The 67,730-nt window shown below is 44.9% G+C and overlaps 1 protein-coding gene, 1 long non-coding RNA gene and 1 pseudogene across 7 annotated transcripts; 1 reads left to right on the top strand and 2 right to left on the bottom strand.

Moving 5' to 3' along the window:
- The first annotated feature begins 18,124 nt into the window (after positions 1 to 18,124).
- Positions 18,125 to 20,895, top strand: LOC127911000 (uncharacterized). Of its 3 annotated transcripts, none has more exons than XR_008077273.1 (3): positions 18,125 to 18,215; positions 19,422 to 19,563; positions 20,844 to 20,895. It is a non-coding gene; the product is annotated as an uncharacterized LOC127911000 (long non-coding RNA). The 3 variants fall into 3 exon arrangements; XR_008077272.1 differs by lacking the exon at positions 20,844 to 20,895 and adding an exon at positions 20,773 to 20,835; XR_008077271.1 differs by lacking the exon at positions 20,844 to 20,895 and adding an exon at positions 19,635 to 19,748.
- Positions 20,896 to 21,256: 361 nt separating this feature from the next.
- On the bottom strand, positions 21,257 to 33,700 carry LOC127911145 (protein SGT1 homolog; annotated as a pseudogene).
- A 212-nt stretch (positions 33,701 to 33,912) lies between these two features.
- LOC118401853 (ETS-related transcription factor Elf-1-like) lies at positions 33,913 to 51,080 on the bottom strand. 4 transcript variants are annotated; one of them, XM_035799476.2, is made up of 9 exons: positions 50,941 to 51,080; positions 50,730 to 50,826; positions 43,444 to 44,074; positions 42,765 to 42,885; positions 38,481 to 38,591; positions 37,736 to 37,888; positions 37,475 to 37,543; positions 36,488 to 36,680; positions 33,913 to 36,384 (listed from the first exon to the last, which is right to left on the bottom strand). In XM_035799476.2, exons 3-9 carry the CDS (start codon positions 43,513 to 43,515, stop codon positions 35,724 to 35,726), a joined length of 1,380 nt encoding a protein of 459 aa, XP_035655369.1. In that variant the 5' UTR covers positions 43,516 to 44,074; positions 50,730 to 50,826; positions 50,941 to 51,080; the 3' UTR covers positions 33,913 to 35,723. The 4 variants fall into 4 exon arrangements, with proteins under 4 accessions (XP_035655369.1, XP_035655370.1, XP_035655371.1 ...); XM_035799477.2 differs by lacking the exon at positions 50,941 to 51,080 and having other exon boundaries at positions 50,730 to 50,865; XM_035799478.2 differs by lacking the exons at positions 50,730 to 50,826; positions 50,941 to 51,080 and adding an exon at positions 47,980 to 48,331.
- Positions 51,081 to 67,730: the final 16,650 nt, after the last annotated feature.

Here is a 67,730-nt window from a genome sequence, read left to right as displayed (position 1 = left end):
GCAAGTCCCCGCAGTAATGTTCCAACATCTAGTGGAATGCCTTCCCAGAAGAGTGGAGGCTGTTATAGCAGCAAAAGGGGGGGGGGCACTCTATATTAATGCCCATGATTTGGAATGTCCACATACACCACATGACCAAAAGTATCTCAAATATTGGGAGACTGTGGGCAGCAGTTGAACATGGGTCAGTCAATTTTTCTACGGCTGGCCATGCTTTCCACCTGGCTACTCCTACCCCGGTCAACAGCACTGCACCCCCCACAGCAACTCGCCCAAGCCTTCCCCATTTCTCCTTCTCCCAAATCCGTTCAGCTGATGTTCTGAAAGAGCTGCAAAATCTGGATCCCTACAAATCAGCCGGGCTAGACAATCTGGACCCTTTCTTTCTAAAATTATCTGCCGAAATTGTTGCCACCCCTATTACTAGCCTGTTCAACCTCTCTTTCGTGTCGTCTGAGATTCCCAAAGATTGGAAAGCAGCTGCGGTCATCCCCCTCTTCAAAGGGGGGGACACTCTTGACCCAAACTGCTACAGACCTATATCTATCCTACCATGCCTTTCTAAGGTATTCGAAAGCCAAGTCAACAAACAGATTACCGACCATTTCGAATCTCACCATACCTTCTCTGCTATGCAATCTGGTTTCAGAGCTGGTCATGGGTGCACCTCAGCCACGCTCAAGGTCCTAAACGATATCTTAACCGCCATCGATAAGAAACATTACTGTGCAGCCGTATTCATTGATCTGGCCAAGGCTTTCGACTCTGTCAATCACCACATCCTCATCAGCAGACTCGACAGCCTTGGTTTCTCAAATGATTGCCTCGCCTGGTTCACCAACTACTTCTCTGATAGAGTTCAGTGTGTCAAATCGGAGGGTCTGCTGTCCGGACCTCTGGCAGTCTCTATGGGGGTGCCACAGGGTTCAATTCTTGGACCGACTCTCTTCTTTGTATACATCAATGAGGTCATTCTTGCTGCTGGTGAGTCTCTGATCCACCTCTACGCAGACGACACCATTCTGTATACTTCTGGCCCTTCTTTGGACACTGTGTTAACAACCCTCCAGGCAAGCTTCAATGCCATCCTTCCGTGGCCTCCAATTGCTCTTAAATACAAGTAAAACTAAATGCATGCTCTTCAACCGATCGCTACCTGCACCTACCCGCCTGTCCAACATCACTACTCTGGACGGCTCTGACTTAGAATACGTGGACAACTACAAATACTTAGGTGTCTGGTTGACTGTAAACTCTCCTTCCAGACCCATATCAAACATCTCCAATCCAAAGTTAAATCTAGAATTGGCTTCCTATTTCGCAACAAAGCATCCTTCACACATGCTGCCAAACATACCCTTGTAAAACTGACCATCCTACCAATCCCCGACTTTGGCGATGTCATTTACAAAATAGCCTCCAATACCCTACTCAACAAATTGGATGCAGTCTATCACAGTGCAATCTCTTTTGTCACCAAAGCCCCATATACTACCCACCATTGCGACCTGTACACTCTGTTTCGCTCTCTCTCCTCGCTTCATACTCGTCGCCAAACCCACTGGCTCCATGTCATCTAAAAGACCCTGCTAGGTAAAGTCCCCCCTTATCTCAGCTCGCTGGTCACCATAGCATCTCCCACCTGTAGCACACGCTCCAGCAGGTATATCTCTAGTCACCCCCAAAACCAATTCTTTCTTTGGCCGCCTCTCCTTCCAGTTCTCTGCTGCCAATGACTGGAACGAACTACAAAAATCTCTGAAACTGGAAACACTTATCTCCCTCACTAGCTTTAAGCACCAACTGTCAGAACAGCTCACAGATTACTGCACCTGTATATAGCCCACCTATAATTTAGCCCAAACAACTACCTCTTTCCCAACTGTATTTAATTTATTTATTTATTTTGCTCCTTTGCACATTTCTTCCATTGCAAATCTACCATTCCAGTGTTTTACTTGCTATATTGTATTTACTTTGCCACCATGGCCTTTTTTTGCCTTTACCTCCCTTATCTCACCTCATTTGCTCACATCGTATATAGACTTGTTTATACTGTATTTTTGACTGTATGTTTGTTTTACTCCATGTGTAACTCTGTGTCGATGTATGTGTCGAACTGCTTTGCTTTATCTTGGCCAGGTCGCAATTGTAAATGAGAACTTGTTCTCAACTTGCCTACCTGGTTAAATAAAGGTTTAAAAAAAAAAATGTTTAAAAAAAAAAATGCAACCTCCATGGCCACCATGGATATTATTTGACCCTGCTGGTCATCTATGAACATTTGAAAACATCTTGAAAAACGATCTGTCTTTATGGCCACACATGTACTCTAAAAATGTCCACCCTGGTACAGCCAGAAGAGGACTGGCCACCCCTAGGAACCTCGTTCCTCTCCAAGTTTCTTCCTAGGTTCCTGCCTTAATGGGGAGTTTTTCCTGGCCACTGTGCTTCTGCATTGCTGGCTCTTTGGGGTTTTAGGCTGGGTCTCTCTTAAGCACTTTGAGACAACTTTGTGAGAAAGGGCTATATGAAATATATTGATTAATTGATTGATTGATGGAACCCTCCATTACATTTACATTTAAGTCATTTAGCAGACGCTCTTATCCAGAGCGACTTACAAATTGGTGCATACACCTTATGACAACCAGTGGAACAGCCACTTGCATCTAAATCTTGTTGATTACTTACCCTTACTTACCCTATCCTAGGTATTCCTTGAAGAGGTGGGGTTTCAGGTGTCTCCGGAAGGTGGTGATTGACTCCGCTGTCCTGGCGTCGTGACTTTCAATGTTCTTCATAGTACAGTACATTTGGAAATTATTCAGATCCCTTGACTTTTTCCACATTGTTATGGGCCTTATTCTAAAATGTATTAAATAGTTTTTGCTTTTCTCAATCTACACACAATACCCCATAATAACAAAGCAAAAACAAGATATTTTTATGCTAAAAAAATAAAAACCTGAAATATGACATTTACATAAGTACTCAGACCCTTTATTCAGTACTTTATTGAAGAACCTTTGGCAGCAATTACAGCCTGAATTCTTCTTTGGTATGACTCTACAAGTTTGGCACACCTGTATTTGGGGAGGCTCTCCCATTCAGCTCTGCAGATCCTTGCAAGCTCTGTCAGGTTGGATTGTGAGCATTGCTGCACAGCTATTTTCAGGTCTCGCCAGAGATGTTTGATTGGGTTCTGGCTGGGCCACTCAAGGACATTCAGAGACTTGTCCCAAAGCGACTCCTGCATCGTCTTGGCTGTGTGCTTAGGGTTGTTGTCCTGTTGGAAGGTGAACCTTTTCCCCAGTCTGAGGTACTGAGAGCTCTGAAGCAGGTTTTCATCAAGGATCTCTCTGTACTTTGCTCTGGTTATCTTTCCCTCAATCCTGACTAGTCTCCCAGTCCTTCCTGCTGCAAAACATCCACACAGCATGCTGCCACCACCATGCTTCACCGTAGGTATGGTGCCAGGTTTCCTCTAGATGTGACGCTTGGCATTCAGGCCAAAGAGTTCAAGCTTAGTTTCATCAGACCAGAAAATCCTGTTTTTCATGGTCTGAGAGTCTTTACGTGCCTTTTGGCAAACTCCAAGCAGGCTTTCATGTGCCTTTTACTGAAGAGTGGCTTCCATCTGGCCACTCTACCATAAGGGCCTGATTGGTGGAGTGCTGCAGAGTTGGTTGTCCTTCTGGAAGGTTCTCCCATCTCCACAGAGGAACTCTATCAGACTGACCATCGGGTTCTTGGTCACCTCCCTGACCGAGTCCCTTCTCCCCAGCTCTAGGAAAAATCCAAACTTATCCCATTTAAGAATGATGGAGGCCACTGTGTTCTTGGGGACCTTCAATGCTGTTTTTGCTGACATGCACCATATACTGTGGGACCTTAAGAAAACAGATGTGTACCTTTCCAAATCATGTCTAATCAGTTCAATTTACCACAGGTGGACTCCAATCAAGTTGTAGAAACATCAAGGATGATCAATGCAAACAGGATGCACCTGGGCTCAATTTCGAGTTTCATAACAAAGGGTCTGAATAATTATGTAATTATAGTTTTTTCTTTTTAAAACATTTGCAAAAATGCTTAAAAAACTATTTTCACTTTGTCATTATGGCGTATTGTGTGACAATTTGGGAGCAATTTCCAAACACCTGAAGGTACCACGTTCATCTATAAAAACAATAGTACGCAAGTATATGCACCATGGTACTACGCAGCCATCATACCGCTCAGGAAGGAAACACGTTCTGTCTCCTAGAGATGAACGTACTTTTGTGCGAAAAGTGCAGATCAATCCCAGAACAGCAGCAAAGGACCCAGAAGATGCTGGAGGAAAAAATTACAAAAGTACCTATATCCATAGTAAAATGAGTCCTATATCGACATAACCTGAAAGGCTGCTCAGCAAGGAAGAAGCCACTGTCCAAAACCGCCATAAAAAACCCAGACAACGGTTTGCAACTGCACATGGGGACAAAGATCATACTTTTTGGAGAAATGTCCTCTGGTCTGATGAAACAAAAATAGAACAACTGTTTCGCCATAGTGACCATCATTATATTTGGAGGAAACAGGGCTTGCAAGTCGAAGAACACCATCCCAACCGTGAAGCACGGGGGTGGCAGCATCATCTTGTGGGGGTGCTTTGCTGCAGGAGGGAATGGTGCACTTCACAAAATAGATGGCATCATGAGGGAGGAAAATTATGTGTATATATATTGAAGCGACATCTCAAGACATCAGTCAGGAAGTTAAAGCTTGTTCGCAAATGGGTCTTCCAAATGGACAATGACTCCAAGCGTACTTCCAAAGTTGTGGCCCAAATGGCTTAAGGACAACAAAGTCAAGGTATTAGAGTGGCCATCACAAAGCCCTGACCTCAAGCCAATAGAACATTTGTGGGCAGAACTGAAAATGATTGAGCGAGGAAGGAGACCAACAAACCTGACTCAGTTACACCAGCTCTGTCAGGAGGAATGGGCCAAAATTCACCCAACTTATTGTGGGAAGCTTGTGGAAGGCTACGCAAAATGTTTGACCCAAGTTAAACTATTTAAAGGCGATGCTACCAAATTCTAATTGAGTGTATGTAAACTTCTGACCCACTGGGAATGTGATGAAAGAAATAAAAGCTGCACTTGCACAATTGGTGGCTGACTAAATACTTTTTTGCCCCACTGTATATTAGCATTTTCATGCTTCATGTCTGAATCACAAGGTATAAACATTTTTATTGTATAACTCAATGATGGTTTGCATATGAAGCGTAGAAATGCTAATATAGGTACCGTTGACTTGTGCCACAAATGCTAAAAAGATAGCATTTGAAACAGTGGCAAGGTAAACAATATCAAAATCATGGGTTGCTGTCATATCTTGTCCAATTTTGTAATTTGGGTGAACTATCCCTTTAACATTGATGGGGTGGGGGGGGGGGTAAAAAAAATAAAAAATTAAAATTAAAATCGGAATAGCATCTGGTGGTCAGAACCTAATAATATCAGGATGTAGGATGGGACAAATATAATTTCAATGACCAATTTCTCTGAAAAAAATAATAAATAAACATAATAACAGATTACATGACATAGGATGAAGAAACAATACTACATTCTACTTATTAACCATAATTTATTCATGACTAATTAAATATTTAAGTTGTGTATATTACACTTGTTTAATTTGATGACTATTATTTATAGCCAGGTCGTCATCTCTATAGAGCTGCTGCCTATGCTGTCTGACAAAGTCACTATTTAATCGTTTTTCAAAGTAAATAAGGCATACATTTATGTAGTGATGGGTGAAAAACCAAATCGATAGTTACATACCGTATGGCTTTAAGAACAAATTCTCAATATTATTTTTGCGCTAGTTGGCTGTACCTACACCAAAGCGGCAGTATTTTAATAATAAAACAAAAGGAATAAAATGTGTTTTCAGCACTTTTACTGCTATGACTGATCAAAACATGTTTTCTCATGGCTCTCTCATCCCTCTGCAGCAGATATATGGTAAGCAATATGTTTGGAACGTTGAATCGCAATAAAAATCAGTATCGAATCGCAATATTTTTTAGAATTGTGAGAATCACAATACATATCATATCTGCAATATGAATCGTGATAATATCGTATCGTGAGGTCCCTGCCAATTCCCAGCCCTACTTTTATGACTGCTGAATATCAACTATCAATCACTTAGAGGATGCCTCTTCGGGTAGAGATGCCTCGAAGCAACTGCTCTCTATCCCTCTCGATTGTGTATTTCTCTCTTCTCTCCCTCCGCATCTGCCCCACACTAACCTAATGTAGCAGGTGTAATGGATTATGGTCATTGTCGTTAGTTTAGGGAAGAAAAAGTGGTAACTATGTATAATATTGGCTTGTTGGAAACTACAACTCCTACTACATAGCACAGTTTGGGCTTGATTTGTCATGTTTGACATTTCAAATGGTACAGCAAAGATGGTCAGAGGTTCACACATTTTTCAAAATTATTTTCTCATTAAAGTCTTTAAAAATTGACATTCGACAGTGGGTGGACTAGCAGCTATCTTTGTGGAAGTAATTAGAAGTTAAAATGTAAATTACATTTAAATATCTATGGTGTACCAGCTAAAGTGCAGTGGCCCGAAAGAGATGGTCTGAAGAGAAATAGTTTTCATTGAATGGACCTATGATTGAAATGACACCCACCCTGTATTCATGAGCATGTTGTGTCTTAACCAATGGCAGCACAACACAAAAACCTCAGATCATATAAAGTAGGGACTTAGCTACAACGCATGCTAATATGAAGATGTTTTTAAAAAATGTTCTTCAATAAATGACTTCGACATCCCTGTTTGTAAGCTTTTAAATGACACCTAACTCAAACCGTTAATATTTTCCATTGAAGACCTGGATGTCTCATGGTATGGTGGGGTATGCAAAATGGGTCAACTTTGAGCACCTCCATCTCCTAAAGTTTTTTTGCCTGATGACTCCAACAATTCTTCTGCTACTCTGTTTGCTACATACTTCAGTCTGAGACTGCCATTATTGAAGTAGTTTGTGATGACATCAAAATGAGGGGTGTTGTACAAAACAAAGTATTCAGTGATTGGATCATTTCTAACCAATCAAAGTATCAAAGTATCAAATGACACATTGTCAAAATGGCGCTTTACCCACATGTGTTTGTTCGGGCTCTGGCCCAACCCATTGGTTTCTGGGACGAATCAAAATGGTTAGAATGTGTTTGCGTTCTAGAAATAGTCGGGGAGGTGCTCAGATCCAGACTCATTGCAGAGAATAAAGTAACATCCGTGGCATAGTGTTTGGCCGGAGCAAGGAGTTTGACCGGAGCAAGGAGTTTGGCCGGAGCAAGGAGTTTGGCCGGAGCAAGGAGTTTGGCCGGAGCAAGGAGTTTGGCCGGAGCAAGGAGTTTGACCGGAGCAAGGAGTTTGGCCGGAGCAAGGAGTTTGACCGGAGCAAGGAGTTTGACCGGAGCAAGGAGTTTGGCCGGAGCAAGGAGTTTGGCCGGAGCAAGGAGTTTGGGTAGCCAGCAAAAAGGTTTTAGCATTCAGGTTAAAAAAAGTCCCTTTCTGACCACTTCTTCCATGGCCAGATATGTATGGAACCAAGGTATGGTCATTATTTGGTTCTCGCAAAATAAGAGGGGCGCACCGCCACCTTGTCGACTTGGCTGCGACACGATTTAAAGATTTCAGGCAAAAATTAAACAGATATTTAGATATGATAAAGTTACTATCTTTGATTGATAATGGCATTGTTGAATCATAGAAACTTTGTAATGGCAGTCAAACAAACGTCAACTGACCAAAGTTGCTAAGCTTGCTTGATAACCTTCAAATGAATGACAGAATATCTCCTATATTTATACAGATATCAGATCAGCTCGTGAATACCGGGGAGATGACGAGTGGAAATAGTTCAAGGTATCTTAACGGGGACCAACTGTTTTAAAAATAGCCATACCTACTCTCGTACCGTTTGTTGCTCACACCTACTGAAGCAGAGAAGGGGGAAACGTAAGAGCGGTAATTTAGGGGTTGGGTTAAATGCGGAAGACACATTTCAGTTGAAACTATTCAGTTGTACAACGGACTAGGTATCCCCCTTTCCCTCTTACATAAACGAGCAACATGCTTTGATTACACAACCTATAGATTACAGAATAAAGTTAGGAATTTTTAGGTGAGATGTGAGTCAGAATTTGGGGTTTCAGTGGGATAGGGAACATTTCCCTCATGCCTATCTGAATTGTTAACAGCATTCATGTCTGACAGAGATGCCCATGTATTGAATTGTGCATAGGCCTATGACATTTATGACTGTCTGAAGAGTCACAATAACAGCTCAAAGAGGCACACGTTATTTTATAAGCTATACCAGTGATTCCCAACCAGGGCTACTACTTGGCCTATCCACAGGGGTTCTTGAGAAGATTCATGAGACCATATACCTATAGGTAAAATGCACGAGGGGGGTACTTCTGGGGTATCCAGGCAGAGCAAAATTCAGTTGGTGGAACAGTAACCAAAAAAGGTTGGTAACCACTGGCTATACTGTAGGGGCTTTCCTTTAGGGTTTGTTAACTGCATTCGGGTCGCATGGCAGCCCCTACTTTAGATTACAGCAGAGAAGAATTTAAAAAGCAACTTATCAAATAAAAACACAGTCTGGTTAGGGAGGCTGACAAGCATGGAAATTACAGGGAGGGAGGTTGTATGTTATCTATTCACAAAGACGAGATGAGTTTGGAGTGTGTGTGTTTACCCTTCCATTCTGATCAAACACTCTGGTGTGTAACTGGCTGTGCTGTCGTGACAACCCCGCGCGCTAGAATGTCTGTCATAGCCGATGAGGGAGGTGGTCAGAACTGACAGATGTGAGACACTCATAACGCACACATTTACAGGACGACTTCGGGAAGATTCTGTGAAGACAGCTCAATAGTGTTAAGTGTAATTTCTGAGCATGTGTGTGTCTATCTTCCCTTCTAAGCCCTAGTTCAAACAGCGCCCTATCGCAGCACAGAACTACATCACGTAGAGTGGTTAGAGTGCACAGAGTGTGTCTCGGGCCCCGACCTCTGACTTCCTAGGTTTTGGCCTTTCTAGGGAGTTTTTCCTAGCCCCCGTGCTTCTACACCTGTATTGCTTGCTGTTTGTGGTTTTAGGCTGGGTTTCTGTACAGCACTTTGAGATATCAGCTGATGTACGAAGGGCTGTATAAATACATTTGATTTGGATAGATTGCCGTCTAGTACCCTTCGCCTGTCATTTGACGATAGTTCGGCAGCCTCTGATGCTCTTTCGGAGTGGTGCTGTTGAAGCACGCCTTCATTTTATTCAACTTTTTTTTACCCCCTTTTCGTGGTATCCAATTGGTAGACAGTCTTGTCTCATCACTGCAACTCCCGTATGGACTCTGGAGAGGCGAAGATTGAGAGCCGTGCGTCCTCCGAAACACAATCCAACCAAGCTGCACAGCTTCTTGACACAATGCCCACTTAACCCGGAAGCCAGCTGCACCAATGTGTCGGAGGAAACACCGTACACCTGGCGACCGTGTCAGTGTGCACTGCGCCCGGCCTGCCACAGGAGTCGCTAGTGTGTGATGGGACAAGGAAAACCCTACCGACCAAACCCTCCCCTAACCCGGACGACGCTGGGCCAATTGCGCACTGCCCCATGGGTCTCCCGGTCGGGGCCAGCTGAGACAGAGCCTGGACTCGAACCCAGAATCTCTAGTGGAACAGCTAGGACTGTGATGCAGTGCCCTAGACCACTGTGCCGCTTGCCTTCTTTCATGCAGCGATCCATAGCAGTTCTTCCACTGTCGGAAGAAATGGTAATGCATGTTAATTTCATGCAAAAAAAGGGTTTCCTCTCGACCACAACCACAACGGAAGCACAATCATGGCTCCAGATCGCAGGTGGAGGACATCTCTGAAAGGTCGCTGTTACGCCAGAATTCTAACCAAAACCAACCAAGGAAGTCTGCTGCAGTGCTGAGAGCGACTGTATGAAACCAATTGGTACATCAATCATGCCAGCCTGTCTCCCTGTGTGTGTGTCTCCCTGTGTTGTGTGTGTGTGTCTCCCTGTGTGTGTGTGTCTCCCTGTGTTGTGTGTGTGTGTGTCTCCCTGTGTGTCTCCCTGTGTTGTGTGTGTGTGTGTCTCCCTGTGTGTCTCCCTGTGTTGTGTGTGTGTGTGATGGGACACACCACAGGAGTCGCTAGTGTGTGATGGGACAAGGAAATCCCTACCGACCCTGTGTCTCCCTGTGTTGTGTGTTTGTCTCCCTGTGTTGTGTGTGTGTGTCTCCCTGTGTTGTGTGTGTGTGTCTCCCTGTGTGTCTCCCTGTGTTGTGTGTGTGTCTCCCTGTGTGTCTCCCTGTGTTGTGTGTGTCACCCGGTGTTGTGTGTGTGTCTCCCTGTGTTGTGTGTGCGTGTGTCTCCCTGTGTGTGTCTCTCCCTGTGTGTGTGTCCCTGTGTGTGTGTCTCTCTCCCTGTGTGCGCGTGTCTCCCTGTGTGTGTGTGTGTGTGTCCCTGTGGCTCCCTGCGTCCATGTGTGTGTGTGTCCCCCTGTGTGTGTGTGTCCCTGTGTCCCTGTGTGTGTGTGTGTGTGTGTGTGTGTGTGTGTCCCTGTGTGTGTGTGTCTCCCTATGTATCCGTCTCCCTGTGTATGTGTCTCTCCCTGTGTGTGTCTCCGTCTACCTGTGTGTGTGTGTGTGTCTGTGTGTGTCTCCAGTCTCCCTGTGTGTGTGTGTGTGTGTGTGTGTGTGTGTGTGTGTGTGTGTGTGTGTGTGTGTGTGTGTGTGTGTGTGTGTGTGTCTCCGTGTGTGTGTGTGTGTGTTCCTGTTTGTCCCTGTGTGTCCCTGTGTGTGCGTGTGTCCCTATATGTGTGTGTCCCTGTGTGTGTGTCTCTCTCCCTGTGTGCGCGTGTCTCCCTGTGTGTGTGTGTGTGTGTCCCCGTGTGTGTGTCCCTGTGTGCGTGTCTCTCCCTGCATCCATGTCGCTCCCTGCGTCCATGTGTGTGTGTGTGTGTCCCTGTGTGTGTGTCCCTGTGTGCGTGTCTCTCCCTGCATCCATGTCGCTCCCTGCGTTCATGTGTGTGTGTGTGTGTCCCTGTGTGTGTGTCCCTGTGTGCGTGTCTCTCCCTGCATCCATGTGTGTGTGTGTGTCTCCCTATGTATCCGTCTCCCTGTGTATGTGTCTCTCCCTGTGTGTGTCTCTGTCTACCTGTGTGTTTGTGTCTGTGTGTGTTCCTGTGTGTGTGTGTGTGTGTGTGTGTGTGTGTGTGTGTGTGTGTGTGTGTGTGTGTGTGTGTGTGTGTGTGTGTCCCTGTGTGTGTGTGTGTCTCCCTATGTATCCGTCTCCCTGTGTATGTGTCTCTCCCTGTGTGTGTCTCTGTCTACCTGTGTGTGTGTCTGTGTGTGTTCCTGTGTGTGTGTGTGTGTGTGTGTGTGTGTGTGTGTGTGTGTGTGTGTGTGTGTGTGTGTGTGTGTGTGTGTGTCCCTGTGTGTGTCCCTGTGTGCGTGTCTCTCCCTGCATCCATGTCGCTCCCTGCATCCATGTGTGTGTGTGTGTCTCCCTATGTATCCGTCTCCCTGTGTATGTGTCTCTCCCTGTGTGTGTCTCTGTCTACCTGTGTGTGTGTGTCTGTGTGTGTTCCTGTGTGTGTGTGTGTGTGTGTGTGTGTGTGTGTGTGTGTGTGCGTGTGTGTGTCCCTGTGTGTGTCCCTGTGTGTGTCCCTGTGTGTGTCCCTGTGTGTGTCCCTGTGTGCGTGTCTCTCCCTGCATCCATGTCGCTCCCTGCATCCATGTGTGTGTGTGTGTCTCCCTATGTATCCGTCTCCCTGTGTATGTGTCTCTCCCTGTGTGTGTCTCTGTCTACCTGTGTGTGTGTGTGTCTGTGTGTGTTCCTGTGTGTGTGTGTGTGTGTGTGTGTGTGTGTGTGTGTGTGTGTGTGTGTGTGTGTCCCTGTGTGTGTGTGTCTCCCTATGTATCCGTCTCCCTGTGTATGTGTCTCTCCCTGTGTGTGTCTCTGTCTACCTGTGTGTGTGTGTCTGTGTGTGTTCCTGTGTGTGTGTGTGTGTGTGTGTGTGTGTGTGTGTGTGTGTGTGTGTGTGTGTGTGTGTGTGTGTGTGTTCTTAATTTCTATTCAGTTCGACTCGTTATTAATTCAGTGTCTGAACTGTGCGTCAGGGAAAGTAAACAAACATTTGGAGTGAAAGGAACCCAATGCACCCTGATAAACAGTGAGCCCTGCAGCTAGTCGGACTTCTGCACAGCCATGGGACTGAAGAGAAGTTAGTTGGAGACAGGTTAGGGATAAAAGGGAGGTCTGTTTTTCTGTACTTCTTCCTTCTCATACCAGAATACGGATCTACTCAAATTAAGTCAGACAAGCATCAAATAATCTCAGCACACACTCTCTCGCTCTCTTTTTCACACAACGCACACAATTCACCTGTTCAGAAATCAGCCAGTCTCTAAGTGTGCCTAGCGGAAAGGAATGCACCCATCAACTGATGTGTTTCTCCCTGTGTTGTGTGTGTGTCTCCCTGTGTTGTGTGTGTGTCTCCCTGTGTGTCTCCCTGTGTTGTTTGTGTGTCTCCCTGTGTTGTGTGTGTGTGTGTCTCCCTGTCTCCCTGTGTTGTGTGTGTGTGTCTCCCTGTGTTGTGTGTGTGTGTGTGTCTCCCTGTGTGTCTCCCTGTGTTGTGTGTGTGTGTCTCCCTGTGTTGTGTGTGTGTGTCTCCCTGTGTTGTGTGTGTGTGTCTCCCTGTGTGTCTCCCTGTGTTGTGTGTGTGTGTGTCTCCCTGTGTGTCTCCCTGTGTTGTGTGTGTGTGTGTCTCCCTGTGTTGTGTGTGTGTGTCTCCCTGTGTTGTGTGTGTGTGTGTCTCCCTGTGTTGTGTGTGTGTGTGTCTCCTTGTGTTGTGTGTGTGTGTCTCCCTGTGTGTGTGTGTCTCCCTGTGTTGTGTGTGTGTGTCTCCCTGTGTGTGTGTGTCTCCCTGTGTTGTGTGTGTGTGTGTCTCCCTGTGTGTCTCCTGTGTTGTGTGTGTGTGTGTCTCCCTGTGTGTCTCCCTGTGTTGTGTGTGTGTGTCTCCCTGTGTGTCTCCCTGTGTTGTGTGTGTGTGTGTCTCCCTGTGTGTCTCCCTGTGTTGTGTGTGTGGTGACCGTGTCAGTGTGCACTGCGCACGGCCTACCACAGGAGTCGCTAGTGTGTGATGGGACAAGGAAATCCCTACCGACCCTGTGTCTCCCTGTGTTGTGTGTTTGTCTCCCTGTGTTGTGTGTGTGTGTCTCCCTGTGTTGTGTGTGTGTGTCTCCCTGTGTGTCTCCCTGTGTTGTGTGTGTGTCTCCCTGTGTGTCTCCCTGTGTTGTGTGTGTGTCACCCGGTGTTGTGTGTGTGTCTCCCTGTGTTGTGTGTGCGTGTGTCTCCCTGTGTGTGTCTCTCCCTGTGTGTGTGTCCCTGTGTGTGTGTCTCTCTCCCTGTGTGCGCGTGTCTCCCTGTGTGTGTGTGTGTGTCCCTGTGGCTCCCTGCGTCCATGTGTGTGTGTGTCCCCCTGTGTGTGTGTGTCCCTGTGTCCCTGTGTGTGTGTGTGTGTGTGTGTGTGTGTGTGTGTGTGTGTGTGTGTGTGTGTGTGTGTGTGTGTGTGTGTGTGTGTGTGTGTGTGTGTGTCCCTGTGTGTGTGTGTCTCCCTATGTATCCGTCTCCCTGTGTATGTGTCTCTCCCTGTGTGTGTCTCCGTCTACCTGTGTGTGTGTGTGTGTGTGTGTGTCTGTGTGTGTCTCAGTCTCCCTGTGTGTGTGTGTGTGTGTGTGTGTGTGTGTGTGTGTGTGTGTGTGTGTGTGTGTGTGTGTGTGTGTGTGTGTCCACGTGTGTCTCCGTGTGTGTGTGTGTGTGTTCCTGTTTGTCCCTGTGTGTCCCTGTGTGTGCGTGTGTCCCTATATGTGTGTGTCCCTGTGTGTGTGTCTCTCTCCCTGTGTGCGCGTGTCTCCCTGTGTGTGTGTGTGTGTGTGTCCCTGTGTGTGTGTCCCTGTGTGCGTGTCTCTCCCTGCATCCATGTCGCTCCCTGCGTCCATGTGTGTGTGTGTGTGTCCCTGTGTGTGTGTCCCTGTGTGCGTGTCTCTCCCTGCATCCATGTCGCTCCCTGCGTTCATGTGTGTGTGTGTGTCCCTGTGTGTGTGTCCCTGTGTGTGTGTCCCTGTGTGCGTGTCTCTCCCTGCATCCATGTGTGTGTGTGTGTCTCCCTATGTATCCGTCTCCTGTGTATGTGTCTCTCCCTGTGTGTGTCTCTGTCTACCTGTGTGTGTGTGTCTGTGTGTGTTCCTGTGTGTGTGTGTGTGTGTGTGTGTGTGTGTGTGTGTGTGTGTGTGTGTGTGTGTGTGTGTCCCTGTGTGTGTGTGTGTCTCCCTATGTATCCGTCTCCTGTGTATGTGTCTCTCCCTGTGTGTGTCTCTGTCTACCTGTGTGTGTGTGTCTGTGTGTGTTCCTGTGTGTGTGTGTGTGTGTGTGTGTGTGTGTGTGTATGTGTGTGTGTGTGTGTGTGTGTGTCCCTGTGTGTGTGTGTGTCCCTGTGTGTGTGTGTGTCTCCCTGTGTGTGTGGGTGTGTGTCTCTCTCCCTGTGTGTGTGTGTCTCTCCCTGTGTGTGTGTGTGTCTCTCCCTGTGTGTGTGGGTGTGTGTCTCTCTCTCCCTGTGTGTGTGTGTCTCTCCCTGTGTGTGTGTGTCTCCCTGTGTGTGGGGGTGTGTGTCTCTCTCTCCCTGTGTGTGTGTGTCTCCGTCTACCTGTATGTGTGTGTGTCTCCCGTCTCCCTCTGCGTGTGTCTCCCTGTGTGTGTGTGTGTGTGTGTGTGTGTGTGTGTGTGTGTGTGTGTGTGTGTGTGTTCTGTGTGTGTGTGTGTACCTTTTGTGTGTGTCCCTGTGTGCGCGTGTCTTCCTGTGTGTGTGTGTCCCTGTGTGTGTGTGTGTCCCTGTGTGCGTATCTCCCAGTGTGTGTGTGTCCCTGTGTGTGTGTGTGTCCCTGTGTGCGTATCTCCCAGTGTGTGTGTGCGTATCTCACTGTGTGCATGTGTGTGTTTCTCTCCCTGTGTGCGTGTCTCTCCCAGTGTCCATGTCTCTCCCTGTGTACATGTGCGCGTGTGTCCCCGTGTGTGTGTCTCCCTGTGTGTGTGTGTGTGTGTGTGTGTGTGTGTGTGTGTGTGTGTGTGTGTGTCTCCCTGTGTGCGCATGTCCCTGTGTGCGTCTCCCTGTGTGTGTGTTTCTCTCCGTGTGCGTGTCTCTCCCTGCGTCCCTGTGTGTGTTCCCGTGTGTGTGTGTCCCAGTGTGTGTGTGCGTATCTCACTGTGTGCATGTGTGTGTTTCTCTCCCTGTGTGCGTGTCTCTCCCAGTGTCAATGTCTCTCCCTGTGTACCTGTGCGCGTGTGTCCCCGTGTGTGTGTCTCCCTGTGTGTGTGTGTGTGTGTCCCTGTATGTGTGTCCCTGTGTGCGCATGTCCCCCTGTGTGCGTGTGTCCCTGTGTGCGTCTCCCTGTGTGTGTGTTTCTCTCCGTGTGTGTGTCTCTCCCTGCGTCCCTGTGTGTGTGTCCGTGTGTGTTCCCGTGTGTGTGTGTCCCTGTGTGTGTGTGTTTATGTGTGTGTATCCCTGTGTGCGCGTGTCTCCCTGTGTGTGTGTGACTGTGTGTGTGTCCCTGTGTGCGTGTCCCTGTGTGCGTGTTTCTCTCCCTGTGTGCGTGTCTCTCCCTGTGTCTATGTCTCTCCCTGTGTCTATGCCTCTCCCTGTGTCTATGTCTCTCCCTGTGTCTATGCCTCTCCCTGTGTCTATGTCTCTCCCTGTGTCTATGCCTCTCCCTGTGTCTATGCCTCTCCCTGCGTCCCTGTGTGTGTCCCCGTGTGTGTGTCCCCATGTCTGTGTGTGTCCGTGTCTGTGTGTGTCCCCGTGATTTTATGAAAGGCATTGATGTTTATGGTTAGGTACGCGTTGGAGCAACGACAGTCCTTTTTCTGAATGCGCACCGCATTGATTATATGCAACCCAGGACACGCTAGATAAACTAGTAATGTCATCAACCATGTGTAGTTATAACTAGTGATTATGATTGATTAATTTTAATGCTAGCTAGCAACTTACCGTGGCTTCTTACTGCATTCGCGTAACACGCAGGCTCCTCGGAGTGCAATGTAATCAGGTGTTTAGAGCGTTGGACTAGTAACCGTAAGGTTGCAAAATTGAATCCCTGAGCTGATAAAGTAAAAATCTGTCGTTCTGCCCCTGAACAAGGCAGTTAACCCACCGTTCCTAGGGCGTAATTGAAAATAAGAATTTGTTCTTAACCGACTTGCCCGGTTAAAGGACTTGCCCGGTTAAAGGACTTGCCCGGTTAAAGGACTTGCCCGGTTAAAGGACTTGCCTAGTTAAAGGACTAGTTAAATTGGGCAAAATCGGCATCCAAAAATACAGATTTCCGATTGTTATGAAAACGTGAAAATCGGCCCTAATTAAATCGGCCATTTTGATTAATCGGTCGACCTCTACCCTCAACCCTGTGTCTTTCTCTCCCCCACCCCTGTGTCTTTCTCTCCCCCAACCCTGTGTCTCTCTCCCCCAACCCTGTGTCTTTCTCTCCCCCACCCCTGTGTCTCTCTCCCCCACCCCTGTGTCTCTCTCCCCCACCCCTGTGTCTCTCTCCCCCAACCCTGTGTCTCTCTCCCCCAACCCTGTGTCTTTCTCTCCCCCACCCCTGTGTCTTTCTCTCCCCCAACCCTGTGTCTCTCTCCCCCAACCCTGTGTCTTTCTCTCCCCCACCCCTGTGTCTTTCTCTCCCCCACCCCCTCTCCTCTTCTTCACCCCCCCCCCACCACCACTCCTCTTGAGCCTCAACACACGTGCACCTCTGTGTCTGCTGTCGCCATGGTGAACTGTGAGTGAGTGTTTGTGGGGAGGAATAAGGTGCTACATCCTCTCTCTAGGGGGGAAACTAGTTTTGGCATTGGCTGGCAGGAACTCAGGAATAACTTGACACTTCTCTACCCCACTTTCTAATCCATTTCTTCTTTCTGTCCCTCCATCGTTTCCCCTCTCTGCTGAGCTATGAGGCTGTCCTCCAAATCATCTCCCCCTTCACGCTCTGTCATCCTCCCCCCCGTTGTGCTGTGTGTGTGGCATGTCCCACTATCTCGTTAGCAGACTGAGCACCATCTCATGCCCTGAGCGAGCCCCGACAGCCTACACCTATCCACAGATTCCCAAAGCACACTCGATGGGTTGGCTCTCTCCCTCCCTCTCAGCCAAACCCTTTTAGACATGTACACGCACAAACACAGGATGAAATTCTCACAAACTCATTGGATCCGTTTCAAGCTAGCCATGTCATGTTCATTTCAGGTCATCGCAAGCTGGGCATGGAGTTTTAAGAGCCACATATTGGGGTGAATAAAATATAAAAAATATACTTGTATTGTATTCCTTAAATGGCTCTGGGAATTTTCAACAAGTGTTGTCATTTTATATATATTTTTTTAAATCATGGAATATTGAAACCTTTTCAAGCGTGCCATTTGTCGTCGATACAATATATCTATATTCCATTTTGACATTCAGAAGGACAGTTCAACAGAATACAGCAGAAACACCAGAGAGCCATGGAGAGATGCCTACACCCTCATTAGCCTACACCAGGGCTCTCCAACCCGGTTCCTGGAGAGCTTCCCTCCTGTAGGTTTTCGTTCCAACCCCAGTTCTAACTAACCTGGTTCAGCTTATCAACCAGCTAATTATTAGAATTGGGTGCGCTAGATTATGGTTGGAGAAAAACCTACAGGGTGAGGAGAGCTGACTGAGTTCTAAGAGCTGACTAAGTGTAAAACCTACAGGGTGGTACTAGGAACAGGGGTTGGCAGCAGGTAGTCTAGCATTAAGAGCTGACTAAGTGTAAAACCTACAGGGTGGTACTAGGAACAGGGGTTGGCAGCAGGTAGTCTAGCATTAAGAGCTGACTAAGTGTAAAACCTACAGGGTGGTACTAGGAACAGGGGTTGGCAGCAGGTAGTCTAGCATTAAGAGCTGACTAAGTGTAAAAAAACCTACAGGGTGGTACTAGGAACAGGGGTTGGCAGCAGGTAGTCTAGCATTAAGAGCTGACTAAGTGTAAAACCTACAGGGTGGTACTAGGAACAGGGATTGGCAGCAGGTAGTCTAGCATTAAGAGCTGACTAAGTGTAAAACCTACAGGGTGGTACTAGGAACAGGGGTTGGCAGCAGGTAGTCTAGCATTAAGAGCTGACTAAGTGTAAAACCTACAGGGTGGTACTAGGAACAGGGTTGGCAGCAGGTAGTCTAGCATTAAGAGCTGACTAAGTGTAAAACCTACAGGGTGGTACTAGGAACAGGGGTTGGCAGCAGGTAGTCTAGCATTAAGAGCTGACTAAGTGTAAAACCTACAGGGTGGTACTAGGAACAGGGGTTGGCAGCAGGTAGTCTAGCATTAAGAGCTGACTAAGTGTAAAACCTACAGGGTGGTACTAGGAACAGGGGTTGGCAGCAGGTAGTCTAGCATTAAGAGCTGACTAAGTGTAAAACCTACAGGGTGGTACTAGGAACAGGGGTTGGCAGCAGGTAGTCTAGCATTAAGAGCTGACTAAGTGTAAAAAACCTACAGGGTGGTACTAGGAACAGGGGTTGGCAGCAGGTAGTCTAGCATTAAGAGCTGACTAAGTGTAAAACCTACAGGGTGGTACTAGGAACAGGGGTTGGCAGCAGGTAGTCTAGCATTAAGAGCTGACTAAGTGTAAAACCTACAGGGTGGTACTAGGAACAGGGGTTGGCAGCAGGTAGTCTAGCATTAAGAGCTGACTAAGTGTAAAACCTACAGGGTGGTACTAGGAACAGGGGTTGGCAGCAGGTAGTCTAGCATTAAGAGCTGACTAAGTGTAAAACCTACAGGGTGGTACTAGGAACAGGGGTTAAGAGCTGACTAAGTGTAAAACCTACAGGGTGGTACTAGGAACAGGGGTTGGCAGCAGGTAGTCTAGCATTAAGAGCTGACTAAGTGTAAAACCTACAGGGTGGTACTAGGAACAGGGGTTGCAGCAGGTAGCAGGTAGTCTAGCATTAAGAGCTGACTAAGTGTAAAACCTAGGAACAGGGTGGCAGCAGGTACTAGGAACAGGGGTTGGAACAGCAGGTAGTCTAGCATTAAGAGCTGACTAAGTGTAAAACCTACAGGGTGGTACTAGGAACAGGGGTTGGCAGCAGGTAGTCTAGCATTAAGAGCTGACTAAGTGAAAAACCTACAGGGTGGTACTAGGAACAGGGGTTGGCAGCAGGTAGTCTAGCATTAAGAGCTGACTAAGTGTAAAACCTACAGGGTGGTACTAGGAACAGGGGTTGGCAGCAGGTAGTCTAGCATTAAGAGCTGACTAAGTGAAAAACCTACAGGGTGGTACTAGGAACAGGGGTTGGCAGCAGGTAGTCTAGCATTAAGAGCTGACTAAGTGTAAAACCTACAGGGTGGTACTAGGAACAGGGATTGGCAGCAGGTAGTCTAGCATTAAGAGCTGACTAAGTGTAAAACCTACAGGGTGGTACTAGGAACAGGGGTTGGCAGCAGGTAGTCTAGCATTAAGAGCTGACTAAGTGAAAAACCTACAGGGTGGTACTAGGAACAGGGGTTGGCAGCAGGTAGTCTAGCATTAAGAGCTGACTAAGTGTAAAACCTACAGGGTGGTACTAGGAACAGGGGTTGGCAGCAGGTAGTCTAGCATTAAGAGCTGACTAAGTGTAAAACCTACAGGGTGGTACTAGGAACAGGGTTGGCAGCAGGTAGTCTAGCATTAAGAGCTGACTAAGTGTAAAACCTACAGGGTGGTACTAGGAACAGGGGTTGGCAGCAGGTAGTCTAGCATTAAGAGCTGACTAAGTGTAAAACCTACAGGGTGGTACTAGGAACAGGGGTTGGCAGCAGGTAGTCTAGCATTAAGAGCTGACTAAGTGTAAAACCTACAGGGTGGTACTAGGAACAGGGGTTGGCAGCAGGTAGTCTAGCATTAAGAGCTGACTAAGTGTAAAACCTACAGGGTGGTACTAGGAACAGGGGTTGGCAGCAGGTAGTCTAGCATTAAGAGCTGACTAAGTGTAAAAACCTACAGGGTGGTACTAGGAACAGGGGTTGGCAGCAGGTAGTCTAGCATTAAGAGCTGACTAAGTGTAAAACCTACAGGGTGGTACTAGGAACAGGGGTTGGCAGCAGGTAGTCTAGCATTAAGAGCTGACTAAGTGTAAAACCTACAGGGTGGTACTAGGAACAGGGGTTGGCAGCAGGTAGTCTAGCATTAAGAGCTGACTAAGTGTAAAACCTACAGGGTGGTACTAGGAACAGGGGTTGGCAGCAGGTAGTCTAGCATTAAGAGCTGACTAAGTGTAAAACCTACAGGGTGGTACTAGGAACAGGGGTTGGCAGCAGGTAGTCTAGCATTAAGAGCTGACTAAGTGTAAAACCTACAGGGTGGTACTAGGAACAGGGGGTTGGAACAGCAGGTAGTCTAGCATTAAGAGCTGACTAAGTGTAAAACCTACAGGGTGGTACTAGGAACAGGGTTGGCAGCAGGTAGTCTAGCATTAAGAGCTGACTAAGTGTAAAACCTACAGGGTGGTACTAGGAACAGGGGTTGGCAGCAGGTAGTCTAGCATTAAGAGCTGACTAAGTGTAAAACCTACAGGGTGGTACTAGGAACAGGGGTTGGCAGCAGGTAGTCTAGCATTAAGAGCTGACTAAGTGAAAAACCTACAGGGTGGTACTAGGAACAGGGGTTGGCAGCAGGTAGTCTAGCATTAAGAGCTGACTAAGTGAAAAACCTACAGGGTGGTACTAGGAACAGGGATTGGCAGCAGGTAGTCTAGCATTAAGAGCTGACTAAGTGTAAAACCTACAGGGCGGTACTAGGAACAGGGGTTGGCAGCATTAAGAGCTGACTAAGTGAAAAATCTGTCAATGGGCCCTTGAGCAAAAGCACTTAACACTAATTGCTCCTGTAAATTGCTGTGGATAAGAGTTTCTGCCAAATTACTCAAATGTAAAAATGTGAGACCCCTGGTCTACACTATATACACACATATTAGTGTACACTAACAAGTGTCCTTCCCAGTCATTAATGTCCATAATTACCAACAACTTCAGAGCTTGTGTAACGTCGTTCTTCGTTTGTAGAATGAGAGTCGGACCGAACTGCAGCGTGGTGGTTACTCATGACTTTAATGGAAAAGTGACACATGAAATAACTATACAAAATACAAAACAACAAACGGAACGTGAAACCTAATTACAGCCTATCTGGTGAAACTACACAGAGACAGGAACAATCACCCACGAAATACAAAGCGAAACTCAGGCTACCTAAATACGGTTCCCAATCAGAGACAACAAGAATCACCTGACTCTGATTGAGAACCGCCTCAGGCAGCCAAGCCCATACAACACCCCTACTCAGCCGCAATCCCAATAATACAAAAACCCCAATACGAAATACAACAACATAAACCCATGTCACACCCTGGGCTGACCAAATAATAAAGAAAACACAAAATACTAAGACCAAGGCGTGACAGCTTGTTAATCCTCACAGGGAAGCTCTCTGGTGTGTGTTGACACAGTCAGGTCTGTATTAAAGAGAACTCTCTGTTCTACTTATGGTTAATTACCACATTTCAGTGTGGTTATTCTCTGGTAACCTGCCGTGTGGTAAATCACAAAGACTGAGCGCTGCAATGTTATGCCCTTTTTGAGGCAAATGGTAGAGTTCTGATAGGCTGAGAGGTTGACGTGTGTGTTACCTTTGTGGAGAGGACCTTGAAGGTGCTGTATTGGGGGACAATGGAATGCAGCAGCTTCATGTTCAAGCTGAAGTCCTCCCCTGAAGGAAGCTTCACCACAGCCGACAACTAAAGAGAGAGATACACACAATTATAAAACACACACTTATAAAAACACACACCTCTTTTTATAGTGGGGTGGGGGTCGAGGACCTTTTCGTCAAATTCACCCTAAGGGGTTTAGTGCTGGTCTGAAATCAGTTGGGCTTTCTTTCTTGGATTGGGGATTTAGACTTCACCCTCCCTGAGTTTACAGGCGCCCCTGAGGGCCTAGCTTGGAGAGTGAGTGAGCGTGTATGTATGAAGGAACATGTGCCCATAGCAGTGCCTCTGGAGGAAAAGCCCGTAGCCATCTTATTACCCATAATAACACCTCCCCTACTGTTCTTACAACCACAGAAAGAGAGAGTGGGCAAGGGCAGAGAGAAGGGAGGGGTGCGAGATGTGGAATTGGAATCAGGCCCCTCTCTGTGTGTTTCAGAGGGAGCGCTGCTCTACTGTAACGGGACCTCAGGGGACACAACAACCCCCTATTTTACTGCTGTACAGCTGTGTACGCACACGAGCCCTACTCAGCCTCTGGGCGAATGACTCCCCTCCGAATGACTCCCCTGAAATCTTTCATTTCAGATCCAGAACATCCATTACTCCTCATCTCCATCTCATTTAAACCCAAATCATTCATTTACAGCACAGATACAACACTATGCCCATACTTCGAATTGATTCAATGTTATCTACACCACCGCCGCAAACAGACTCATTTTAATGTCAATAAGATGAGAAATAAAGACATGCTAGGGACAGCTTCCTCCTCAGCAACTATACAGGGCTAATAATCTGGCAGCTTGGAACTGTACTTCTCTCCTCAAGAGCCCCTTACACTGATGTGTGTGCGTGTATATAAACTCAAAAAAAGAAACGTCCTCCCACTGTCAACTGCGTTTATTTTCAGCAAACTTAACATGGGTAAATATTTGATGAACATAAAAAGATTCAACAACTGAGACATAAACTGACCAAGTTCCACAGACATGTGACTAACATAAATGAAATAATGTGTCCCTGAACAAAGGGGGGGTGGTCAAAATCAAAAGTAACAGTCAATGCAGCTGGTGGCCACACCAGATACTGAGTACTGCAGTGCATCTCCTCCTCATGGACAGCACCAGATATGCAAGATCCTGCTGTATGTTACACCACTCTTCCACCAAGGCACCTGCAAGATCCCAGACATTTCTGGGGGCCCTAGCCCTCACCCTCCAATCTAACAGGTCCAAGATGTGAGAACCAGGTTCTTCGCTGGCCATGGCAGAACACTGACATTCCTGTCTTGCAGAAAATCACACACAGAACGAGCAGTATGGCTGGTGGCATTGTCATGCTGGAGGGTCATGTCAGGATGAGCCGGCAGGAATGAGGGAGGGGGATGTCTTCCCTGTAACGCACAGCGTTGAGATTGCCTGCAATGACAACAAGCTCAGTCCGATGATGCTGTGACACACCGCCCCAGACCATGACGGACACTCCACTAGACCCACTTTCATTTGCATACTGACCCAACAGATCCACAGATGATGCAATCTCTATTGCACTCCACACTGACCTTTCACACCTAGACAAAAGGAACACCTATTCATTGTGGCTATTCAATGAATAGCTTTCAGGTCAGTGTCAACACCATAGTGCCCTCAAAGCTCATCACTAAGCCAAGGACCCTGGGAACAAACACCTCTCTCTGCAACTGGATCCATGACTTCCTGACAGGCCGCCCCCAGGTGGTGAGAGTAGGTAACAACACATCCGCCACACACCTCAACACGGGGGCCCTTCAGGGGTGCATGCTTAGTCCCCCCTCCTGTACTCCCTCCTGTACTCATGAATGCACGGCCAGGCACGTCCCCAACACCATCATTAAGTTTGCTGATGACAACAGCCTGACCACGACAATTTATTTTACCTTTATTTAACTAGGCAAGTCAGTTAAGAACAAATTCTTATTTTCAATGACGGCCTAGGAACAGTGGGTTAACTGCCTGTTCAGGGGCAGAACGACCTTATCAGCTCGGGGATTTGAACTTGCAACCTTCCGGTTACTAGTCCAACGCTACAGAGGGCAGTGCGTACAGCCCAGTACATCACCGGGGCCAAGTTTCCTGCCATCCAGGACCTCTATACCAGGCAGTGTCAGAGGAAGGCCCTAAAAATTGTCAAAGCCTCCAGCCACCATAGACCGTTTCCTCTGCTACCGCACGGAAAGCTGTACCGTAGTGCCAAGTCTAGGTCCAAGAGGCTTCTAAACAGCTTCTACCCCCAAGCCATAAGGCTCCTGAACATGTAATCAAATGGCTACCCAGACTATTTGCATTGCCTGCCTGCCCCCTCCCTTTACGCTGCTGCTACTCTGTTATTATCTATGCAAAGTCACTTTAATAACTCTACCTACACGTACATATTACCTCAACTAACCGGTACCCCCTGTATTAGGGATGCACGATATATCGGGGAAGATATCGGAATCGGACAATATTAGCTTAAAACGCAAACATCGGTATCGATGTCTAGTTTAACGCCGATGTGCAATACCGATGTCAAAGCTACCGTGCATACCTATAACGTAGGTACATGACGTAAATAACAACGGTCTTCTAAATTAGGGTTATTTTAGATGACAACATCTAAAATGACACCTAGCAAATTGTCGTGTTGCTATATTTTTGGGGAACAACATTGTTTACATCCATCCAGCTTTTTTATGACCAGCACTGTAGGTGCGAGACAACTTTACCAGCAACATAGCATTCGTATCGATGAATCGTGGTGACGTATGAAGATCTAGTGCTAGTGTAATCAATGTGTTATAACTACCTAAAAAATGTATGAATGTGTTAAATTATTATGAGACGTGCAGTCGTATTCAGGTCCTGATTGGTCAACAAGCTCATTTGACACTTCAAATAGTGTTATTTGACGCATATCTTTTTTAACATGCAAAGACCCAAACGTCGTTCCATAGAAATCCTGGATGAGAATGAAACGACTGAACAACAAAACAGCACAGCAAGTAAGTCAAAGAAATAGGTTTTGATTATGTTATACTGGTAAATGAGGACATGCATAAATGCCAACAAAATAACTTTTTGGTCAATGTGGTGCGTGTGAGTGTGTATGTGTGTAACCTTTATTTAACTATGCAAGTCATTTACGAACAAATTCTTATTTACAATAACGGCCTACCCCAGACGATGCTGGGCCAATTGTGCCCCGCCTTATAGGACCCCCAATCACGGCCGGGTGTGATACAGCCTGGATTCGAACCAGGGACTGTACTGCACTGAGATGCAGTGCCTTCAACCGCAGCATCCATGTGCCTGTGTGTTAACTATTTAACTGTACTAGAATGCTTAAAAGGCCCCTAAAATATAAAATATCAGTATTGGGTTTTTCTGGCAAGGAAAATATCGCATATCGGCCAAAAATGTCATATGGGTGCATCACTACCCTATATATAGCCTCGCTATTGCCATTTTACTGCTGCTCTTTAATTATTTGTTATATATTTTTGGGGGGGTATTTTTCTTAAAACTGTATTGTTGGTTAAGGGCTTCTAAGTAAGCATTTCACTAAGGTCTACACCTGTTGTATTCGGCGCATGTCACAAATACAATTGTATTAGAAAATTAGTGCACTATAGAGAATAGGGGGATATTTGGAATACAACCATGAAGTATACTTACTTGATGTGTGGTGTCTGCTGTGGCATCCAGGCATCCCAGGAAAAGAGAGAAAGTTTAAACAAACAAAAAAGGGGAGAAAGAGACAGGGCTTACTGGATGTGCTCGCTTTAGTAATTAGAACAGAATAAGTAAGGTTTGGAAAGCTGGGAACAACAGTGCCCCCATGAGGCGGAGAGTGGAACTGAATGTCAGAAAAAACTTGATTGGTTGATTTATTTCAGTTTGGAAATACACACAATATAACATAAATAGAAATTGCAACATTTCCAGGGATAGCACAATAAAGAAAATTACTTATTTCCATAGTGGCCCTTTAAAAGTGCATGGTGCAATACTTACATAGATACAGGCATGGTACAGAGATAGATATAATAATTGTAGGAAGACCCGTTAGCACTCACCTTATTCTCGTTTCCGTTCTGATTTGCCGCTGCAAGAGACAGGAAACAGAATGTTACAGTCAAACAGTTTTAAATTACCCATACATTAACCGAACAGAGGAACACACAAACACACGCAAGAAAGCGCCACACACACACACCTCCCTGACATCGCAGAGGCAGTTTGTTTGCCAGTCCATCTACACCTATTCAAACCTCAATGTATTTACCAGTTATGTCTGTTATAATATTCACTGCTTTCATTAGAGAGAGAGGAGGCAGAGAGAGGCGTGTGTGAGTGATATCACCATGTGCACACCACGTTTTGATGTGAGTGGGGGAGTCAAACAGACAGCGGTAAGCGCTGTCACTATACACATGAGAGACGGGAGGTAACTCACAGGTTAAGGCCAGCTCATGGCAACAGACGACTGAGGTGTGTGTGTGTGTGTGTGTGTGTGTGTGTGTGTGTGTGTGTGTGTGTGTGTGTGTGTGTGTGTATTAAATATGTGTCGTTTTTAATCTATTTGAAGACGTATTATCCGTGTGTGTGTGTGTATATGTATATTTTGTTATGATGGGAGGGGGTCACATGGCTGTTTTGAACGCGAGCCCAACACCCCATGGATGTGTGTGTGTGTATATGTATATTTTGTTATGATGGGAGGGGGTCACATGGCTGTTTTGAACGCGAGCCCAACACCCCATGGATGTGTGTGTGTGTATATGTATATTTTGTTATGATGGGAGGGGGTCACATGGCTGTTTTGAACGCGAGCCCAACACCCCATGGATGTGTGTGTGTGTATATGTATATTTTGTTATGATGGGAGGGGGTCACATGGCTGTTTTGAACGCGAGCCCAACACCCCATGGATGTGTGTGTGTGTATATGTATATTTTGTTATGATGGGAGGGGGTCACATGGCTGTTTTGAACGCGAGCCCAACACCCCATGGATGTGTGTGTGTGTGTAACTGTGTGGACGTTTACTGGGGTTGATCTGAGGCAAGGCACCTCTCCCCCACCCACCACCCCAGACAAATGCACTGTACTGCCCGCCTGTCCAACATCACTACTCTGGACGGCTCTGACTTAGAATATGCTTCATACTCGTCGCCAAACCCACTGGCTCAATGTCATCTACAAGACCCTGCTAGGTAAAGTCCCCCCTTATCTCAGCTCGCTGGTCACCATAGCATCTCCCACCTGTAGCACACGCTCCAGCAGGTATATCTCTCTGGTCACCCCAAAAACCAATTCTTCCTTTGGCCGCCTCTCCTTCCAGTTCTCTGCTGCCAATGACTGGAACGAACTACAAAAATCTCTGAAACTGGAAACACTTATCTCCCTCACTAGCTTTAAGCACCAACTGTCAGAGCAGCTCACCGAATACTGCACCTGTACGTAGCCCATCTATAATTTAGCCCAAACAACTACCTCTTTCCCTACTGTATTTATTTAGCTATTTTGCACCCCATTATTTCTATCTCTACTTTGTACATTCTTCCACCGCAAATCTACCATTCCAGTATTTTACTTGCTATATTGTATTTACTTTGCCACCATGGCCTTTTTTTTGCCTTTATCTCCCTTATCTCACCTCATTTGCTCACATTGTATATAGACTTATTTTTCTACTGTATTTTTGACTGTATGTTTGTTTTACTCCATGTGTAAGTCTGTGTTGTTGTATGTGTCGAACTGCTTTGCTTTATCTTGGCCAGGTCGCAATTGTAAATGAGAACTTGTTCTCAACTTGCCTACCTGGTTAAATAAAAGGTGGAAAAAAATGGTGATCCAAACAGGCTGTTTAAACCCTTTGAGATGACAACCACAGACACACACAGCTTCTCTAATGATGAGTTTAGTTAGTACAGTGATAGAATTCAGATAGAGGTGGGAGATGGGCCTGTGGCTAGGCTTTAGATGGTGGTTGAGCTAAGAGAACAGATCCTACTTACTCGCCATCATCTCCTCACAGCGTTTGAGCCACGTTCGGAAAGTGTCATCTGAACCTGTGGAGCAGAAAGGAGAACACAGTGTTCAGACAGCGTCCCAGTTGGAACATAAGTACTGCAGGCAGAATCTACACACAGCCACTTACACTTCTGTACATTTGACCAGAATGGAAGGCGCATCCGATACAGTTAATATTCCTATCAGAGGCCAAGAGCTGTTACTATTAGGGATGTGCAGCTCTCCTTTCATGAATGATTCGATATGCATGGTCTCCGATACAATACAGGAAAAACACTTTTTAGTTTGTGTGTCAATGGTGTGTGTAGCCACCAGAGCTGAGCAATTGGGCAGACTGAGCATCTACCACCCAACTATCAGATTAGGGATGGGGAAATTTATGCTTTTTGTCCCCCAACTTTTTAAAATCTGAAACCACCATCACCCACTGATTAACTTGTCATTTTTGCAGACTGAAAAAACTAGTACTATGTCAATAGCTTGGCATTTAGCCAATGAACATAAAGCAGCTATGGATTTGACCTGTCTTGAAAGTGAATGGTTCAGACTGTTTGTAATTTTACAGGAGCTCTCCCTAACGAGAAATGATTAGTCTTTTATAAAATGACCCTGTTCATGTAAAAATGACCAATTACACTGACTAAATACAATCTGAATGATTGAAAACCCCAATCAGCAATTGGATGCGAGTTGCTTTCCTCTCTGGTAGGCTATACAACTCCAGTAAAAAACAATTGTCTACATTTGTTAACAAGGACCCAGCAAAATACATAGGTTGTCACTCAGCTAATGAAGCCTATGACTTGACATTGTCAAAAGTCATTTTACAAGCATCTGAATGCTGAAGGTGCCAGATGTATGAATATCCTTTTAGAACAGGGATAGGCCTACCTCCCATTGAGCAGCTCTTTCCCCACACTTTTCACACAGTTGTTATCTGACAGTCATACACAGTTACATGTATAAAAGTTGGATAGGCTACTAAACTAAAGGAGGACGCATCCGTTCAGTCAACAGTTAAAAGGTATTTTCCGAATAAAAGAAACAGTGAAACGGAAATGAGTAATATTTGAATGGGATTTCTGAGCGATGCATACTTAATTTGGATTGGTTCAAACCAATGCACTTAAATCTTAAACATTAGAACCGGGGGCCGATGCGTATCGGTGAATCGTTACATACCGAGTTACTATACATTTCTAACACCAACAATATCTTACGGTTTTAGATCTACAGTACCAGTCAAAAGTTTGGACACCCCTACTCATTCAAGAGTTAGATTTTTTACATTTTACATTGTAGAATAATAGTGAAGACAAAAAAAACTATGAAATAACACATATGGAATCATGTAGTAAGCAAAAAAAGTGTTAAACAAAACAAAATATATTTTATATTTGAGATTCTTCCAAGTAGCCACCCTTTGTCTTGACATCTTTGCACTCTTGGCATTCTCTCAACCAGCTTCATTAGGAATGCTTTTGCAACAGTCTTGAAGAAGTTCCCACATATGTTGAGCACTTGTTGGCTGCTTTTCCTTCACTCTGTGGTCCAACTCATCCCAAACCATCTCAATTGGGTTGAGGTCGGGTGATTGCAGAGGCCAGGTCATCTGATGCAGCACTCCATCACTCTCCTTCTTGGTCAAATAACCCTTACACAGCTTGTAGGTGTGTTATGGTTCATTGTCCTGTTAAAAAACAAAATGACACTCCCACTAATCGCAAAACAGATGGGATGGCATATCACTGCAGAATTCTGGGTTAAAATTGCTGGTTAAGTGTGGCTTGAATTCTAAATAAATCACAGAGTCACCAGCAAAGCACCCCCACACCTCCTCCTCCATGCTTCACAGTGGGAACCACACATGCAGAGATCATCTGTTCACCTACTCTGCGTCTCACGAAGACACGGCGGTTGGGACCAGAAATGTGAAATTTGGACTCATTTCATTAGACAGATTTCCACCGGTCTAATGTCCATTGCTAGTGTTTCTTGGACCAAGCAAGTCTCTTCTTACTGGTGTCCTTTAGTAGTCGTTACTTTGCAGCAATTGGACCAAAAATGCCTGATTCACACAGTCTCCTCTGAACATTTGATGTTGAGATGTGTCTGTTACTTGAACTCTGTGAAGCATTTATTTGGGCTGCAAAAACTGGTAACTCTAATGAACTTATCCTCTGCAGCAGAGGTAACTCTGGGTCTTCCTTTCCTGTGGCGGTCCTCATGAGAGCCAATTTCATAGCGCTTGATGTTTTTAGGCAACTGCACTTGAAGAAACTTTAAAAGTTCTTGAAATTTTCTGTATTGACTGACCTTCATGTCTTAAAGTAATGATGGACTGTCATTTCTCTTTGCTTATTTGAACTGTTCTTGCCATAATATGGACTTGGACTTTTACAAAATAGGGCTATCTTCTGTGTACCACCCCTACCTTGACACAACTGATTGGCTCAAACGCATTAAGAATGAAATTCCACAAAAGGAACTTTTAACAAGACACACTTGTTAATTGGAATGCATTCCATGTGACCACCTCATGAAGCTGGTTGAGAGAATGCCAAGAGTGTGAAAAGCTGTCATCAAGACAAAGGGTGGCTACATTGAAGAATCTCAAATATAAAATAAATGTTGATTTGTTTAACACTTTTTAGTTTACTACAAAATTCCATGTGTGTTATTTCATAGTTTTGATGTATTCACTATTATTATACAATATAGAAAATAGTAAAAATAAAGAAAAACCCTTGAATGAATAAGTGTGTCCAAAGGGTGTAGGTGCTGAAATGGAACCAGGCCCCTGTGCCCCCCACTTGTCCCCTCAGCAGGCCTCACCATCCAGGCTGTGTCCCTTCGTGAAGGCAGCATGTGACACCTCAAAGTGGTTCAGGTGGTACTCTGCCATTCTGAAGGGAGGGAGACAGGGGCAGGCTTATTATCAGTAACAGATAGAAACTCAGGGAAAAACTGACACCAATTTAAGTTTGACATATATAATGATTTAAAGGGGATGTGGAGTTGCAGGGTTCATGCACATTTTAACAGATGGAATATCATAACCAAATGTCCATGACCAACAATTGGTGGCGTCTCTATGTACGTATAAAGAAAGTAAGCAGAATTGACACTGGGAGGTTACTCTCTGATCCCATGTACCATCTCCTGATGTTGTACAAGGCACCCCCCCCACACAGTCACAGAAATAAAGTCAGACAGACATTCCTGCCAGAAAATACACAAGCTGCAAAAGTAAATGCATGTCAACTCAGCTATCATGGGCTAGGGCCAAATTGCACACATACCCTATTCTCATGAAGGCAATGGAATGCCTTCATCATCACATACACACTAGGCAAGTCTTACCCCATTCTCATGAAGGCAAGAAGAAGGCTGGGGTTGAGCTGCTGGGATTTCTTGGCATTGTTGACAGCTCCTGTAGAGACAGACAGACACACACACGAGAAACATATCTTAAGTTTCTGAAGCAAAGACAAAAATATAGAACTAACATAAGACAATCACTTTAATTAAATTATTCAAATTTCAGTAAATCAGTAAAGAAAGGTTGGATTTTATCAAAAGCCTGAGCAGTAGTTTGTCGACCAAATCAAATTTTATTTGTCACATGCGCCAAATACAACAGTGAAATGCTTATATACAAGCCCGTAATCAACAATACTTTAAGAAGATGCAAGGAGGATTGGGGTTAGGGTCTGACTGATAGCAGTACTTTAGGGTTAAGTTTGGGTAAGATGTTGGGGGTTAGGATAAGAAACTTACAGCTGTAGTTTTTCAGTTGAAGGTGGGCGTAGGCTCGTTGGCAGAACCATTCTGCATTGTCAGTGTCCTTCCAAGGCTTCATTCAGTTCCTGTGGGACAATTGCAGTGTAATCAAATAGGCACGTTTGGGGTCAATTTAATTAAATTCCCAAGATACATATGTTTATGCGCACTAGCGAAGGTTGACTGTTGTTTGGATACATTTTCATGTTCCCAACAACTTAACCTGGCTTTCTGCACAAAATCTACACTTACATTAGCTAGCTAGCTATAATAAAGTGTGACGACAGGTGGTTAGCCACTTAGCTAGCTATGCTGGTTAGATTTCTTGTTTTCTTGTCCAAGATGTTAGCTAACTGCTGTAAAAAAGTTACATATCACTACTGGAGTAGAGCAACAACTATTTTCAGACAAAAATAATTTGGTAGTGTGGCTAGCTAACTGTAGTTAACTTAGTTTCTAAATGTAACGTTAGCACAACATTAGCTAGAGTCACTAATAAGTTGCCTAGCTATACACTTTTCACCTTTATTTAACCAGGTAGGCCAGTTGAGAACAAGTTCTCATTTACAACTGCGACCTGGACAAGATAAAGCAAAGCAGTGCGACAAAAACAACACAGAGTTACATATAAACAAACGTACAGTCAGTAACACACTAGAAAAATATATGTATAGTGTGTGCAAATGTAGAAGAGTAGGGGGGAGGTAAGGCAATAAATAGGCCATAGAGGCAAAATAATTACAATTTAGCATTAACACTGGAGTGATAGATGTGCAGATGATGATGTGCAAGTAGGGATACTGGGGTGCAAAAGAGCAAGATAAATAACAATATGGAGTTGAGGTTACTGAAAACATTTAAAATCCCCAGACTATTTAGTTATCAACAATAATGCATTTTACTTTCAGTTAAACTAGCTCATTCTAGTTTGACAGATAGTTGGCTAGAAAGTTAGTCAGTTAGGTAACATTGGCTTTCCAGCTAACGTAAACTCACCCCAATCCGTACAAATGTGCGCAACCGCAACATTCAAACGAGGCTACAAAGAAAACTAATGGGACTGTGGCGACTGTGTTGACTTCAAAATCGGGGGTGTGAACTACGTTTCATTTCAAGCGTTGATCGACATGGTAATGGCTCTATAGTACTGGAGAAAAGTTTTTAAACTGACCATCCGTTACATCTTGACGTGTCATGTCGTAACATACAGCACGCATAAAGCAACTAGTTCTGTCTTACAATCTCTCCACCCGGTGTAGCACTTCTATCATCATTTAAAAAACAAGAACTGGACAGTGACGGGGGATACCTAGTCATTTTTTGTGTCATCATTCTCAAAGCCGCTGTTTACTTCTAAAATCACTTGAGCACCGCCCTAAAAAACAGATTAAAATTCAACACAAACCTTCAAATAGGTATGTAATGACACATTATATAAACTCTTTATAGTGTTTTATTTACATTTTAGAGGCGATAAGGTGATAAGTTGGACAGATCGAGTGAAAAAAAAAGCCATTTTCCCACACGACATCTCTCCTTCTCACTATCACGCATTAGTTTCGCTTCCCCATCTGCCATTTTTAAAAAGACCCGACGGGGCTCATTGCCTGCTTGAATTATGCAGGAACGGGCAGCGTTTAGGTCATGTAATTGATTATGTTGGAAAGGGGAGAAATTGTGCTTTACAATGGTATTGACATTACAATTGATCTGGAAGTATTACGTTTTTGGGACGCTAAAATAAGGGCAATTGTACGGACCAAGGCGATGTACGAGTTTACACGTTTTTTTTTTACCTCGAGCGTTCTCTGGGTCCTCGTCTGACTCCATCGGGGAAACGACAAAACAGAACTAACGTTAGCCTCTTGAACAACGACAGATTTAAAATAAAATACTAAAATGTAATATACTTGCCGTTCGGTTGTCATGGCGCTAGAAGTGTTGTCAGAGGGAGATAGCCGTGGCTAGCTGGAAAGTCCTCCGTAGGAATCAGAAAACAGTAGAGGCGTGTGTACGGTGCGGGCCCTGTCAACTAGGCTAGGTAGGCACTTCTCACTACCGAACCCTAACCGCGTGGACGAGTAGGTGCGGGCAAGAAACAGTTTCACACGGTTTGGAAAAAAAAAAAAAACAGTCAGGATTCATTCAAAATTAAAACGTTTATTTCTTGAAAACAAGTTTAATAATTCCTATTTTATCAACTCCTTCTGTATATATTTTCACAATTAGTTCCTCACACAATAGCAGTAACACATATCAGAGACTTCCAGCAAAAGCAAAGAAGCATAAGGCAATATTATCAAAGGAAAAGATTGCATGGGAAAATGTGCTTTTTTATTAGGATATATATAAGCCATCCTTGTAGGACCAGCAAAACTAACCATAGATCAGAGTCCAGGCCTGAGAAGCAACATCATCATACTTCTTTGCATAGATGAGTACATTTGGGAATTGGGATGGTATATACTGTGTTTGTGCAGCAAATAAACACAGATGCACCTGAGAAACAACTGACAGAAAAAGTATTAAGTCACATGTTCACAAACACATATATATCAAGGCATATATGGTCCAGGAAAGCACATGTATAACTATTACAGCATATCAGGAATGCTAACAAGATTGCTGGCAGAAGGGCTCCAGGTAGGAGTTGCCCATAGGGGCAGATCTAGGATCAGCTTACCGTCCCCAAATGATGACCAGGGAAAACCTTAGATCATGGCATATATTATTATATTTATTATATATTAGGGTCATTGGGCAACTACCAACTCTGGCAGAAGTACGTTTACTCTCTTAAAAGCAAAAGCGTGAGAGAAGTTTTATCATTCAGTTATCATCATTGATAGTCATCAGCCACCCTGTTAACATTGAGATTAAAATGCAGTAAAGCCAACAGTACCGTTGCAAAAATGAAACAGAAAATCCCTTTTGATTTGTATTTATTTGTATTCTCTACTTAAATATGAATGTAACCAAAAGCCTGTAAAGTTAAGGGCTCAGACACACCAGTAGTGTTTGCTGGCCGAGAGTACTTAGCATCTCTGAACGTAATTTCCGATTTTACATGTAGAATCCTGTGGAAAATGTAGGCAGTCAGATGTCTACAGCGGGTGGTCCCTACAACACAGCACGTTGAATGATCTGCTGACAAACACTAGAACCCCAATCCGTGCGATGTGCCATCTCTATGGAATTTACTCCCTGAACACATCGACTAGGACACATTTACCTCAAGCACTGATGGTGGGTCTTCTACTGGTGTGGGTGACAGTATGAGAGTGTTTACGTTGAAGATCAACAAGTGACACACACATAAATAAGAATGTTAAGGAGCAATATGTGGTAGCTAGCATGCTACAGATTTAAGACTGTCTTTGGTGAAAGCTGGAAAATTATTATTTGAGGCACTTTGGTAGGAGAGAGAGTGGTGACAAAGAAATGGTACATGTTAATAGTGCAAAGCACTGGTCATGGTGGAGAAAAGAACATTGAGAGAACAAGAACAGTGCACAAGCTCCCGTGCATTCAGTGGAGCTGAATTGCGAACAGAGATAGAGCAGAGCAGGATGCCCTGCAGCGAGGCTGTAGAATCCAGTGCATGTCTTTGGTCGGCAATTAGAATGTCTGTCATGTTGGTATCAAGAGTTCTAAGACAATTACATTCTTGTTAGAATGCCGATTAGGAATGTTATCGACATGGAGTGTTTGGTGCCAACATGGAAGACAGTTTGGTTAACTCTCTGTAAGAATGGCTCTGGTGCATAAGGGAATGTAAGAGTGAGAGAAAGACCATCCAGGTCTGTCTCTTCTGTAAAATAAATCAAATTTACATCACAACTGTCCAACATCTTTCTCTAAAGGCTCCCTTTGAAAATCATTGTCTTCTGCAGTCATCTTGGCTATGGGGCAAGGACAGTGGCTGATACTGATCAGATGTCTCGGGGCATCCTACTCCACAATCAGTCCAGAGTCTGGGTCCTCCTCAGTCCTAACCTCTAGCTCCTCCTGCTTGACAGGGCAGGTCAAGGGCTGTAACTGCAGAGTCACTATCTGACTGGTGGTCTGTTCTGCACTAGCAGCCTGTCTCTCACACAGACTCCCCAGCAGCTGAGCAGTTCTGAAGACTGACCCATGCTGACCAGGCTGCAAAGACTGCACGTTCTGCAGGGTCCGCAGCATCTCAGCTGAGACTATAGGCAGATGCTGCTGCTGGATCAGACTGCTCCCTGGTGGCCGGAGGACTGTCCTGCGATGGGCTAAGGACGGGAGTTGGGTCTTGGGTTTTGGGCCGGGTCGGCGCCGCTGGGCTGCTGCTGGACCTGTGCTGGTCTGTCTGGGCCTATGGTAGCCTCTGGTAGCCTGGGGAGGGGGAAGGAAAGAATGCTCGTAGGACCCTAAATCGTCCAGGGATTGGTCGCTGTAGGGCAGACTGTCCTCTGGGTCATCTGGGACGCCATCATCGCCATCGTCCTCTTCTTCCTCATGATTGTCTTGGTCCTCCTGGTCTTCATCGTCGCTGATGAAGACCATGTCTTTGGGCAGAGAGGCAAACTGGTAGACCAGCCTCTGACCCTCCACCTTGTTCAGAATCCCACGCTGGTAGTAGTACCTGTCAGGGACAGAGAGAGGACAGCTTTGATACACACACACCTGCAGGGACACAGACTGTAACTTATTATTATTGTAATGTAATTCATTTAACTACAGCGTACCGGAGTGCTCGGCCCATGGTCTCATAGTTCATGTCTGGTTTGTTCTTGTGTTTGCCCCAGAGTCTGGCCACAGCCTTGGAGTTGACCAGCTTAAAGATCCCTGCATGCCGATTGGTCCATTTGATGTAACGTGGGCAGGCCTGTCTGTCCTGGAGAAGCTCAATCAGGAACTGCCACAAGAACATAGTGTTACCTGAAACAAGTGAGGGAGAGGTGAGATGGAGTGTGTGTCTGTTTGTGTGTATGTACCAGAGGAGAACGGCAGGTAGCCTAGTGGTTAGCGCGTTGGGCCAATGCTAGATCGAATCCCCAAGCTGACAAGGTAAAAAAAAAAAGATGAACAAATCTGTCATTCTGCCCCTGAACACTGTTCCTAGGCCGTCATTGTAATTAAGAATTTGTTCTTAACTGACTTGCCTAGATAAATTTGAAAAACGACCGCCTCTTCTCATTGAAGCCACAAAGTTCAAGGCCAACCGTGGTACTGCATGCATTGTTTGCAGAAAACAGGATCCCCATTATAGTGAATGGGAAAATAGGTATCTACATGGTCATTCTTTGTGTAAACATATATATTTTTAAGACAATCTTGGAACCAATAATTGCTTCTACAAGACCAGATTATTTTAAAATCACATAAAGTAGAAGTTATAAGGGTAATTTAGTTGCTAATGAAATCCTGCAGTACCCCAGTCAGTCTTGAGATACTCAATAAGAGCGTATGTTATGCATCAGTTAGTGCTATCCGGGGTCCTTGGGACCTCCCTATCCTAAACCCTAACCCCTACCTAACCATAAGCCTTACCATTTTAAAATGTCAACTTCAATGTGGTAGGGACGTCCCAAGGATACCAAATAGCAATAACCGTTATGTAGCCATAAGACACCATCTTAACCGACTTCCATGGCTTCAAAATGCACTATTGAATCTTCACATAGAAATGAATGGTATCACGTGATTGATCATATACAGCCATTGGTGTGTACCTTTGCTGTATTTGCCCCTCTTGAATGTGATGTCCGGTGTGGGGGATTCAGGCCTTTTGGATTTCTTAGCTAAAATGCATAACAGAGTAGTTGTTATGTCACAATGACATTGTCAAAATGACAGTAGTCCATAAATGGCCAGGTGAGAAAGAAAAAGTAGTTGTATTGTCAAAAATGATGAGCAGGCATAAGAGCTAAGGTTGTTGTGGTTATGATTACAATTTATAGTTTGAAAGCATGGCCAGATAATGACAATCTAACCTCTCTTCTTTGGTTTCTCAGCAACAGTCTCCCTCTGCAGTGTGACCCACTGGGGCTGGCCCAGAGCTCCCACAAGGCCTTCCGCTGACACCGTCAACTGGTGGGTAACGGGTGATGTGATGACATCACCCAGGGCCGGGACGTACAGCTGGGCTAGAGGGGAGGAGACAAACACACTGTTAGGGGTTACAGTGTAATAAATGAGTCTACAAGGAGACAATTTGATTATATATGAGAACAGGATGAATACATCTGCTCCAAGCAGAGCAGAAATATAGATGCTTGTTTGCACTAGGGAGTGATACAAAGAAACCTGGGGTGCGTTCAGCAGGATGCAATGTTTTGGAACATTCCCGATAGAAATAGGCTATGTAGAATAACATGCCCCTCTGACATGTATAATAAGAGATCATATCAGCTCTGATCTGCAACGTTCAACAATGTTTGGCAACTGAACGTGGCCATTGTGATGGTAGACAAGCTCCAAACCCAGTTAGATTTGTTTACGCAAAACAAATTACTCCCTGAGCTACTAACTTAAACTAGCTGTGTGTGTGTGTGTGTGTGTGTGTGTGTGTGTGTGTGTGTGTGTGTGTGTGTGTGTGTGTGTGTGTGTGTGTGTGTGTGTGTGTGTGTGTGTGTGTGTGTGTGTGTGTGTGTGTGTGTGTGTGTGTGTGTGTGTGTGTGTGTGTGTGTGTGTGTGTGTGTGTGTGTGTGTGTGTGTGTGTGTGTGTGTGTGTCTCACTGTAGTGCTGTTGGTCCAGAGAGAGGGAGTCAGGGGAGTCCATGTTGAGGAGAGTCTCAGCTGCCACCAGTGTTTCCATGGTTTCCTCATCTCCACTCTCACTGTCCTCCACTGTAGACGGAGAGATAGGAGAGAGATTGGGATACAGGGAAGATATGTAGAGAGAGAGGCGGGGTAATGTGTCAGCATGACATCATGGCTCTGTCTGTGGGCCTATCCCTAGTGATGGGACAGTGGGAGTAAACAAGAGGGCTATCTAGCTTCTACACTGTTAGCTAGCATAGCTGGAGCAGAATGGTATCGAATACACCAAACACATGGATGGTTTCTATGTGTGTGATGCCATTCCATTTGCGCAGTTTTAGCCATTATGAGCCTTCCTCCCCTTAGCAGCCTCCACTGCTTTCTATCACAACAAAAGTCTAACTGTATATTCGCTGGCTAGCAAAATCAAGCTTAAACTGAGATGGCCATAATAATGTTGTAACAAGCCATGGCTGAACGATTGAACATGCTAGAAAGTAGACAAGTGAAGCTACAAAAACCTATTGGCTACACATTTACTTGCATTAACAGCCTCACTACTAAATCATTAGTTTCACAAACTGTTTACTCCAGAGAGCTAGCAACATGATAAGCAACTTTGTCAAAGCTGCAGTAGCCACAAGACGTGTATTTTGTTTCACTTCCTGGATTTTCCAACTTCTCTGATTGGTTCAAGTGTGAAGGCCAAAGTATGCATGTGCTCAGCCAGCTTTATGATCTTTGTTTACAGCCCCCTCACCAAAATGAGTAGCGATATCTGGGTCATTCCTACCTTGACGTGCATTTTGGACCTCATAACTTTTTTTGGGGAAAGTTGAAATATAAAAGAAAAAATATATTCTATCAGAAAAAGGACATTTGACTTTCAGGCACTTTGTGTGCATTTTCCAAACTGTTAGGTGTATAATCATAACAGGGTGGACATTTGGAGCCTAAATTAGCCATATGTCTGTGAGTGAGCAAGATTGAGCTAGCATAATAGTGAACACTTGAACAGGACTTTAACTTCTCTATCAAACATATTTTAACATTTTGAAAAGTAGTTAATTTTCTCTATAGTTTAGCCTAACAGGGTGGACATGAATGGGACATAAAGACTAACAACATGAAACATGGAAAGACGGACAGTGGTGAAAAATGTACTCAATTGTTATACTTGAGTAAAAGTAAAGACAGCCAAATGGTGCAACTAAAAGTAAATGTTACCTCGTAAAATACTACTGAGTAAAGTTTAAAAGTATCTGCTTTTAAAAATGTACTTAAGTAGAGTGGTGAAAAAAGTACTTAATTGTCATACTTGAGTAAAAGTAAAATTCCTTATTTTAAGCAAACCAGAAAGGCACACGCCAACACTCAGGCATCATTTAGAAAGGCAGTTTGGTGTTTAGTGAGTCCGCCGGATCAGAGGTAGTTGGAATGACTATGTGTTATATTGATAGGTGAATGAATTGGACAATAATTCTGTCCTGCCTGAGCATTCTAACTGTAACGAGTACTTTTTGGTGTCAGGGAAAATGTATGGGTGTAAAAAGTACATATTTTCATTAGGAATGTAGTGGAGTAAATAGTAAAAGTTGTCAAAAATATAAATAGTAAAGTTAAGTACAGATGACACCACATTGAGAAAGTGTGGGGTATTGTAGCAAAGGGGTTGTTTTCTTAAATGGAGAATTACAACAAACTAACAGGGTGGAAAGTGATATCAGGGTCACAGAAGTGATATTTCCTGTGAACAGAAAAGACACTGCATTATAGGAATGACCCAGCTAGGGTATTCTTTCTGAATGACCCAGCTAGGGTATTCTTTCTGAATGACCCAGCTAGGGTATTCTTTCTGAATGACCCAGCTAGGGTATTCTTTCTGAATGACCCAGCTAGGGTATTCTTTCTGAATGACCCAGCTAGGGTATTCTTTCTAAATGACCCAGCTAGGGTATTCTTTCTGAATGACCCAGCTAGGGTATTCTTTCTAAATGACCCAGCTAGGGTATTCTTTCTAAATGACCCAGCTAGGGTATTCTTTCTGAATGACCCAGCTAGGGTATTCTTTCTGAATGACCCAGCTAGGGTATTCTTTCTGAATGACCCAGCTAGGGTATTCTTTCTAAATGACCCAGCTAGGGTATTCTTTCTGAATGACCCAGTTAGGGTATTCTTTCTGAATGACCCAGCTAGGGTATTCTTTCTAAATGACCCAGCTAGGGTATTCTTTCTAAATGACCCAGCTAGGGTATTCTTTCTGAATGACCCAGCTAGGGTATTCTTTCTAAATGACCCAGCTAGGGTATTCTTTCTAAATGACCCAGCTAGGGTATTCTTTCTAAATGACCCAGCTAGGGTATTCTTTCTGAATGACCCAGCTAGGGTATTCTTTCTAAATGACCCAGCTAGGGTATTCTTTCTGAATGACCCAGCTAGGGTATTCTTTCTGAATGACCCAGCTAGGGTATTCTTTCTGAATGACCCAGCTAGGGTATTCTTTCTAAATGACCCAGCTAGGGTATTCTTTCTGAATGACCCAGCTAGGGTATTCTTTCTGAATGACCCAGCTAGGGTATTCTTTCTGAATGACCCAGCTAGGGTATTCTTTCTAAATGACCCAGCTAGGGTATTCTTTCTGGATAACCCAGCTAGGGTATTCCTTCTGAATGACCCAGCTAGGGTATTCTTTCTGAATGACCCAGCTAGGGTATTCTTTCTGAATGACCCAGCTAGGGTATTCTTTCTAAATGACCCAGCTAGGGTATTCTTTCTGAATGACCCAGCTAGGGTATTCTTTCTGGATGACCCAGCTCGGGTATTCTTTCTGAATGACCCAGCTAGGGTATTCTTTCTAAATGACCCAGCTAGGGTATTCTTTCTGAATGACCCAGCTAGGGTATTCTTTCTGAATGACCCAGCTAGGGTATTCTTTCTAAATGACCCAGCTAGGGTATTCTTTCTGGATGACCCAGCTAGGGTATTCCTTCTGAATGACCCAGCTAGGGTATTCTTTCTGAATGACCCAGCTAGAGTATTCTTTCTGGATGACCCAGCTCGGGTATTCTTTCTGAATGACCCAGCTAGGGTATTCTTTATGAATGACCCAGCTAGGGTATTCTTTCTGGATGACCCAGCTAGGGTATTCTTTCTGGATGACCCAGCTAGGGTATTCTTTCTGAATGACCCAGCTAGAGTATTCTTTCTAAATGACCCAGCTAGGGTATTCTTTCTGGATGACCCAGCTAGGGTATTCCTTCTGAATGACCCAGCTAGGGTATTCTTTCTGAATGACCCAGCTAGGGTATTCTTTCTGAATGACCCAGCTAGAGTATTCTTTCTAAATGACCCAGCTAGGGTATTCTTTCTGAATGACCCAGCTAGGGTATTCTTTCTGAATGACCCAGCTAGGGTATTCTTTCTAAATGACCCAGCTCGGGTATTCTTTCTAAATGACCCAGCTAGGGTATTCTTTCTGAATGACCCAGCTAGGGTATTCTTTCTGAATGACCCAGCTAGAGTATTCTTTCTGGATGACCCAGCTCGGGTATTCTTTCTGAATGACCCAGCTAGGGTATTCTTTCTGAATGACCCAGCTAGGGTATTCTTTCTGAATGACCCAGCTAGGGTATTCTTTCTAAATGACCCAGCTAGGGTATTCTTTCTGAATGACCCAGCTAGGGTATTCTTTCTGAATGACCCAGCTAGGGTATTCTTTCTAAATGACCCAGCTACGGTATTCTTTCTAAATGCCTCGTTATATAGAAGCTAAGTTAGCCACAGTACTAAACTACAGTATTTTAGACTGAAACTGCTCAGTTGTTATACTCCAGTAAGGATATGTGCTATAAACACATCAGATAGCATCTTAGTCGAAGTAGTTAGTGTGCTAGATAACCTTTCTACCATAGCAAGCTAACCGTCTAACCACCTGAATGTACTGACTGACTGCACAAAGTCTGTATCATGAATTGTTTTGCCCAGCACAGTTTAGGATGTGCATATCACCCTCCTGTTATACACTGACATTTTCTCTCAGGAGCTGAATGAAGCCTCGGAGCCTACACCCCCCAGCTATACAGAAAACCCCCCCTACCTGTTAGTCAGACCCCTTACCCTAACATCTTACCCAAACGTAACCCTCCTAATCTACTACGTCAATGTGTCTGTTTCTGTCTACAGGTGCTGTTGATAATGCCAAGAAGGCCAAGCTGATCAACCACAGATTGCCTTCATTAGACCGTGCGTGTTTGTTGTTACCTGTTGTTAGCAGGTGGTCTTCTGTGTGTGTCTGCTCACAGGCCAGGCCTGTGTAGGAGAGCAGGTGGGATTGTGGGATCTGCTCCACTATCACTGCAGGATAGGCCAAGTGCTCATCCAGCTGCAACACAGGGACAAATGATCTATCACTCACTTCAATTTAGTTATTTTACATTTGAGCCAATGCTTTATTTAATCATTTCCAATATCTAATGTTTGATATTGTAAGACAACAGCCAAGGTAAGGCTTGAACTAGCAACTCTGCAGTTAAATTGGAAGGGTACTAACATCTGTGCCACGAGGTTCTGAAATCTTGGCAGAGGTTGTACACTGACATACAGTGAGGCTAGACTTTAGGGTTTTAACTTAAGAGTTGTGTGAGTGAGAGGACTACTTTCACTGTTCCTATTTGAAATAGGTCAGTATGTTCCCAATGTAAATTGGTGCTGATCTTTCAATAACTATGGCTGACGTTATCCTCATGTTATCCTTGGCTACTCTACATGTAGATTCTATCTCTGGTTCAATACAGCTTGTCTGCACTTTGATATGTCATTTCCCAAGTGGTTCTACACTGACATGTGATTTTAAAAGAGGCTTGATGTTTTATCGGTTGGTGTGCAAACACACACACACACACACACACACACACACACACACACACACAGTTGTTCCCACCTGTAGTCCATTGTTCACGTGGTCGCTGGCAAACTCAAAGATGAGTTCCGTCTGCTGCAGCATGGAAGACATCCCAGAATACTCCAATAACAGGTCTACGATGTCATCATCCCAGCATTCCACATCAGATGGCCAACAGTTTCACACAACACGTTCTAAGTTCCAGAGCACCAAGTTACAGGTGTCAAATCACAGGTTCTGTGTTCCAGAGGTTCCTGAGCAGAGAGTCGTATCAAAAGCTTCCCCCTGTCTGTTTCTCACAGGTCCTCCTGAGGATGAGTCACTCTTAACTGCATGCCTGAACAGCACAGTGACTAAACTGTCTAAATGAAAGTAACTTCAGATAAATAGCTGGCTAGTAACTCGTTCCTCACTCCAGCACAGTGGCTTGACCTCTCAGAAGAGTGAGTGTTGGCTTGGCTAGTTGGTTAAATTGTTGAGGTAAAATCCTGCAGGAGTCCTCAGTTGATGTTCCATAGATGAGATGTTGAACAGGAGCAGAGACAGAGAATTTGCAGGGAGAATCAATTACTTGTTTCCTTCTCTCTTTCTAAGTTTCTACCCTCGATGAAGAAGTGGAGGCCGCCAACGGTCCTGTGGTCTCAACCTGAGAAAAGGGAACAGAGAGAGACTGGTGGTGGGAGGGAGGGAGAAGAGAAAGAGATTACATTAGAGAAGTCTCTTCAAGCCATGATAACTCTACTTGTAGACTACATAAGCCACACTCTTTCTGATCAAAGTGCAGACAGTGAACAGAATCACATGATCAGGGCTCTATAAACTCCGCTGGCAGAACAACAGTCTGTGGGTTCAGTCTGTTAGTGAGGGGCAAAAACACTGTCCTCTGTCAAACTGAGCCAAGGCCTCTTATAACAAGCAACTGTTTATATTCATATCCCTCTTATCACACTATTATGCCACACAGACCTTCTGCTCTCTTTCTCTCAGCTCTCACACGCACTGCTTTCTTATCTCCCTTTCTAAAGAGACCAAACCAGCAACAGGAAAGAAGCTTCCGGACTGCGTCATGAGTGTGTTTGTGTGTGTGTATGGGGGAGGGGTGGGAGGAGGCAAAAAAAGAGCAACTGCGCCTGCTCAGAGAACCTAATGCTCAGGTCGGACAATGGACTTCTGCATTAGGGTGTGTATCATCCATACACTGTGCCAGGTCACCCTGACGTGTGTGTGTGTGTGTGTGTGTCAGTTTGAAGGGAGGGGAAACTCCTCATTCGGAGATATGGTGCTTTCCCTCTGGTCAGGGCAGGCACGTCTGGAATGTGTTTGGAATAGTTCATATGAGAGATAAGCACAGAGCGAACAGACAGACACAGGGTTACATTACTACAGAGAGAAGGAATCACAAAAAGTGCTAGGTAATGATTACCTGTGTTTTTGAAGGCTGTTTAATCTTATTAGGATTTCTTCACACCCCGACACAGACTGTAATGTACATTTTCTAGACAAACACTCATAAGAGATTTGTTGCGTTACTAACAGGCATCAATAAGAAACAAGACTGAAAAACCTACATCTTCGCCCATCACTCCTACATCATTATAACAGGGTACTGTTGTTCCACCAATTGAGTACTTTTGGGTAGTGTAATTAATTTGGTGAAGAAAAAAACAACTTTTATTTGACCTAATTTTAACATTCTGTCCGTCATAAAAGAGCACATGTTCAACTTTTTCCCATCTTAAGAGGTAAGAGGTTAAAGATCTACAAATATTGTATCGTTCAACAGGGGTCGATTTTTATTTTGTCTAACTTTGTTTATTGCAACAAATGATGGTGGAAACTATTTTAAAAAATAAATTATGATTGCCGAATACTTTTGAAAATATGCCGGGCACGTGATGTAGGCTAATCACGTACCAATAAGCTCCACTCCACATTTAATGCTAAATGCCTACTGCTTGCCAGATAAAAATGTATGTTTCTTTGCAGAACAGGGATTGTCCTGATGTGCAAGAATGCCTGAAATGCTTGGCCTTGCTTATCTGGTTGGCTTGGAGGTTTCACCATCCAATTATTTCAGATCTACAGGAATGCAAGTTTCAGCAAGGCATGGACCGTGGCGATATGTTGGTACATGATAATTATTAGAATATGGAAAATATTAGTAAATTATTGCATTTTATCCATGCTGGCTTTCGCGGGCTACATGAGACAAAAAACGGATGGTGGGGGTGGGGGGGCATAATTTTATGCCGTCGCCAATTTATTAATGCACAATTTACCTAAATGGGTAATGGAAACACTTCAACCACTACATTTTTATTTACACTAGGTTTTTGCAAAAAAAAAATTTAAGGTGTGACATCATTATGTCCAGCTGTTTTCATAGACACAGGATAGATCAATGGAAACTCACCCTAGCAGATAATTGTTGCATGTATTTTCTATGCAAACTTTCTAAATGTCGACAAAGAAAATCATTATCACTGGACAAGGTTGTGGAAATATATCTATTGAGACAGACCTCCCCAACAGCTCTGACTTTGTTTACTTAAATAAGACGTCACGCATTTTCTAACTTGTTAAATACTACACCAAACCTCTTCGTAAAATTGAGCAACTAAAACATTAAAATGACAGATGTCTTGAGTTATTTTAGATTCATTCTGGGAGTTTTGAGGATGTGAAATAGGCTTCCATGTCTAGTGTCTCATGTGGGACAAACATCATTAACCACACGCGGAATCGGTCAAGAAACACACTTCCAAGACTGAAATCTTGTTTTTCTAATGATCAACAGAAAAACGTGTCAATCGGCGTGTTCAGTGGCTCTTTAAATCAGCCATCAATTCCCCTTCTTTAAATCAGCCATAAATCCCCCTTCTTTAAATCAGCCATCAATCCCCCTTCTTTAAATCAGCCATCAATTCCCCTTCTTTAAATCAGCCATAAATCCCCCTTCTTTAAATCAGCCATCAATCCCCCTTCTTTAAATCAGCCATCAATTCCCCTTCTTTAAATCAGCCATCAATTCCCCTTCTTTAAATCAGCCATCAATTCCCCTTCTTTAAATCAGCCATCAATTCCCCTTCATTTAAATCAGCCATAAATCCCCCTTCTTTAAATCAGCCATCAATCCCCCTTCTTTAAATCAGCCATAAATCCCCCTTCTTTAAATCAGCCATAAATCCCCCTTCTTTAAATCAGCCATAAATCCCCCTTCTTTAAATCAGCCATCAATCCCCCTTCTTTAAATCAGCCATCAATTCCCCTTCTTTAAATCAGCCATAAATCCCCTTCTTTAAATCAGCCATAAATCCCCCTTCTTTAAATCAGCCATAAATCCCCCTTCTTTAAATCAGCCATCAATTCCCCTTCTTTAAATCAGCCATAAATCCCACTTCTTTAAATCAGCCATAAATCCCACTTCTTTAAATCAGCCATCAATTCCCCTTCTTTAAATCAGCCATCAATCCCCCTTCTTTAAATCAGCCATAAATCCCACTTCTTTAAATCAGCCATAAATCCCACTTCTTTAAATCAGCCATAAATCCCCCTGTGACAGAGGAAATGGAAGCTTGTTGTGTGCAACAGGGTGGGGCAATTGAATGCAAGCTTTATTTTATTTATTTTTTAACACAATAAAAACTACACGGTTGGCTTGTTACAGTGTGATCGATTTGCTCGCTTTTCCACCACAAAACCTGCTTTTCCACTATGATTTGACAATTAGATGTTCAATGTTTCTTTAGATAAAATAAAATAAATGAGTCACCATAGCAGGGTTGACATTAAAACGAGTCACCATAGCAGGGTTGACATTAAAACGAGTCACCATAGCAGGGTTGGCATTAAAATGAGGAACAGACTTAAATAGATCACACTAATCACACGAAATAAAAACATTTCTTGACACTTTGTCAAAGCAACAAAATAACTAGGGCTTTACAATGGTGGTGAAAACGAGGACACATTTTGGGGTTTAAATGGGTTTAAATCGTCCTAGAAGTCACAGAGGGATGCTTTAACAAGTCTTTATTCATATCAAAAAACAGACGTATTGAATTTTCCATGTGGTTTATTTCAATGGGCACTTCATTGAATAAGCTTTTAAAATGCAATATTGGTGCACAACTTGTAAAATATCAAAGGGACACAAAACGCACTCTTTACGTCGATTGACCCAACACCATCATCACGTGACTGAAACAATCAACCCCCAACAGCAACCCAGCCCTGTCCTCTCTGTGTTTAAGGCCTTGTCCTTGTTGTCACGTTATATAGACTGTAATATAGACTTTTCTATTGTGTTGTTGACTGTACGTTTGTTTATTCCATGTGTAACTCTGTGTTGTTGTTTGTGTCGCACTGCTTTGCTTTATCTTGGCCAGGTCGCAGTTGTAAATGAGAACTGAGAACTCAACTGGCCTACCTGGTTAAATAAAGGTGAAATAAAACAATTAAATTAAAGATAGGATAACATGCACACACGCTCCTTTACTTTCTAGGTTTTCCCCTCCTCCACCTCTCTATTTGTTCACTCAGTCACTCACATTTTCTCTCCACTCTTTTACTCACCTGTCCTCCACTCTTCAGGCAGTTACTGACTGTTGTTAGCACCAGAAAATCCTGTTTTGCTGTTTCTGGCCTACCATGACCTCTCTGTCTCACACACAGTAGGTAAACAACCACGTACAGGTAACATGCACCATGACGACAGTTGTTGTGCTACACGCCTCTGTTTACCTGAGCTCCTCCCACTCTATCCTTAAACCCCGCAGAGAGAGACTTCCCATGAGACAGCCTGAGAGCTGCTCACAGGTCAGACATCATGCATGCTATATTCATGCCGATGCATTTTGAATGCCAGTATTTTCTGTTTTGCCTGTTCAGTAGATATGTTGCTCTTTGTGTTGTATCTTCCATAGTGTGTGTGTGTGTGTGTGTGTGTGTGTGTGTGTGTGTGTGTGTGTGTGTGCATGTGACGGCTGAGAGAGCAAGATGCGACTGAGGCTGTTATCGCACAGGAAGCACAACCCATTCTGTGGGCTCCACTTCCTCCTGAGAGAGCGGGAGGGAGCCAAACAACGCTGGAACAGCTGTTACCACGGAGAGAAATGTTCCCTTGTACGTCTGCCAGGCTGCCATCTTGTATTGTGGTTGTTTTGAATGTTGGGTTATCGCTAACACTTCCCCATGCTCTGTGCTGTATATTTCCCAATATTGTTAAAAGACTCCTTGTTTCCATGGACAATGGTGACGAGAGGAGGTTTTTAAGAATATTTGGGACATGACACAGTCCATCTAGAAGGTTCATCCATCACATGTGTTGGTGTCTGTGGCTTCAGTCATGTGATCCGATCCTATGAAGTTGCTGCCAGACCCTTAGGGACAGTGATAAGCTCCATAACACACTCGCTGTCCTTTGTGTGTGTGTGTGTGTGTGTGTGTGTGTGTGTGTGTGTGTGTGTGTGTGTGTGTGTGTGTGTGTGTGTGTGTGTGTGTGTGTGTGTGTGTGTGTGTGTGTGTGTGTGTGTGTGTGTGAAGAGCATTGTGAATTAGGCCAGGCTGGTAGGGGAATAGGGTGGGGAGCTGATAAGCTTCCCCTGTTGCCCGGGGTGACTGGGCCTGGCCAATCTAACATGGAGGAATTATGAGGCGATTCTGAATAACACAGCTGTGTGTTTTTGTGAGCTTAAAATCTCACCCACCTTTCTGTGTATGACTTGTGTGTACGTATGTGTGGCCCTGTTTGAGTGTGTGTGTGTTTGCTCGCTCGCTCGCTCGCTCGCTCGCTCGCTCGCATATACACTGAACAAAAATTTAAACGCAACATTTAAAGTGCTGGTTCCATGTTTCATGAGCTGAAAGTAAATGATCCCAGAAATGTTCCATATGCACAAAAACCTTATTTCTCTTAAATGTTGTGCACAAATTTGTTTACATCCATGTTTACCAAGATAATCCATACACCTGACAGGTGTGGCATATCAAGAAGCTAATTAAACAGCATCATCATTACACAGGTGCACCTTGTGCTGGGGACAATAAAAGGCCACTTTAAAATGTGCAGTTTTGTTACACAACACAATGCCACAGATGTCAAGTTGAGGGAGAGTACAATTGGCATGCTGACTGCAGGAATGCCACCAGAGCTGTTGCCAGAGAATTGAATGTTAATTTCTCTACCATTAGCCGCCTCCAAGTCATTTTAGAGAATTTGGCAGTACGTCCAACCGGCCTCATAACCGCAGACCTTGTGTATGGCATTGTGTGGGAGACCGGTTTGTTGATGTCAATGTTGCGAACAGAGTGCCCCATGGTGGCATTGGGATTATGATATGGGCAGGCATAAGTTACAGACAACGAACACAGTTGCATTTTATCTATGGCAATTTAAATGCACAAAAATACAGTGACAAGATCTTGAGGCCCATCGTGAGGCCCATTTTTTGTTAAGGTATCTGTGACCAACATATGCATATGTAACCGATGTGTAATGGCTAGCTAGTTAGCGGTGGTGTGCGATAATAGTGTTTCAATCGGTGACGTCACTCGCTGAGACCTTGAAGTAGTTGTTCCCCTTGCTCTGCAAAGGCTGATGCTTTTGTGGAGCGATGGGTAACGATGCTTTGTGGGTGTCAGTTGTTGATGTGTGGAGAGGATCCCTGGTTCGAGGCGAGGAGAGGGACGGAAGCTATACTGTTACACACATCTGTATTCCCAGTCATGTGAAATCCATATATTAGGGCATAATGAATTTGTCAATTGACTGATTTCCTCATAACTGTAACTCAGTAAAATCAATGAAATTGTTGCATGTTGCATTTATATTTTTGTTCAATATATATGTGTATACTACAAAGTCACAGGTGCCTGGATACTTTATGTAAGTACTCTAAAGCTAAACAAACAGATACAAGATATGTATGTATTCTCAATAACACATGCCAAACGCACAACCTCAGTTTTGGGGTTTCTGCAATGCTCAACTGTAGAGCACTAAACGCTTTCACTTTCACTTCAGCCTCAATCTACTACACCACATGTGTCAAACTCACTCCACCGAGCGCCGAATGTCTGCGGGTTCTGCTCCACTACTTGATTGATTAAGGTCACTCACTAATTAGTAAGGAACTCCCCTCACCTGGTTGTCTACGTCTTAACAGGAAGGAAAAAACAAAACCCGCTGGCACTCGGCAGTCCGTGGATATGAGTTTGACACCCCTGCACGACACAGACCCACCTCCTATTATTAACATAATAGCATTATCTTTGTACATTTGCCTTTTATCGCTTCTGCTCTGCGATAGGAGCAGTGCGCTTACCTTGTGTTGTATGTTACTGCTGTGCTGTGTCTGTGTGTAGCAGCTGGCTGGTACAATACGGACAAAGCTGAGAACAGGAAACTGTTTTTTACCCCTCCTGTGACAAAAAACAAACTCCGGTAAGAGAATGCATTTTAGCACAGATATAGGTTCAGCTTAAAGTCCTCAAACCCTCACAGTAACCACTAGGGGGGGGAAATACAAAGCCGACCTCAGATCAGTATCCAGAGGGTGACTTCATACTTCTCCGCAAACAGCGCTGCTTCCTCTTTCCCCTAAGGGCCCCACCCACAGTGAATTCTTATTGGCCACCTGTCCTGAAGTAGAGGTAACCGCTGGCGACCATTGTCAGCAATCATCTAAGGCAACGTTTCCCAAAATCGGTCCTCGGGACCCCAAGAGGTGCACGTTTTGTTTTTTTGCTCAAACACTACACAGCTGATTCAAATGATCAAAGCTTGATGATTAGTTGGGGGGGTTGGGAAACCCTGATTTAAGGTAAACACAGGTAGGTAGGTATACGACGGTCTTTGCAAATCTCCAGAGGGCAGAGCAACAATACCATGTAGTAAACAACAGCGTTTCTCAATTACATAGTCACTAGCGCCCCCTATTGGCCGTGTTTATTACATTTGACATTTTAGTAATTTAGCTGACGGTCTTATCCAGTGGTGAGTGCTTGCATTTCTTTATTTTCGTACTGGAGTGTAGAACTGCTAATACATTCATGCATAATTCAATATAGCCCTATCCTTCCTTCCTTCCCGTCTATAATGTAATCACTGATCTGACATGACTGGAACTTGGTTAACTGCAATGTACAGAAACCTGGTTTGTACTTATCCAACGTGCTAATATCCGGCTTCAAGCAGGTCCCTAATCGCTCAAAATGGAATGCCAACACATGCTAAAACAACTATTCCCTGTGGCATGTAGGGGGCATTTTTCTCTCCTGAGAAGCATGAACTATTCCTGGGGCCAACAAAAAACACAAAACATGAGTAACAAAACACTGATACACTAATAGACAAGGACAGTCATACAAATGTCAAATACAACTGCAGTATATACAAACAATACAACAACACAAATAATGTGTGTGTTAGTGTGTCTCTTTGTGTGTGTGTGTGTGTGTGTGTGTGTGTGTGTGTGTGTGTGTGTGTGTGTGTGTGTGTGTGTGTGTGTGTGCCCACATCAGAGTATGTTAGCGGAGTTGAGTGGTTGGAAATCTTGCTCATGGAGCAGTGGTCGCGCTCCACTCCCTACGTCCTTTCCAACAGCTCCACTGAAAACCGCTCACAGGAAACAACTGCAGCTCCATTCATTCAAATGACAATTTAACCAACAGCCATTTATTTCTCTGACTACTTGGACAACTGCGCTGCTACCATTTGGTTTTGAGGTATTGGAACCAAACCACATGATTTGAATGAAAAGTATTTGAATAAACTTGAAAAGGTGAATGTAAGAAGCACATATCATTTCAAGTAGGCTACTTGTCATATTAAACAGCATAAATAGGTCAAGAACCAGACAGGGAGCCTAAGAAGGTGCAAAAATGTATTATTTAGGCTATAAATTAATTAATTGTGAAGCATTTGCGAGTGCAACACAACAGGCTGGAAGGGACATAAAGTGCTCAGCATTTAAACATTTCACTGTATCTCATCATTGTAGTCTATATAAATTATGCATATAGGCTGTGAATTACTTCAAATTAAATGAAAAATGTGTTATTAGTGCATTTGAATTCATTTTTAGAATCATGAGTTTGGCCAGTCTGTGGCTTCAGGCTCATGCGATGGTGCCTGGAGAGCCGGCCAGCAGCAGAGAACCTCTTCTCCACACTTGCAGGGCCACTGGGGATGGATAAACTCCCTTTTGGCCAGGCTGGGCAGAGATGCAGAGTTGTTTAAAAAATAAAATCTATAGGTGGTCCCAAAGGTTTTTAGGCAAAATGACCCAATTTAAACAGAAAGCTCCTTGAATGTGGGAGTTTCCACAACTGGGCCAAAATCTATTATGGCCTATTATATAGATAATAGAACAAACATGAATGAAACGTTTCAGAGATTTGATTTTTTGTTCATAAATACTTTGCTACAATGACAACCTTAGTTATCTTACCCACCTCATTCCTTTCTTTGAGCATGTACACGTAGTAAGTGCATCATCATGCTTTCGGGATACATGTCTTTTCAGATTCCACAATGATTCCTTAGTTGTGGACACATCAGTTGTGGAAACTACAAATTAGGCGCACTCTGCCCCTCGCTCCGCTCCAGCTCCACTCACAACTCTAGTCCACATAGTCCCCACCATTCCATGAGATGTTTTTCAAATGTCATTTTGCTATTTGATTGAGTAATAGGAAATGGAAGAGAGTCTCATGCTATCATGGCTCTGTACAATACTGTGCATTGCCGTGAATTGGTTTTGGACTTTGGGACTGTAAGGATAACCCTGGTGGCAGGGTCTTGTGGAGTATGTATGGGTGTCTGAGCTGAATGTAAAATGATTATGCAGACAATCTGAAATTGTCATCACAGTAATATTTCTCATGAAAGCTAGAAGAAAAGCAGTTAATCTCTCATCAACCAGGAAAGACTGGCCTGCATGTTGTTGATGTTAGTTCTGTATGTGCGGTTAAGGACAAGGCATGCTGCTGTGTTTTGAGCCAGCTGCAGCTTTGCTAGGTCTTTCTTTGCAGCGCTTGACCATATTACAGACAGTAATCAAAATGGGACAAGACCAGAGCCTTAAATAGTACTGTTGATTTTTGTCTCATAAACGATGAGCATCTTTTTATAACAGACATACACCTCCCAATCTTCATAACAACTTTGTCAATATGATTTGAACATGATAATTGACCATCCAATGTTATACTTAGGAGTTTAGCTTCCTCAACTTCATCAATGGTCACACCCTATATACACAACTCCAGTTGAGGTTTAGGTCTTAGAGAATGTTTTGAACCATATACAATGCTTTTAGTTGTAGATGTATTTAAGACCAGTTTACTATTAATCACCCTTTGTGATACTGACTGTATCTCCTTATTTAGAGTTTCAGTGGCAATTCATTTTGTAAAAATCTTGAAAAGTAATCACCCAAGGCAACTGCCATGAGGGACACCATACTGTATACATTGGGGCGAAAAAATATTTAGTCAGCCACCAATTGTGTAAGTTCTCCCACTTAAAATGATGAGAGAGACCTGTAATTTTCATCATACTTACACTTCAACTATGACAGACAAAATGAGAAAAAAAATCCAGAAAATCACATTGTAGGATTTTTAATGAATTTATTTGCAAATTATGGTGGAAAATATTATTTGGTCACCTATAAACAAGCAAGATTCCTGGCTCTCACAGACCTGTAACTTCTTCTTTAAGAGGCTCCTCTGTCCTCCACTCGTTACCTGTATTAATGGCACCTGTTTGAACTTGTTATCAGTATAAAAGACACCTGTCCACAACCTCAAATAGTCACACTCCAAACTCCACTATGGCCAAGACCAAAGAGCTGTCCAAGGACACCAGAAACAAAATTGTAGACCTGCACCAGACTGGGAAGACTGAATCTGTAATAGGTAAGCAGCTTGGTTTGAAGAAATCAACTGTGGGAGCAATTATTAGGAAATGGAAGACATACAAGACCACTGATAATCTCTCTCGATCTGGGGCTCCACGCAAGATCTCACCCCGTGGGGTCAAAATGATCACAAGAACGGTGAGCAGAAATCCCAGAACCACACGGGGGGACCTAGTGAATGACCTGCAGAGAGCCGTGTATGTGTGTGTGTGTGTGTGTGGATCGTAGGGTGACATATAGGGCAATTCCATGACAGCGGGAGCAGAAAATATTTAGTATATTTAGAAAATATGTAGAAAAGGCCCATGGAGTTGGTGGAATACTCCTTTAATTCATTGCCATTTACTCAGCTGGGCCAGGGGCGCTTTAATTAGGTCAGGTGGAAATGTCCGACAGATCTCAACTCCCTAAAAGGAGGAAATTGCCATCGCCTGATCTCGCTGCTTTCTCTTCCTTAATTCCATCTCATCCAGAAGTTCTGTGCGTCCATGAATCCACGTAAGTCCACCGTCTCTGTTACCTTTCATGTTACCTTTCTGAATTATCAGTGGCGATCAGGAGAGTGGGCCATTCAGTTACTGTTAATAGTTATTACCGCGGAGCGCGGCTTGGAGCGTAGCTTCAAACATATTGTGTAATGTGAATTGTCAATGATCACGGCCCTACGGATCCTCATAGGCCAATTATGCAATCGATATGGTTCATGTGTATTGAAATTAATTATATGTACATGAAGACAATTGAAAGAGTGAAATGAGAAACGTCATTGTTTGCTAACTGATTGACTTTGATCATGGAGATTATAGATTGTATAACCATTCACTGTTTGTATTCTTTCATGATTTATGATATAGTTATGAGCCTAAATGACTCGCGGATGATTACTATTGACTTCTTAATGAACTGGACTGTTGAATTCCTTAACTTGTGTTAATAATGACTGATATGATTTGATCTTTGATTATGAATTTGATTGTATACATGTTATTTGTTTCCTTTGTGATGCAGCACAGACTACTCAGTAAATATACCACTTTATGGTTAAAGGAATTCCTGCCTCAGTCTCATCCATTCCTCTGTCACCTGACACGTGACCACCTGTTCACCTTCACTGTCAGTCATCCTACCTGTCCAGCTACCCACACAGATTCCACTAATCTTTCAATGGTCCTTTGAGCCGGATGATGACTGAACCAAAGACGGGTGAAAAGGAAATGGAGGTGGGGAGGGAAGAATTGTCTCCACTGGAAGGAAGAAGCGAGGAGGAGAGAGCAGCTGAGGGAAAGGTCTTGGAACAAAGGAAATATCCAGGAGCTAAGCCTAAAGCAACAAAGGCTTCATCCTCAACCACCAGCAGCACCAGAAGAACCAGGCAAGCACCTGGTTATCTTAAGGATTATGTGGTCGAGGTTCCGACATCAAAGGGCAAGCCCACCAGAGCTCAAAGAGTTGATGGATCAACTATACGTTTCAGCCATCAACCATCCCCTCTGAGCCAAGGACCGGAAACTGCTTTGGAGCAGGAAAGTGGTCTACGTGAAGAACCTATGGAGGAGGTCATTCCCACTGCACAGGTCGACCAGCTTCCAGAGGCAGGCTCCGCTCACCCCTTAACTAATGGGAAATCGTCGAAGCACTCTAGACGGAGTGGGAGTTCGACCAGTGGATACCCCTTTGGAAGTGGCCATGGCAGCCGCCATTCACTAGCCCTCAGCGATTCACAGACCGCTGTCCTACAAGAGAGGATGAAACTATTAGCTTTGGAGGAAATTGAGCATCAGATTGAGGAGGAACGACAGGCTGACGAACGATGTCACCAATTGGATGTGCAGGCTCGTAGAGCTCTACAGGAAAGGGAATTCATTGCCAAGGACCTGGCACAGCAGCGATGGCACCGTCAAGCCAGAAGGGAATTAGAGGAGGCACGGATGGTCTCATCCTTCCTGGAGAGGAACGAACAGGGAGTTGACCTGACCACTCTTCCACATGGACCTGAACGGTCTGCCTTTCTTTCCCAATCTGCCCCTCTGGTACAGCATGGCACACAGTCCTCGGAGGCTCCGGGGTCAACAGCCAACACGGAGCACTGGAGATGGGCCGCTCCGCCAACGCCCTCTATGCCAGTGACACAAGTTAGCATTCCTCCATCTGGACAAAGCATCACTCCTTCGACTTTCCTCCAATTACCAACCAAGGCAAATCGTTCCTTTCGTCCAGGGCCAGGCCAGTCCTCAAACAACAGGTCGGAGGGCTCTCGCCCAATTCCGGCTGCCACGAATGGAGGGTCTGGGACAGTAGGGGACCGGCCCAATGAGGCCACAGTGGGCTCATCAGAAGTCCCGGGTTTATCCTTCACGCAACCAGAAGAGGGAGCCAACATTATGAAACTTCTAGTAGCCTCAGCCTATGGAATTCCCAGACCCAAACTGACATACTTTGAAAATGGAAAGGAGAGTGAATTTGTCCTTTTGGAAATGGCATTGGAGAGCCTACTGGGTATTCACAGTCATCTGTCAGAACGCTACAAATACCAAGTACTAATGGATCATTTGCGGTTTCCCAGTGCATACAGGCTGGCCCAATCCTTTATGCACTCCGCAACACCATACACTGCTGCTCTCCAGGCCCTGAAGGCGAGATATGGTGAGCCACGTCAGCTAGTCCAGAATGAACTAAACAACATCCTGAACACGTCTCCAATTAAAATGGGAGACCATGCTGCCTTCCAAGAATTCTCCCTGGCTGTCCAATCCCTGACCTCGATGCTCCAATCTGTTGAAGGAGAAGACGGGAACGAGCTGAAATGTGGCTCCCACGTGGACAGGCTTCTTAGCAAACTTCCAGTGTACCTCAGAGACAGTTTCATTGAACATTGTTTGAATAAGGGCATCCTGAAAGAGGGCTCGAGAAGCACCTATGCTCTCAGAGACCTGGCCGCATGGTTGGAGGTGAAGGCAAAGGCGAAGAGCATCGCTCACCAGGCCACAATCTCCGCCATAGCCACCGGGGGAAGGAACGAGTTTGAACGCCAGCACGGACAGAAAAGGCCAAATCCCACTACCATGTACTTAAATACTGAGGCCGGGAAGAACCCGGGAAGAAGACCCCTCTCAAGAGCAAGAACATCAAATTCCAACCTTACTGCCCATATTGCAATAGTAAGGGGCACTTCCTTGGCTCATGCCCCAGAGTAAAAAAGCTCACTCAAACTCAATTGAAGGCCTGGATCACTTCAGGTGAGCGATGCTACAAGTGTGCCCGTAGCCATAAGGTGGAGACCTGCACATTGAGGAAACCCGGCAACCACTGTAAAGAAATCCATCTCACTGTGTTGCATGATCTAATTCCCCAAGCAAAGAAGGAGCAGAGTATGCTCATGGTAGGAGCTGCAAAGGAGCTGTATCTCGACCAGCAGAACCGGTCTCCAAGGGTCATGTTGAAGGTGGTCAAGGTCACCGCTGTGAGAAAGAACAATCATTCTCACAGCGGCCACCCGTCAGCTTAACCTGGAAGGGACCCCCGAGACCCTTAATCTCAGAACGGTGCGACATGATGTTATCCAAATGAAAGGCTCTGCTGTAACCTTTAGCATTTCACCTTCAGGAAACAGGGACGTGGCCTATAACATCACCAATGCCTTCAAGGCAGATGGCTTGAATCTCGCAGAGCACTCCTGCCCGGTAAGTGTTCTACAGAAACAATATCCTCATCTACGAGGATTGCCTCTTCCTAACCTGGCCAGAGTAGCACCACTTATCCTGATTGGGTCAGACCACCCACATCTCGTCACCCCGACTGAGCCTATACGAGCTGGACCAGAAGGAGGACCCATTGCTGTCCATACATCCTTGGGTTGGGCTGTGCAAGGTCCATCCCATCTACTTCTCTCCACCCAAGCTGTACAGTCACAGCAAGTCCTCTTCACCAGAAGCAATCCAGATGCAGCCACTGACCTCCTTCGGAATGTTGAGATGCTCTGGAAGATGGACACCTTCTCCAACCGGAAGCTACAGGAGGTCACTCGCTCGAAAAATGACTCCTATGCATTAGACCGCCTGGAGAAGAGTACCACCACCACTGAAATGGATGGCGTTCGCAGGTATGCAACCCCACTGTTACCGGTGCCCAACCATCCTCCTCTGGCAACCACGACACGGGCTGTACTCCCACTACTGCGTGGAACGGAGCGACGCCTGGTGAAGAATCCTGAGCTTGCAGAAGTTCATAACCGAGAGATTCATAACCTTGTGAAGGCAGGCTACGTCACTGAAGTGACAGCTCATGAAGAGGGAAACGCACTCCGTGAATCCTGGTATCTCCCTCACCATGTTATCCAGCAACATGGTGGGAAGTATAGACTTGTCTTCAACTGTTCATTCCAAGCAGCTGGTCAAAGCCTGAATGACTGTCTACTCCCCGGACCAACCTTAGGTCCTTCCTTGCTCGGTGTCCTTCTCCGGTTCCGGCAGCACTCTACAGCCATCAGTGGAGACATCAAAGCCATGTTTCATCAGATTCGTTTACTGCCTTCCGACACCACACTGCTCCGGTTCATATGGCGAGATATGGAACGAGATGCAGAGCCCACAATCTATGAATGGCAGGTACTCCCATTTGGCACCACCTGCAGTCCTTGCTGTGCCATATACGCTCTGCAGAGACACGCACGGGAGCATCCAGACAGTGACCCAGAAGTATTGGATTCAGTGGAAAATGCCTTCTCTGTGGATAACTGCTTACAGAGCATCCCATCCACGGCTGAAGCGAAATCACTCCTTGATAAAGTACGGAATCTCCTGTCCAAAGGGGGATTTGAGGTCCGACAGTTGGCTAGTAACAGAGCGGAGGTTATCCAGCACCTCCCGCCACAAGCTAGGTCCAGTAGCAGTGAACTATGGCTAACGCAGTCTGGTGCTAACCCAGAAGAGCCCACTCTAGGACTGAGGTGGAGCTGCATACCGGATACCCTGGGGTATAAGCACCGCTCATCCCCGAGTACCGAAACCCCACTCTGCGCACCATCTATCGGACCCTGGCCAGTCAATACGATCCCCTTGGGTATATCCTGCCATACACAACACGGGCCAAAGTCTTAGTCCAGGACCTGTGGCAGACCAAGAGGGACTGGGATGAACCAATCCACCCGGCTGACCTAGTGGAACGATGGATCTGTTGGGAAACTGAGTTAACGGAGCTCTCTGATGTCCAAATGCCAAGATGTTATATACCATCCTGTGCTGACCAACCGGGATCATGCCTGGAACTGCATGTGTTCTGTGACGCTTCGGAGCAAGCTTATGGGGTGGTTTCCTATCTTAGAGTGGAGGATAAGGCAGGCCACACCCATGTCTCCTTTGTCATGGCCAGGTCCAGGGTCGCACCCAAGAAGCAGTTGTCAATGCCTAGGCTGGAACTCAGTGCTGCCCTTTCCGGAGCCCAGTTGGCCTCTACCTTGCGAGCCGAGCTCACCTTGTCAATCCAACGGGTCATCTACTGGAGTGATTCGACCACTGTATTGACCTGGCTCAAGTCGGAATCCTGCAGGTATAAGGTGTTCGTCGGAACTCGCATTGCGGAAATCAAAGACCTAACAGAAGTCCAGGACTGGAGGTATGTTGATAGCATAAAGAATCCTGCTGATGACGTCGACCCTCTACTTTTTCGAACATTCTGTTAAAAATCGCGCAACATTTCAGCACCCTGCTACTCAGGCCAGGAATATAGTATATGCATATGATTAGTATGTGTGGATAGAAAACACTCAGACGTTTATAAAACTGGTTAAATCACGGCTGTGACTATAACAGAACGTGCGTTTCATCGAAAAGTGCAGGAATATCTGATCACTGAAAATGGAAAAAATATCCATCCGCGACTTCAAGGAATTGTTCAAAGTGAATCGAATTAAATGAGGCCGAGGTTGCAGTGCCTACAGCTTCCACACGTTGTCTAGAGTCTTGTCATTTGATTCGCAATTGATTCTTGGTCTAACCGAATCAAGGGAATCGATTCCCTCCGGTCTCCGACCGGATGTTTTGGTCGAGCACTCTCCAAGACATTTTTTCGAAACAGACACCTATAGAATTGACATCGCCTCCTGATGACATACTGTATGGTGAGCAATGTTTTCACCATGTCTCCCTCTTGTCCCTCTGCAGCAGACATACTGTATGGTGAGCAATGTTTTCACCATGTCTCCCTCTTGTCCCTCTGCAGCAGACATACTGTATGGTGAGCAATGTTTTCACCATGTCTCCCTCTTGTCCCTCTGCAGCAGACATACTGTATGGTGAGCAATGTTTTCACCATGTCTCCCTCTTGTCCCTCTGCAGCAGACATACTGTATGGTGAGCAATGTTTTCACCATGTAATTGCAATAAAATTGCAATATTGAATCTCTATACATGTAGAATCGTGAGAATAGCAATACATATCGTATCAGCACCTAAGCTTTGTGATAATATCGTATTGTGCCTCCTGTCAGACCCAATAATATGTGACCCGTAAATCAAATCAAAATCAAATCAAATGTATTTATATAGCCCTTCGTACATCAGCTGATATCTCAAAGTGCTGTACAGAAACCCAGCCTAAAACCCCAAACAGCAAGCAATGCAGGTGTAGAAGCACGGTGGCTAGGAAAAACTCCCTAGAAAGGCCAAAACCTAGGAAGAAACCTAGAGAGGAACCAGGCTATGTGGGGTGGCCAGTCCTCTTCTGGCTGTGCCGGGTGGAGATTATAACAGAACATGGCCAAGATGTTCAAATGTTCATAAATGACCAGCATGATCGAATAATAGTAAGGCAGAACAGTTGAAACTGGAGCAGCAGTATGGCCAGGTGGACTGGGGACAGCAAGGAGTCATCATGTCAGGTAGTCCTGGGGCATGGTCTTAGGGCTCAGGTCCTCCGAGAGAGAGAAAGAAGGAGAGAATTAGAGAACGCACACCGAATAGGACAGGAGAAGTACTCCAGATATAACAAACTGACCCTAGCCCCCCGACACAAACTACTGCAGCATAAATACTGGAGGCTGAGACAGGAGGGGTCAGGAGACACTGTGGCCCCATCCAAGGACACCCCCGTACATGATACAGACAACATCTTGGTGTCATTATACTCCTTATAGTGTACTCTATCATTTGGAGTATGTCTACATTCTGAAATATACATTTGATTTATTCAACATTCAAAATGTGAATATCTCAAAACTCCCGCTGGTGTAGAACCACCCTATAGTGCCACATGGACAACCGTTGGTGTAGAACCACCCTATAGTGCCACATAGACAACCGTTGGTGTAGAACCACCCTATAGTGCCACATAGACAACCGTTGGTGTAGAACCACCCTATAGTGCCACATAGACAACCGCTGGTGTAGAACCACCCTATAGTGCCACATAGACAACCGTTGGTTTAGAACCACCCTATAGTGCCACATAGACAACCGTTGGTGTAGAACCACTCTATAGTGCCACATAGACAACCGTTGGTGTAGAACCACCCTATAGTGCCACATAGACAACCGCTGGTGTAGAACCACCCTATAGTGCCACATAGACAACTGCTGGTGTAGAACCACCCTATAGTGCCACATAGACAACTGCTGGTGTAGAACCACCCTATAGTGCCACATAGACAACTGTTGGTGTAGAACCACCCTATAGTACCACATAGACAACCGCTGGTGTAGAACCACCCTATAGTGCAACATAGACAACTGCTGGTGTAGAACCACCCTATAGTGCCACATAGACAACTGCTGGTGTAGAACCACCCTATAGTGCCACATAGACAACTGTTGGTGTAGAACCACCCTATAGTGCCACTGTGCCACATAGACAACCGTTGGTGTAGAACCACCCTATAGTGCCACATAGACAACCGCTGGTGTAGAACCACCCTATAGTGCCACATAGACAACCGCTGGTGTAGAACCACCCTATAGTGCCACATAGACAACCGCTGGTGTAGAACCACCCTATAGTGCCACATAGACAACCGCTGGTGTAGAACCACCCTATAGTGCCACTGTGCCACATAGACAACCGCTGGTGTAGAACCACTCTATAGTGCCACATAGACAACCGCTGGTGTAGAACCACCCTATAGTGCCACATAGACAACCGCTGGTGTAGAACGACCCTATAGTGCCACATAGACAACCGCTGGTGTAGAACCAGCCTATAGTGCCACATAGACAACCGCTGGTGTAGAACCACCCTATAGTGCCACTGTGCCACATAGACAACCGCTGGTGTAGAACCACCCTATAGTGCCACATAGACAACCGCTGGTGTAGAACCACCCTATAGTGCCACATAGACAACCGCTGGTGTAGAACCACCCTATAGTGCCACATAGACAACCGCTGGTGTAGAACCACCCTATAGTGCCACATAGACAACCGTTGGTGTAGAACCACCCTATAGTGCCACATAGACAACCGCTGGTGTAGAACCACCCTATAGTGCAACATAGACAACTGCTGGTGTAGAACCACCCTATAGTGCCACATAGACAACTGCTGGTGTAGAACCACCCTATAGTGCCACATAGACAACTGTTGGTGTAGAACCACCCTATAGTGCCACTGTGCCACATAGACAACCGTTGGTGTAGAACCACCCTATAGTGCCACATAGACAACCGCTGGTGTAGAACCACCCTATAGTGCCACATAGACAACCGCTGGTGTAGAACCACCCTATAGTGCCACATAGACAACCGCTGGTGTAGAACCACCCTATAGTGCCACATAGACAACCGCTGGTGTAGAACCACCCTATAGTGCCACTGTGCCACATAGACAACCGCTGGTGTAGAACCACCCTATAGTGCCACATAGACAACCGCTGGTGTAGAATAATAATAATAATAATATATGCCATTAGCAGACGCTGTTGGTGTTTATCCAAAGCACTTTTATCCAAACATAGACTTATATAGTGCCACATAGACAACTGTTGGTGTAGAACCACCCTATAGTACCACATAGACAACCGCTGGTGTAGAACCACCCTATAGTGCCACATAGACAACCGCTGGTGTAGAACCACCCTATAGTGCCACATAGACAACCGCTGGTGTAGAACCACCCTATAGTGCCACTGTGCCACATAGACAACCGTTGGTGTAGAACCACCCTATAGTGCCACATAGACAACCGCTGGTGTAGAACCACCCTATAGTGCCACATAGACAACCGTTGGTGTAGAACCACCCTATAGTGCCACATAGACAACCGCTGGTGTAGAACCACCCTATAGTGCCACATAGACAACCGCTGGTGTAGAACCACCCTATAGTGCCACATAGACAACCGCTGGTGTAGAACCACCCTATAGTGCCACATAGACAACCGTTGGTGTAGAACCACCCTATAGTGCCACATAGACAACCGCTGGTGTAGAACCACCCTATAGTGCCACATAGACAACCGCTGGTGTAGAACCACCCTATAGTGCCACATAGACAACCGCTGGTGTAGAACCACCCTATAGTGCCACTGTGCCACATAGACAACCGCTGGTGTAGAACCACCCTATAGCGCCACTGTGCCACATAGACAACCGTTGGTGTAGAACCACCCTATAGTGCCACTGTGCCACATAGACAACCGTTGGTGTAGAACCACCCTATAGTGCCACTGTGCCACATAGACAACCGCTGGTGTAGAACCACCCTATAGCGCCACTGTGCCACATAGACAACCGTTGGTGTAGAACCACCCTATAGTGCCACATAGACAACCGCTGGTGTAGAACCACCCTATAGTGCCACTGTGCCACATAGACAACCGCTGGTGTAGAACCACCCTATAGTGCCACTGTGCCACATAGACAACCGTTGGTGTAGAACCACCCTATAGTGCCACATAGACAACCGCTGGTGTAGAACCACCCTATAGTGCCACATAGACAACCGCTGGTGTAGAACCACCCTATAGTGCCACATAGACAACCGCTGGTGTAGAACCACCCTATAGTGCCACATAGACAACCGCTGGTGTAGAACCACCCTATAGTGCCACATAGACAACCGCTGGTGTAGAACCACTCTATAGTGCCACATAGACAACCGCTGGTGTAGAACCACTCTATAGTGCCACATAGACAACCGCTGGTGTAGAACCACTCTATAGTGCCACATAGACAACCGCTGGTGTAGAACCACTCTATAGTGCCACATAGACAACCGTTGGTGTAGAACCACCCTATAGTGCCACATAGACAACCGCTGGTGTAGAACCACCCTATAGTGCCACATAGACAACCGTTGGTGTAGAACCACCCTATAGTGCCACTGTGCCACATAGACAACCGCTGGTGTAGAACCACCCTATAGTGCCACATAGACAACCGCTGGTGTAGAACCACCCTATAGTGCCACATAGACAACCGCTGGTGTAGAACCACCCTATAGTGCCACTGTGCCACATAGACAAGAGAATGTGATGCCAGTTGTCATACTCCTATCCAGAATAGATAAAAAGGAAAAATAACGCTGTGTGTTTGGTTGTTGTTTTCAGTGCCAGTAAAGGCAACATTCTGCTTTTAATACTCCCTTTCTCTTTCTCCCTCCCCCTCTACCATTATCTGCGGTGTATAAACTTTGGTCCAAGAATTTCATGGTTTGGCCCAAAAAGATAGGTACACTCCCCCTACTGTTATTATAAAGTAGCAGAGGACACATTCTGATTGTGTACATGAATATGTGTGTGTGTGTTTGTGCGCAGCCTGCGTACGTGTTTGTGTGTGTGTGTGTTTGTGCGCAGCCTGCGTATGTGTTTGCATGTGTGTGTGTTTGTGCGCAGCCTGCGTACGTGTTTGCATGTGTGTGTGTGTGTGTTTGTGCGCAGCCTGCGTACGTGTTTGCATGTGTGTGTGTGTGTGTGTTTGTGGACAGCCTGCGTACGTGTTTGTGTGTGTGTGTGTTTGTGCGCAGCCTGCGTATGTGTTTGCATGTGTGTGTGTGTGTGTTTGTGCGCAGCCTGCGTACGTGTTTGCATGTGTGTGTGTGTGTGTGTGTGTTTGTGTGCAGCCTGCGTATGTGTTTGCATGTGTGTGTGTTTGTGGACATTCTTCCATGATAACTCCTGGAGCAACACACATGTTCCACTCCGTTTTGTCAGAACCTTATTCTCAGATTTAGGAAACACATGCAGGTATAGATATATAGATCACTCGAGGATCTCATTTGAAGAGACTGACAGATCCTAGTGATCTTATTGAAGATATATATGTTTTATAATGTCGACTGGGCTATTTGCATAGTACTCAGGTCTACAGTGTTTTATACATCACACTCTATTGCATTGTGTATCATTTGACCATAAAATGGCATAAATGAAGATGACAGGTTCTTGGACATAGAAAGAACGAAACTGTCTGTGATGTCTGACCATTACTCTCATACTGGAGAATAGAGGGAGAAAACCCAGAAGGAATTTTCCACAAAACAAACTGATCAATCCTTTCTGTTGGCATGAACACTTGACCCTCTGCTTTTGAACTCAGCCGGTTCTGTTCTCCTGGATTTAACATAAAGCTTGGTGTGCCCATCTTCTTCTCCATATGTCCAGAAGTTATTTATGAGGCTTTGGATCAAAGTTGTGGCAACTTTGTTCTTCTCCTCGCTATGCATTTGAAACATGTGCACGACACACACACACACACACACATTCCAGGCCCACATAGCTTCTCTTGGTGGAGTGAAGATCTTACTTTGGGTTACTTCAACATATTTGCATTGAAGTGATTTTATGGTAGAGCCAGGAGAGTGTGTTTTCTTTGTTCTGTCTAAACACACACACACACACACCCTGCAGGACTATTTGATTTGTTCTGTCTAAACACACACACACCCTGCAGGACTATTTGATTTGTTCTGTCTGAACACACACACACCCTGCAGGACTATTTGATTTGTTCTGTCTAAACACACACACCCTGCAGGACTATTTGATTTGTTCTGTCTAAACACACACACACCCTGCAGGACTATTTGATTTGTTCTGTCTAAACACACACACCCTGCAGGACTATTTGATTTGTTCTGTCTAAACACACACACACCCTGCAGGACTATTTGATTTGTTCTGTCTAAACACACACACCCTGCAGGACTATTTGATTTGTTCTGTCTAAACACACACACCCTGCAGGACTATTTGATTTGTTCTGTCTAAACACACACACACCCTGCAGGACTATTTGATTTGTTCTGTCTAAACACACACACACCCTGCAGGACTATTTGATTTGTTCTGTCTAAACACACACACACCCTGCAGGACTATTTGATTTGTTCTGTCTAAACACACACACACCCTGCAGGACTATTTGATTTGTTCTGTCTAAACACACACACACCCTGCAGGACTATTTGATTTGTTCTGTCTAAACACACACACCCTGCAGGACTATTTGATTTGTTCTGTCTAAAACACACACACCCTGCAGGACTATTTGATTTGTTCTGTCTAAACACACACACACCCTGCAGGACTATTTGATTTGTTCTGTCTGAACACACACACACCCTGCAGGACTATTTGATTTGTTCTGTCTAAACACACACACCCTGCAGGACTATTTGATTTGTTCTGTCTAAACACACACACACCCTGCAGGACTATTTGATTTGTTCTGTCTGAACACACACACACCCTGCAGGACTATTTGATTTGTCTGTCTAAACACACACACACCCTGCAGGACTATTTGATTTGTTCTGTCTAAACACACACACACCCTGCAGGACTATTTGATTTGTTCTGACTGAACACACACACACCCTGCAGGACCATTTGATTTGTTCTGTCTAAACACACACACCCTGCAGGACTATTTGATTTGTTCTGTCTAAACACACACAGACCTGCAGGACTATTTGATTTGTTCTGACTGAACAACACACACCCTGCAGGACTATTTGATTTGTTCTGTCTAAACACACACACCCTGCAGGACTATTTGATTTGTTCTGTCTAAACACACACACACCCTGCAGGACTATTTGATTTGTTCTGTCTAGGAATGACACAACAGGTAGGACTATTTGATTTGTTCTGTCTAGAACTGTGACACACAGCACCCTGCAGGACTATTTGATTTGTTCTGTCAAGGCATCACACTCATTGATGACTATTTGATTTGTTCTGGAAACGATAAACCCTGCAGGACTATTTGATTTGTTCTGTCTAAACACACACACCCTGCAGGACTATTTGATTTGTTCTGGGGAAACACACACACACCCTGCAGGACTATTTGATTTGTTCTGTCTAAACACACACATGTGTGTGTGTGTGTGTGTGTGTGTGTGTGTGTGTGCTGTGTGTGTGTGTGTGTGTGTGTGTGTGTGGTGCGTGTGTGTGTTTGGGTTTTTCTTCATCA

This window comes from Oncorhynchus keta, chromosome 23, assembly GCF_023373465.1.
Source record: "Oncorhynchus keta strain PuntledgeMale-10-30-2019 chromosome 23, Oket_V2, whole genome shotgun sequence".
Taxonomy (NCBI): Eukaryota; Metazoa; Chordata; class Actinopteri; order Salmoniformes; family Salmonidae; genus Oncorhynchus; species Oncorhynchus keta.
Note: the sequence above shows the minus strand (reverse complement) of the source record. Positions and strands in the feature narration are given on the sequence as shown.

What these genes read in the sequence shown, in the direction of transcription:
- LOC118401853 (XM_035799476.2), bottom strand. Translation starts at nt 43,515, where the DNA reads ATGTCTTCCATGCTGCAGCAGACGGAACTCATCTTTGAGTTTGCCAGC. An exon ending in ACGTGAACAATGGACTACAG is followed by an intron (nt 42,886 to 43,443) that starts GTGGGAACAACT and finishes CCTGTGTTGCAG; the next exon opens with CTGGATGAGCACTTGGCCTA. An exon ending in TCTGGACCAACAGCACTACA is followed by an intron (nt 37,889 to 38,480) that starts GTGAGACACACA and finishes CCTCCCCTCTAG; the next exon opens with CCCAGCTGTACGTCCCGGCC.